Source organism: Schistocerca nitens, chromosome 3 (assembly GCF_023898315.1).
Source record: "Schistocerca nitens isolate TAMUIC-IGC-003100 chromosome 3, iqSchNite1.1, whole genome shotgun sequence".
Lineage (NCBI taxonomy): Eukaryota > Metazoa > Arthropoda > Insecta > Orthoptera > Acrididae > Schistocerca > Schistocerca nitens.
This window is the reverse complement of record NC_064616.1, coordinates 337,547,251-337,619,339: the sequence shown is the minus strand read 5'-3', so window position 1 is coordinate 337,619,339 and position 72,089 is coordinate 337,547,251. Positions and strand designations below refer to the sequence as shown.

At 46.5% G+C, this 72,089-nt stretch overlaps 1 protein-coding gene across 1 annotated transcript; it reads right to left on the bottom strand.

Moving 5' to 3' along the window:
- Positions 1 to 48,213: 48,213 nt before the first annotated feature.
- Positions 48,214 to 62,106, bottom strand: LOC126249221 (uncharacterized). The gene is made up of 3 exons (XM_049950875.1): positions 61,600 to 62,106; positions 58,150 to 61,548; positions 48,214 to 48,225 (listed from the first exon to the last, which is right to left on the bottom strand). The coding sequence occupies exons 1-3, from the start codon at positions 62,104 to 62,106 to the stop codon at positions 48,214 to 48,216; spliced, it is 3,918 nt and encodes a 1,305-aa protein (XP_049806832.1).
- Positions 62,107 to 72,089: the final 9,983 nt, after the last annotated feature.

The window sequence follows — 72,089 nt, the reverse complement described above, 5'->3', positions numbered from 1 at the left end:
AGTTGGAGTGCTCCGCAATTAAATGCCCAAGATTTTACAACAATTTGAATCATGAAACTAACCTGAACTCACTCACACATGATAATATTTAAGTTAACAATCTCTTTGTGAGCTTTCAGAATCTAGTTACAACCTCCGATTCATTCTGTCTCCCTGCAGCAAGAATAACCTTTACAAAATGTTCCCTGAACTGATGGTCCATTCACAATGACAGTGGTGGTATCTGCTTCAGTTTATGGGGACTTCAGGCACACTGTTCGCATACACACAACAATAAATACAAAATACAAAAAAAACATGGTGTGGAGAACAATACAGTAATTTGTAATAAGAATTACAGTGTAAAAACACAAACACATACAAGGTATAACATACATTACAAAACCAACATTAGAGAAAGAAATTTAAGAAAGAAAAGAAAAAAAACAAGGTTCATGGGGCATCAAGTTGTGCGTGCACATTGCACAATGTTCACGACTGTGCTGAGAATGAGGCACTAAATCACATTGTTAGAAATATTCGAAGCACTTCACACATTACACCTTACTGACATCACATCGAACTAAACGTCGGGTGTTGTTGCTATGTTGTTGAAACGGCAGTAGGGTATGCTGGAGCATCTGCAGTACTCTGTTGAGATTGGACCAAGACCCACGCATATGATGACGGCAGTATGGTAGGAAGACACAGTGATAGGCTCTCCTCACGTCGATTAGTTGTCTCTGAGGTCTACTTGTTGGGATACATCACTAGTGTAGGCCTCTTCTCTCGCTGGACAGTACTTTATGTTTCCCAATATTGCAGTTCGACGAGGGATGATGGCACGTGGAGTGACTCCACAAGTGTGTGAGGTCATCCATACAGGATCGAACTAGGAGCAACGATTGCCAAAACTGCTCTCTAATAGAGAGGAGAAGTTAGAAATGAGACCATCCATTTGTTAGTGTGGCACGATACTGCTTTGTGTATGCAGATCGGCCAATGCTAGTGAGTTGTAAAAACCCAAACAGGTGAGTATATAGCGTCCCTTTCTGTCCTGAGGCACATGAGGCGCAGGTTCTGACACGATATGTGATCTTCTTCGTGTACTCACGACAACGTGGTCTGCCGCAGGGAATCCCTCCAAACGGCTGCCGCGTCCGGAGAGCTAGCAGGCTGTCGCGTGTGGGTTGCGTGTCAGTGTCAACGGCCAGCCCACTTTCGCTTGTGGCCCGGCGAGGGCTGTCTGCCGCCTAATCCCTCAGGTACACGGCCGTCAGCTTGTAGGACCGGATGCTCTCCCGCCCTTCACGTCAGGTAGCGCGCTGACGCTTTCTTCTTGCAGGTAGCCGATGACCTCCGGCTGGCCCCTGCATTGCCACGATCCCCGTCATCTGCACAATTCTTACAAAAATCTTATTCCTAACTTTTCCCCATGACCTTCTATGTTATAATAAATTTACAGAACGATACATTGATGGTCTGTCATTTCAGACGCTCTAATTTTAATTTTATAGTTATTTATCTGTAGCTATCATAACAAAAATCATGGAAATAATTTATCTTGATATTTGTGTAGAGACCGATCTCACTATTGTACATGGTGTGTGACGCTATATAGGATGAAGAACTAAATGTGCGGGCCCGCACTAATATTACTATTAATTATATAGATCGACAGTAGACATGCTCAAGAGTTAACTACCATATGCCAACGATCTACATTCTATGTCTTCTAAATAAATTATATTATTATGCAGGCTGAAGTTTTACGGAGCTATAAAGAACATGCAACTATTGTACGTTCGAACATGCAACTATTGTACGTTCGCTCGCCGGTCGTCCCTCCATCTCGGGTCTGTGGTTTCATGACCTGAAAAATAACATCCCAACAGGCGCGCGCCAAACACAACACTTGTGGTAGAAAACCCCCACAATATTAATCTAGTTATTGTAAAAATCCTAAAGTTTAATTTATCCTAGAATATGGTACTCTATTATTATTATTATTACGTTTTTTTTTTATACAATACTCTTACATAATTCCTGTTACGTTGAGATGTCTCGCTGCTCGCCGCTATTGACGACAGTGATGTGCGCGCCGTACGACATGGCCTCCGAGTTCTCACTACGCCTCACTGAAACTCCAGAGACTGGGTTAGCCATGGCTATACACGACAATAAATTTATAGTTGCAACTTCCTTCTCTATCTGATGCGGTTTTCGGGATCAAAGCACACCTTTCCAGAAGCAATGTAATATGACCAAGCCAGGGGTGGTTCCTGTTGAGGATTCAGTCGCCCAACACACGCCAGCTATACAGTATGTCACGAATATCCAAGTATAAGTCCCTGGTTATTCATCTGTGACAGTCACGAGCAGCACGCTAAATCCCCAACCAGCACATTGGCATGGTAGGCTTTATGCTCGCATTTCTCTCGTCTAGGGCACCATTGGAGTCAAACGCTCACAGGATCACCCCGACTTGCAAGACAACGATGCTGGCGCAGCTCTGCAAAAAAAACTATACTGCCCATATTCATCCTCGAAATCACGCAATATACCACAATCTTGCCGTGCACTGACGCGTGCCTACAAGCATTGGTATGAACGTTTCACGAACTGGTTGTGGCCGCTATTGAGCGTATCACGACTTCTCAGAACGCTTCTAAGAGCACGTTCTTGTATGCGCCCGTTTGTGCGACGTCTCGTCACTCATCTTTATCCCTTAACATGGACACCAGATAGGAAAGGACAAAAACATTGCTCATGGAAAGGTAGTCCCTCTTATCGCAACGACAGATGAGATCCCGAACATAAACAAAAAGAGGATAGCAGCAGTAAATTCTTATGCAAGACAACGCAGCGTGTTAATACTTTAACAATCTTAATCTATTAATGCAACGATTATTGTTCCCCGAAGAAAGGTTCATATATTTGCCTATTCTACTATGTACACCACTTAAACTACTATTATTCCACAAACTTCTTTGTGTGAGAGATGTGGTGGAGTCCTATGGACTAGCGCCAATCCCTTGTCAGACTCCCCCTCCTCTGACGTGCCTTAGGATTTGCAGGTCTAATTTCAATCTCCTGGTTCTCCTGTGGTCCTTGATTTCGCTCTCTCCAGTTACGGTCGCTTCGCCGTTCGTTATTCCTCCTGTCCCAGATTCCTTGTCTAGATTGACCCTGTTCCCTGACGTTCTGGTTTCCGTGTCTCTGGTTTCCATAATCTTGAATTGCGTAACCTTGATTTCCGTAACCCTGGTTTCCTAACTGACGAGCGCGATTATGCGATCTGTTGTCGTCTGCCCTTGCTGGCCCGTGGTATTTGTTATTTTGCGCCTTCTTCCTGTCCTTTGCGTCTTGTTTATCGAAGACTACTTCGAGTTCGCGCAATAGACTCTTGAATGCTTCGATGTCAGATCCACACTTGCCGACAAGTGTCTGTTGATACCTAACAGGCAATTTGGAAAAACAAAATTTGATGATTTCTCCCTTGCTATATGGACTATCTAAAAACTGATTCTTCTTGAGTAAATCATCAAAAAATTTGGTTGCGCTCTTATGCCCGGACACTTCCAGTTCAGGACAAAATATTATTTCGTCTTTAATCCTGTCTTGCGTTTCATTTGACCAGTAGATCCCCAGGAACGCATCAACAAATTCCTGATAAGTCTGACACGTCGCTGCCACACCCCGCATCTTTTCCGCGGCTTGGCCTTCGATGTTTCCACACATGAATTCTAATTTTGCCAGGGTTGGCCATGATGATGGTAATGAATTTGAAAACTGCATCACCCAGCTCTTGGGATGCATCGACCCTCCATTATCTCTGAACTTTTGGAATTTTAGTATCGACAGGAAGTGATTGTGATCAAAATCCTGTCCGATCCTCGCACTGGTGTTGTCACTCGTTTCCGATACTTGCACGTCTGCTGAGTGTCCTGATCTGCCTTGCTGATAACTGTGATGTGCTACCTCTGTATCACAGTGGCAGTGGCACTCAGAATTCACTCTCCTAAGTGGGCTACAATTATTGGAGCTATTACTAGGTGTTTCTGCGTGTGCATTGTTAGTTCCGCACTCTGTCACTGGGCTAGAGCACGGTGGGCTTTTCCTCGGAGACACAATTCTGTGTACTCCATCATTGGTATCCGAACGCGCAGTGCTCGTGTGCCCGTTTCGCTCTAGTTTCGCTATCCGACTCTCTACTTCTTTCATTCGTTTCGTGATGTTGGTAACCGCAATATTACCTTGGGTTTTTAAGAACGCTAGGGATTTTGAGTGGGCTTGTGTCGCACGTCGCAAGCGACCTACAAGTTGAGAAGTTACTTTTGCGATTTTCATTGCCCCTGTTGCTGCCGTTTGGGCTAGGCCTGCTACTTTTTGTGCTACCATTGACAATTGTTTTGCTTCTCCACATTCTTTCTTTATTGTTAGTAATTCCCCACGAATTTCCCCTATATGCGAAATTATAGTCTGAGTGTCCTTACGCTGTTTCTCATCTTCTTCTTTCATTGATCGTAGCAAGCTCAGTATTGGGTTAATGTCATCTTTGTGATCCTCGTCACACATGGGCGATGTAACTCTGGACACCTGGGCACTAGAGCTCTGACGTGACCGAGCTGGTCCCTGTCTGCTCTCGTTCGTTTGATTATAAACTTCTGCTGCCGTCTCGACCTGTGTGCCTGTCTCTGTTTCATCCTCTACCTCACCATCATAATCACGGTCGCAACGTTGCTCTAAGATCGCGTCCAAATCACCGTCCTCATCAATGACCCTGTCGTCCTGTCCTGCTAAAAATGTGCCCATCTCACCTCCGAACCTATCCCCGTCAGTAACGTGCCCCTTATCCATTGTAGTATCCACTTTTGTTTTACCTTCGCTCACTAATAGTCGTGCCTAACTTCTCGTGATCATTCATGAGAAACAAAATTTATCTAAAATACACAGTAAAAATAATCTACTCCCTGTATTTTTACACATAGACATAAAATTTCAACAACGCTGTTCCAACGCTGTAATCACAAACGCAATTTGATGTGGTACAGAAACCGCACACAAATCCGACAAAGTGCGATGTGGTACGGACACCACATCAACGAAACACAAAAACAATGAACAAACAAAAATATAGTCAATAAAAAATATAGTCAATAAAAAAATTAGAGAAAAAAAATTTGAATATTCGTACTAAGAATACTGTTTGTTAATCAGTGATTCTCAGGAAAGATCCGAGGCTAAGGGTCGCCATATTATGCGAGGTGCCGGGGCTAGCAGTGCATTTAACACTAAATTCTTGAATCTACATCTGTAAATGATGCTCTAAGCCCCCCCCTATTCTAACTCCGACTTTTGCTGTTGCACAAGGATGAAAAAAAATATACGCGCACTGACTGTAATCAGCCCTGCAAGTGGAGTAGAAAAGAGTTTGGCACCTGCAATAATTTAATTTGATAAATAAGTTAAATAAAGGAAAGTTTCATTAACCTAGTGAGGAATGATAGGTTTACTCTACTGATTAACAGAATGAAAGTTCTGTGCAAAATAACAATATGATTTATTACGACTAAACACAAAATACTAAACCAAAACACATGACACATTTACAATACATTAAATTGGCTCGAATTGGAAACACAAACAGACGCTATAAAGGTGAAGTTGTCCCTAACTTAGATCGTGAGGTTTAAGACGAAGTGGTATGTGGAGCCAATTCCTTTCCACTCAAATCTCGAGAGAGACACACAGCTAACCCAACAGTAATTGCTGCTACTCAAGACAGAACAGAGTTAGAAAAAGATGAACAGGCGCGCTCTGCTGAGCTCTGATTATCACCTAGGAAAATCCCTATCTGCCGGTGCTGCGGACGTACATTACCAAACTGTCTTCTTATCTCCCAGAACACGATCTGGCGTACCGCAGGCGAGGGCTGGTTGCTTCGACGTCCTCGACCGAAAGGTGACTGCCGACCCTCTAGAGCACCCGTACAGGCCGAACACAGAACATTCCCGCCCCCACGACAGTGGCCGTGGTTAAACGTTCCAATCAGCAACCCTAAAACCGGCGGAAATTCCACTCCATTGCCGGAGCACTACCATTCCACCAATGGAGATTCTTGGCGCCAATTTCTGTGCTGATTTTGCTACGTCACGGCGCTATGCCCTGAGCAAACCAATCACCGTTACTATTTTGCAGAAAGTGCGGGAATTTTCCCGCCACAACTGCCTGGGTACACAAGTCATTCCCACGCCTCGCTGGTAGCCCGCCAGAAAGTGTTTTCGCTAAGTTTCTCCGAAGTAACGGAACCTCTAGCCCAGCCGCTACTTCACACCCCAGCGGGCGTGTCTCTTGACAATGTCGGCGTCTGCAAAGCATTCACTCGACTGCCTCACACACGTCGGCTTAACCCGCCTGTCACCGGACCACCCGGGTGACGAGAGACGCTGCGTGGGAAGTTCGCGTGTGAAGGAATAGCAACTTCCCACCGCATGCAGTTAGAGAGGAGAATCGTAAGATAGAAATATGAGAGGGGGCTCATGCCACCTCTCACTGTCACCAGTGAATCATACACAGATCTCCTAAAAAAATCATCTGCAGCCTGCAATCAAATCAAAGCGACGTGGATTGCTGTCAGCAGGTGTCCTTTTGCAGCATTACAATCCAAGGCCCTACACTGCCCGTACAACAGTTGCAACAATCACAGACCTGCATTTTGAGTGTCTTACTCATCCACCATACTCACCAGACCTCTCCCCAAGTGATTTCCATATGTTTGGACCACGCAAAGACGCAATGGGAGGGAAGAAGTTCCGTTCTGATGAAGAGGTACGCCACGCGGTACATGAGTGGTTGCGCGGATTACCAAAATAATTTTTTTCTAAAGGAATTTACGCACTTTGTGAGCGCTGGAGGACTTGCATTGAACGTGGGGGAGATTATGTTGAAAAGTGATACAGCTCTGTACCACTTCTGCACAATAAATAATATTTAAAAAAATATTTAAGGTTTTCATCTGACTCACCCTCGTAGATGGCGAATGATTTTAATTGTTGCCTACGTTTAAAGCGAAGAACTCAAGCCATGCAATATGACCACAGGTGCCGCCTGTATCAAAATAGATTTAACATACCAGATGTTGGTACACGTGTTCGAGTCATTCCATGTCAAAGCAACCCAGGTGCCAACCTGACCCTCTCCGATTTTCATAAAATTTGGTGTGTTCATTGCACATGACAAGAGAATGGAAATTACGGAATTTTAGTGCAAGTAAGACAAGAGTAAGGGCCACTCGAAGTTTAAAAATGTGCGAAATATCTGACAAACACTGCTGACAAAAATGGTTGTAACTTCTATTCTAATGAAGATAGAACAGTGAACCAGGTAATTTTGTGAAGGTCTTGAAACAAGCTTTTCAATGATATGCAGTACTGTCATATTTGAAGAACTTACACAATTAAGGTCTGTGACCTTGACCTTTGACCTTAAATATCTCAAAACATGTCACGTTCGAAACTGACGAAAAAATATATTTGCTTCTTCGTGTTACACTATACAGTGTCGTTAAAGAATCAGATTGGGATGGCAATGGAATTAGGATATATAAATTAACATGTGCAGAAATGTGTTGCATTAATGCAAAATAAATTTTATTCATACTCACTGTTAGTTGTACAATGAAAGTCTCACCCTGCAATGATCTTTAGAGCACCATTCCAACAACTGTCTGGGTGTCATTACATGAGAATTGTATATTCACTGTAGACTCGCACGGACAACAAGTATGTTGGTGATACGAGAAACACATTTTTTTAATGTGTGAAATCTTATGGGACTTAACTGCTAAGGTCATCAGTCCCTAAGCTTACACACACTACTTAACCTAAATTATCCTAAGGACAAACACACACACCCATGCCCGAGGGAGGATTCGAACCTTCGCCGGGACCAGCCGCACAGTTTATGACTGCTGCGCCTTAGACCGCTCGGCTAATCCCGCGCGGCCCAGAAATACAATCACATGGTCCTTTGCCATGTGATGTGGCAAAGAAATGCCACTCTACAGAGACAACGAAATCAGCCTGATGAAAAGTTACGTTGGCAAAGTTATTGCGATTCTTGTACTGGGCTGCAGCACCATTCGAGAAGTAGTACACCTACTTGAGTGTTCTATGGAAATGGGTTCTCATGAAGCTAATCAAGTGACACTGAGAAAGATGAACAGTCACTGTCATATGTTTAAGGTATTCTGATATTATAATCAAGGAAATGTGATCAATTGCACGGTTTTCTGGGTGGATGAATGGTGGCCTGTGCATTGTTCCATTGAAACCCCTCTACCTCATCCTGCAGGACAAATGGACCACAGATGGTACACATGTCTGGAGAATGGCTCTATCTGTGTATGTCCGCAATTTATACGTTATTTTAGCAATTCCATTTTCATCAAACAAGTTTTGCAAAGTGTGTCATGATAGAATGTGTACCTGGGCAGTTTTCACGTGTGGACACACAGCAGTTTCGCTGTGCAGGATTACAAATGAGCCGAGCAAGACAGTGTTTGTACGTGCTGGGGTGACAGTCTACATCGCGTATCAACTCTTTTAATCTGGAACCTTCTAACATGAGCTTCACGTTTTGATGAATACTGCAAAAAACACACACTGTGGGTACCGGTTGCACCAGCCGAAACACAACTCTTCGGTCGCAACTGGCACAATTTCGATAATCATATTTTCAGTCCTGGGTGTTCATCGTTCAACGCCTGATACAGTTCATGCAGGTTTCTCAACGGTAGTCGTTTTACTTTATGAATCCTGGAACCATTTTCATTGAGAGAAACAAAGTCCTTCTTCCTAGGCAAACAACGGCCTATATCGTCTCTGTTGTAAAATTCTATGACACCGTTCACAATTTGTTCAGTTAAGAGACGTTTAGATATTGGCCTCGGAGTTGGTAAGACACCACAATCTTTGACTAATTGTTTTTCTCATCAAATAGTTACAGGCTCCAAATTCATTTTCAATCCTTCGAATGCTCCAGCTTATCGGAAGAAGTGTCGGAATTTCGACCTTATCACTGCTGTTGGTGCTGTGACTGAATTTCTCTTTCGATTGCATTATCATTTCAAATTCAGCATTAGTGTTATAATGTGAATTTTCTTCCGCACTAGGTAAGTACTTCGGAATACCTCAGACAGTTGCTTGAACTTCTTCTGTGCGTATGTTTTCTCTCCCAGTTTCTTCTTTTTCACTGGGGACTGCCAAGAGATACAAAACTATCATGTAATGCATCTAAAGCAACTTTTGGGTCTACAGATATGTCTGACTCGTCTGAGGAGCTATGCAGGTTTGTGTTTTCCACTTGTTTCATTGTAGTTGGATCAGCCACAGGTCCTTGTCTCTGGGTTAATTTTTGGCTACATTTATCACCTGTTTTGCAGTCTGTCGTTATGCCACTGATAATGTCAGTCATCCACATTTGAAATTTACGTAGATTTTTCTTGTATCTGTTGTGTCCACCTTTCCTGAATGGATTACAGCAATACATGATCTTCTCAAACTCCATTTTCAAGGTAGATTTGGATAATTTCAACACACTATATCTTTTGCAGCAACTATCTGTGTACATGTAGCAGCCACACTGCCATCCAATATTTGATAGCTTGGTGTTGGCCAGCCTACAGTGTTACCTCACTGCGCATTGTTATTGTTATTGTTTTCAACATGTTTTTCAGTGCTTTGTGTGATATTGTTGGAGTATATACAATTTGTTTTGCATTAATGCAACACATTGCTGTACACGTTAATTTATATCTCCTAATCCCATTGGCATCCCAACTTGATTTTTTGCTGTGTTGTGTAATGTAGCAGGAAGAGGCAAATGGATTCTTTCGTCACTTTCGAAGATGACAGGTTTTGAGACTTTTAAGGTGAAAGGTCAAGGTCACTGACCTTAATGGAGCATTGGCGGAACTGTCATCTGTACTCAGATGGTTCACGTGAAAAGGTTTCCGCCGTGATTATGGTCGCACGACGGGAATTAACCAACACTGAACGTGGAATGGAGCTAGGCGCAGTGGACACTCCATTTCGGAAATCGTTTGGGAATTCAGTACTCCGCGATCCACAGTGTCAAGAGAGTGCGGAGAGTACCGCATTTCAGGCAGTGCTTCTCGCCACGGACAACTCAACTACCGAGGGCAGCGCCCTTTGCGTAGAGTTGACAGTGCTAACAGACAAGCAAAACTGAGTGAAATGACAGTAGAAATCAATGTGGGGCGTACGAGGAACGCATCCGTAGGACAGTGCGGTGAAATTTGGCGTTAACAGGCTATTGCAGCAGACGTCTGAGGAGACGGCTTTTCCTAACAGCATGACAGTCTGCGGTGCCTCTCCTGGGCTCGTGACCATATGCCCGATTGCACCCTAGACTAGTGGAAAACTGTTGCGTGGTCAGATGAGTCGCAATTTCAGTTGGTAACAGCTGATGGTAGGTTTCGAGTGTGGCGCAGACCTCACGAAGCCATGGACCCAAGTTGTCAACAAGGCACTGTGCAAGCTGGTGGTGCCCATAATGGTGTGCGCTGTGTTTACATGGAATGGACTAGGTCCTCTAGATGTTCGGCTACTAGGAGACCAATTGCAGCCATTTATAGACGTCATGTTCCCAAGGAACAATGCAATTTTTATGGATGACAATGCGTTGTGTCACCAGACCACAATTGTTCGTGACTGATTTAAAGAACACTCTGGACAGTTCGAACTAATGGTTTGGCCACCCAAACTGCCCGACATGAATCTAATTAAGTCAGTTCGTGTATAAAATCCTGGACTTGCAACACTTTCGTCGCTATGGACGGCTGTATTGGCAGCATGGCTCAATATTTCTGCAGGGGACTTCTAAACACTTGTTGAGTCCATGCCACGTCTACTTGCTGCGCTACGCTCAGCAAAAGTTTGTCCGACCGATATTAGGAGGTATTCCATGACTTTGTAAGTGAAGGCACTAAAGCGAATTGGAGAAAGACAATTTTATGGCACAACCTGCCTAAAACAGTGGCTATGTTGGTAGGAAACATCCTGAGGCACTGGGTTGTTTTGAAAATCAGCCTTATGCAAACACAATTAGTATATTTTTATATTTACCCAGACATGTTCCGACGCCAATATGTCTTCTTCTGTTGGTCAAATTTTTATTTCTGTAAAGTACAATATCAAATTTGTAATATGCTTCGTTGTATATGTGTAATATGTATATGTATAATAATACAGTTCAATTAGAGATGCAACTGTAAGGTAAGTGTGTAAACCAAACGAAGCAAATTGCAAATATTATATTTCTTAGGCCTACAGCAGCTAAATTATTACAAATGTGATACTGTACTTTACACGAATGAAAATTTGACCCACAGAATATGACAAATTGTTGTCGAAATATGTCGGGGTAAATATAAAAATAAACTAATTGTGTTTGCATACGGCTGATTTCCAAAACAACCCAGTTTTTAAATCGCAAACACCGAGAAACGAAAGGAGGACCTTCAGACCTTAGTAAAATGGTAATAGAGAGAAGTGGAGGGGGAGAGTAAAAACGGTGGAGGGGAACGAAGGCTAGTCTACGATAAACATGTTGAAATGGACGTAGGCTGCAGCAGTTATGCGGTGATGAGGAGTCATGCACTGGAGAACTGCGTCAAACTAGTTATCGAACGGAAAACACAACACAAGTGACAGATGCACATTAAATGGACGTAATCCTACAACCTGAGTGTAGACCAAAAACTTAGATGGATGAGGACAAATGTAAGGATGTTGAGGCATATATCACTAGGGATAAGATAGGTACTGCCTATAGGAAAATTAAAGAGACCTTTGGAGAAAAGAGAACCACTTGTATGAATATCAAAAACTCAGATGGGAAACCAGTTCTAAGTAAAGAAGGGAAAGCAGAAAGGTGGAAGGAGTATATAGAGGGTCTATACAAGGGCAATGTACTTGAGGACACTATTACGGAAATGGAAGTGGACGTAGATGAAGATGAAATGGGAGATAAGATACTGCGTGAAGAATTTGACAGAGCACTGAAAAACGTAAGTCTAAACAAGGCCCCAGGAGTAGACAACATTCCATTTGAGCTACTGATAGCCTTGGGAGAGCCAGCCCTGACAAAACTCTACCATCTGGTGAGCAAGATGTACGAGAGAGGCGAAATACCCTCAGACTTCAAGAAGAATATCATAATTCCAATCCCAAAAAAAGCAGGTGTTGACAGGTGTGAAAATTACCGAACTATCAGTTTAATAAGTCACGGCTGCAAAATTCTAACACGAATTCTTTACTGACGAATGGAAAAACCAGTGCAAGCCGACCTCAGGGAGGTTCAGTTTGGATTCCGTAGAAATGTTGTAACATGTGAGACAATACTGACATTACAACTTATCTTAGAAGATGGATTAAGGAAAGGCAAACCTACGTTTCTAGCTTTTGTGGACTTATAGAAAGATTTTGATAATGTAGACTGGAATACTCTCTTTCAAATTCTAAAGGTGTCAGGGGTCAAATACAGGGAACGAAAGAGTACTTACAATTTGTACAGGAACCAGATGGCAGTTATAAGAATCGAGGGGCATGAAAGGGAAGCAGTGGTTGGGAAGGGAGTGAGACAGGATTGTAGCCTATCCCCGGTGTTATTCAATCTGTGTACTGAGCAAACAGTAAAGGAAACAAAAGAAAAATTCGGAATAAGAATTAAAATCCATATAGAAAAAATAAAATCTTTGACGTTTGCTGATGACATTGTAATTCTGTCAGATACAGCAAAGGACCTGGAAAAGCAGTTGAACGGAATGGACGAGGGAATTAGATTACAAAATGAGACACTTAAAGTAGTAGATGAGTTTTGTTATTTGGGGAGCAAAATAACTGATGATGGTCGAAGTAGACAGGATATAAAGTGTAGACTGGCAGTGGGAAGGAGCGTTTCTGAAGAAGAGAAATTTGTTAACATCGAGTATAGATTTAAGTGTGAGGAAGTCATTTCTGGAAGTATTTGTATGGAATGTAGCCCTGTATGGAAGTGAAACATGGACGATAAATAGTTTGGACAAGACGAGAATAGAAGCTTTCGAAATGTGGTGCTACAGAAGAATGCTGAAGATTAGATGGGTAGATCATGTAACTAATGAGGAGGTACTGAACAGAATGTGGGAGAAGAGAAATCTGTGACACAACTTGACTAAAAGAAGGGATCGGTTGGTAGGGCATGTTCTGAGGCATCAAGGCTTCACCAATTTACTATTGGAGGGCAGCGTGGAGGGTAAAAATCGTAGAGGGAGACCAAGAGATGAATACACTAAGCAGAGTGAGAAGGATGTAGGTTGCAGTAGGTACGTGGAGATGAGGAAGCTTGCACAGGATAGAGTAGCATGGAGAGCTGCATCAAATCAGTCTCTGGACTGAAGACCACAACAACAGCCACATACTCCATTCTGTCTCTTTTCCTCATTTTAGCATTTTTGTTGTTTTAGCTAAATAGTTTCTGGCAGGTGCAATAGATTAGCGTTTGTCATGAAAATTATAATTGAAGAATTCATTAAAACTAGTGCCATTGTCAAAAGTTAAAAATTTTATGGAGAGCAATAAAAGAGGGCAAATCATTGTATGTGGTCTCGTCCTAGATTTTGTTTCTTAAGTTGCTTCGAGGGCATACCTAAAAGATTCCTTTTACATTATACCAACTTGCCTTTCAACGTACGTGCAAGTAAAATTTGTTCAAAGTACTGTCCTCACTTTAACAGGTTCTTTTTCGCATAAAATGTAGCGGGGGTAAGATGGAACAACACGATAACTCTTTTTTAATAATATCATGACATGCTAATGTATTACAGAACAAAAGGTTGAGTTACCATCACGAACCTCAGTGAATCGGTCCTGTTCCTTACCTGAAGTTACTAATGAATGCAGTGTCATTGAAGAAGAAAGAATTACCGTATTGGGAAAGAAATTAGTAATTCTGTTAAATATTTTCAGGCTGTGTACCAGCAAATGAAGACATCAGTGATTTTCAGTAAAGCATGTAAGTGAAAGAGGAACTGCACGAGGCGTGATGTGCTTTCCACTAACATTGTTTGTAGAGCTGTTGTTACGAGACAGACGCTATTGTGAGGTGCGCAATTAACCGCGAGAGATTACATACAAAGTCACGAATGCCTCTCTACACTCAGGTAGCTGTGTTGTAATAGCATCGGGGGACTTAATACCTTTTTTTTCTTTTTTTAAAAAAAAAAATAATGTCACGCGCAAAAATCGTGCCAGGCAGTGAACTTAACACCATTCGCTCCCTCTCCGTGACTTGTTTTGCGTAGCGATCGTTGTTTCACATCATCAACTTTGATAAGACTAGCCAAACAGAAGTCTTGGACGGACTTTTTTTTTTTTTTGCGTCAGATATCGGACGAAAATTGTTCTCTGTTTTCAGCTGTTGTCGACTGAAAGCATCGCAGTCTTTTGTAAGTGCAACCAAGGGGAACAGATATCTTTTCACCTACATACTTTTCTATAAAGAATAGCAAATAGAAATATTTACTGTCGGAGAAAAAGAAATGGCGGAAACAATGTTTACCTGCTGTCATCTCCAACACGTTTGGTGGGAACGGCTCTGCCAACGCGAATGACATGAACCTCGCCCGTCAGCGTCTACTTTTACTTTACATTTTTCTTTCCTTATTGACGTTTCTGGACACTGTCTTCGTAATTCATTACAGAATCAGTGACACTGAACCTTAAAAAAGGCAAAGAGTAAACCGAAAGACCCCAACAATAAATATTCAGGTGGCGTTGTCGCCAAAATTCGCACAGTAATAGCACTTGTCAAACGACAAAGGCTATTTGCTTGATAAACCTTTTATTCACTGGCTGTTTATGAAGAACCGCTCAGTCTTTCAGCTGAAATAATTCAGGCCAAGGGCTGATCCTGATAAATTTGATTAATGCAAATAGTGAGACTAGAGCATAATTACTAAAATGTGTTGAAACCACTAAAACTCCTCAATTGAAATATCTCCATCTATAAGTGCCTAGTCTGTTTTAGATGATTCGTATTTTTGGTACCGCTGAATGATGTAGATGCAGTGTGATCGACTCGTAGGTCGACTGTATCATCTCGAACGTGTACGGGGTAGATCCTTCACGACTCATTTCCCACCGGAATTTGCATGGGGGCAGAACTGTACAGGCGATAACAGCGGCTATCAAAACGTAAACATTAGTACGGAGGGAATCTTGGACGGTATTGCCAGTCGCGTGCTCGCGGGAGACCCTGGCCGTCGGGTGGCTGCTGTAGCAGTTGGCTGACACCGGCAAATGTAAGCAGGTACAGAAAATCTGTTGCTTTATAAGCTTCCGCTTCCGGATGGAAATTTTTTGTGAGTCCCGTATCAGTTGTGAAACATATTATATGGAAGATTTTTTATAGAATCAGACGGTGTACTCAGTTAGTTCTATCACATCTGTAACAGAGCGTGGTTCTAGCTTTCATACAAAAAAAAAGTTAAAAACATTTAGACGGAATACGAGCCGATTACCTTACAGTACTTTTTTGCCACTAGGTAATATTTTATTTTGAAGGCTAGCTACTTTCGTTGGGTGGTTTAGTTTTTCAAACCTTGTGTCTAGCTAACTCGACATGCAAGCTACTATGCTGTACATCAGTCTATATTCGGATAAGTCTGGCTTTCACGTTCTACATTCACATCAAAATCGTGCATAAGGCTGAGTTAAGTCAGTGGTTCACTAAATCAGCTAATTACCCCCCCCCCCCCCCCCTCAATCCGAAGGAAAACCTAAAGTTTCCTGAGGAGTAAGGAGTAAAACTGAAAGAGACATGTCGGTCACGGAATTAAATTACTTGGAAAGATCATTAGCCTTACCACTATTTCGTGGGACTGTAATGCTAAGTTAAGATTTTTTTTAACTGCCATATTTAAAGCATGACGTAATGAGTCGGTTACAGTTTGTGGAACGAATGTATGGACATCTTCCTCACACAGTCCACCCAGTAACAACCCATTTTGTACTGTGTACGATCCATATGTGGCACAAAAATTGACAGCCATCGCCTAGGCTTAAATATCTCCTGAAAATGCCTTCTCAGAGTGGGTCGTGACAATGGACCAGAAGCTGCTTCACTATCCACTTAACACACAAGAGAAGGTGGTGGCCGCACGGGAAGCGTTTGCAGTCGGAGGTTTTAAAGTATCTTCCATATCAGGGGGAGGAGTCCATCAGACAAGTGGTTTACATAGTATAATGTGTACTATAACTCGGTTGATTGTGAATGGGGGTGCAGGGTGTGGAACAAGCAGCTGTCGCTACGCATGAGTGGTGCAGCGGAAGCATGTTTCGTAATAAGTGCCCACCTTCAATGTGAATGGGTAGCTTTATTTCTGAAGTTACGGGTAGTCCGATGCATTGAAGCGCTTCATTCTACAAATACGGTTGCTAGAAATAGTTTCATTGACTTATTACTTCGTAGTTTAGTAAAACACTTACAAAACTATATATTCTCTTCTAAAAATAATGAACAAAGAATCGCAAGTTCTAAATGGTAGTAGTTGGTCGATGATTGATTGAGGGGGGAGGGGGGCATCGTAAGCACCTGAGTCTCACTGTTCAGACCGGCTGAGTAATCAACGGTGTCGACGTTGTGCTGACTTAAGTAGTTTCGTGAAAATTCTTCGTAATATAGAAAATGAGATCGCCATCCTAAGCCGAATGGCTTTTCAACTCGTTACAAACTTTCTCATAGCCTGCCATCCTAACAATTTAGTGAACTTACCCCTTAAGACAGCTCGGCTGCTTATACCCGTGTACATGCGTAAAATCTCAGTGGTTACTGGGTGTTCGCTGCATATGTCTGTCGTGTTGAGTTCTGTTACTAAATTTATTAAATGAAGCAGCTCTGACTATATTAGGTGGATTGTACTGGTAACTTTAGTCCTTTGACAGTTGCTAGATAAAGTAAGGACAGTCCTTTGGCAAAGTGATTACACGAAATTAACTAAAGTGAGGTTGCGTTATTTATAAAATCTGAAGGTTATTACAAAATAGGATTATCAGCTGAAACAGAATTTAGCGCACGCGTTACCCTAACGAATTGGGACATAAACGTGTCTGTAGTCGAGTAAGGAATGACACAGCAAGTAGTGACGAACTCATAATTTAGCACGCTGTTCTTCCTCCGTGAAACAATGGAGCAATTACCAAGTTTGAATTCTAGTCACTTTCTATAAACTAATTGGCTTTAAAAAAACTTGTACCGTGTTCAGCGTACTCTGGTGAAACAGTAATTGATAAACATTCGGCACACAATTAGTGCACAAAATAGGTTCTTACCTTTCGTTATACTGCGATTGGACCCGTATGTTGTATAGGGCAGCAAGGATGAAGTTAATACGGGTGTGACACTATAGAGTAGCTATATTTCATATACTAAAAATGTATGTACTAAGACCTCTTTCGGAAAAGTTTCCCGAAAATTTTTCGACATAGTGTGTAGGTGCGTGCGGCTATCTATAGAACAGGGAACTTCTTGACAAGACTAGTGCTGAGACATTGAAACTCAAAGGCCGGCATAATTGAAATTAAGGGTTTACTAGGCAATTACCTGTGATAAAAGTGCTTGCAAAACTTGTCTTAAGTGTTCAGATTTTCTCATAATTCTGGCTAAAGCAAATTAACCTGTCCCGATGTTGCAACTGTACATTGGCGCAAGGGCATCCGGCAAGGGGATCCGCGGTTCCCCTTAGTTCTCAGGGAATGGAAAAGTGTGTAATCAGGTGTTCCTTTTTCAAGTAAATTATTTAAAATCGGTATTACGCAAGTTTTAACAGGGTCGGAATTGGTTTTTTTGCTACTTACATGCCGACATTAGTCTTCCAGTGTATTAAGAATACTCTATACCCCTAGATCTAGCGGCGCCGACGCAAACACCACCCCCCCCTCGTCCCCCCCTACCGTTATCCCTTTCCTGCAAATTAGTCTGGACGTCCTTGCATATGCATCGATCGTAATTTACAGCGGTGCTTAACATGCAAGACACTTGGATGGTGCTTTGAACTTCACATTTTAGTAACATGAATGCATATTTTTTGGCGCATTTCAGTAACGGTTAGCTGCTACATGCACACAAATTTGTGGCTTACAGTTCACATTCCTAAATGCATTTGTAACTTGCAGGATAAGCGTTAGTTACATAGCTATGTTCCCACTGGGAAAATGTGTTGAGTCGACACTTCCATAATGAAATAACGCAAACGTGACCATTCTTTGTGATAACACGTGTAAATAAAGCGTTAGTTGTTGGTCGTGAGACTGATAGTGTTCCTAAAGACATTTCATTAGCTTGCATATTTTTCGTAGTCAACAGTACTTTTCGCGGTTTCTTGCAGTTTTCATCGTGTAAAAAATCTTCAGGTCATTTACGTATTACATGATGCGCGTTTTTGCACATAAATGAAACTTCGGCATGGATCCTATTAATCCCAATATCGGTCAATACCAATTAAGAAAAATCTAAAGATGTGCACAGGGATTAAACATCACTCCGTTCTGTGCAGAGTAGGCATTACTGTTAATCGGACATTATTCCCTCAAGGCAGTGTTAGTATCCAAATAATACATACTAAATCACGTCAGCTGATAGAAGGTAACATCTGTATCTTGAGGCAAACTTGTGCTAATCACAAACGCGGCGAGAATGGCTTGGTTTGTTGACGCATCCGTTTTGAAGGGTACGGTTAAAGTTAAATGCTATAGAAACGTCGCCTGTCACGTATAGGAAATGAACACGGAGGCGATAGTCACACACAGATCGTAATTAGCATTGGAGTATGAAGTGGTCATCTGAAAGATCAGGCTCGTACCACTTGCAATGGATATCGTAATCGTTACTGCAGTCTTACATGTAAACGTGCAGCTGTCTCATGAGTGGGAAACACTCGCGTAAAAAGCAATAATAAAATCTAAGAACAGGTTATTTGACTAAGTGACCTAAACAGTGTTAAAAAGAATAGTTACGCAAGTAATAAAGTTGCCTTAGCAATATCAGCGGATAGCTTCCCTCAACGCAGTACAGTAAATTACAATGAAGAAAGAAAAGTAAGAACGTACCTCGATAAATAAGTAAATTAAAGGGAGAGGGTGCGCTCCAGCTTACATCAGACTCGGAAATCCTGTCTGGACTTGTAACACTATTTATACTCCCAACGCAGAAACGCAACAAACGCAGCGAATGCAGCTTGAGGTGTAAAAATTACTTCCATTATCGACGCGAAATACTCTGAAAATAATAATGGCGCCCAACAGAAAAACACTGGAGTCGACAGCATTCGTAAGTTGTCATACCATCCCGTTCACTATATGAGCGGCTTTTACATGATATACGTGTCGCACATGTCTTCGGTAAATACGATATGTAACATGCACTGAACATAGGTTGATTCGCAAGAATTTGGGTCAGAAACTAAATTCTCAAAAACGGTTCCTCTATTTCCGTAGTGAGTCATACCCATCTCCACACGGCTGGCAATAGCTGCCGTGTTCCACTGTTCAAAGTTAGACATATTTACTCCGAGCTTGAGTTTAAATAAATTTTTAGTACGCACACGTGAGTCATGTTTTCGATCAGGACACTTTTGTCAGTTTGTAGTAGCCGAAATCCCCCGTTTCTGATAGATTCCCTTAAGGCAACTGCTAACACCGGAAATTCCCAGAATTAGTTCAGTCCGAAATGCAATGTGAAAATCTAGTACAGAGCTCGGAGATACGTAATTACTGTCCATACGACTTAGATTATGATTTTCTGTATCTGTAAGAAAATAAGTACTGCTTATACAGTCGGTCGTTTCGGGGGACGACCGCAACTGCTTAGCAACTCACTTACGTAGAATTAAACACGGCTGAAAAGTTCATGTGGGACACAATGCCACTTCTTGAAAGGAGCAATCTTCGGCACAGGGAAAGACGTCAGTAGGCGTGCAAGCAGGATGCCGAAACATGGATATCCCTACCTTCTAGAATTTCGCCCATCAGCAATAGTCTGTGGGAGCAAGCACTCACAGAAAGGAATTGCAAATGGCGCAAAATGGGCAATTTTCCCTTCCAACTGTTCAGAGAACCTGCCGTTTCGAACACCACCTAAAACTGCTGCCCACACCACCAATCTTTCAGCAGGTTTCGCGTGTAAATATTATAATTCAACGCTTTCTCCAAACATGGACGCATTGCGTTGATGTATTGACATCAGTTGTGAAAGACCACGACCGGTTCTCAGCCGTCACTTCTACATTTCTACATATTAAGAGCCTGCCCCCCCCCCCCCCATCTCTCTCTCTCCCTCTCCCCCTCTCTGCGCTTCATCGTCGGCAGAACGTTGGACTGATTTCCTTCATTGTTCTTAACAATGTCCCTTCGCCAATTTCCTTTTGTCGTTGCAGTTTTGTATTGTTAATGCGTCGTAGGTACCACGAAGAAATTAATATATTAAACTGCAGCGGGTCGCAAACGATTAGTTTTTTTAACGGTGGTCGTAGTCTTCTGCTTATCAGCTGCAATGGTTTTCTACATGTCTAGTTCTCTTCCCAAAGGCGCCTCGAAGTCATTGCACCGTCAACATCTTGCATACACATTGTAGGCGGTCTTCCACATTCTCTTGGCGTGGTTGATGTCCATACATGGATTCTTTAGACTATAACTTATCATCCATTCTTTGGTGGCCATACTGTGTTAGTATTTTGCTATCCATGCCATCGAGAATTACCATTTCGTCCTATAATTTCTCATATTACACTGAAGGAAATGATACAACCAGCCACAAATTTTTTCAGATGATTTTCTAGCACCATTACTAGTTTCTGGCCTGAGCCCATCGTTAAATGGCAGCGCTTACTTTTTAGCAAATTTTGCATTTGTGCCCTAACATGTTTTTGTTCATAGTTTATATTTTAGGACAAAAATGTAAAACTTAAAAAGTTGTAAATGCTTCCATCTGATGGTCTCTCCCGAAATTAGTAATGGTAAATAAAACAATTCCAAAAAACTTGCGGCTGGTTGCAGTATTTCTTAGTGCAATTTACGAAACAGCTGTTGTCCCCTAACCAAAATGGATACAACAATCTCTCATTCTTTAATTCCTGCTTGATTAGAGGAGAGATGCGACAACCTCTTCAGCAAAAATTCATCTCAAGGGACAACCATTTATCTTAATCTTCCCTACAGGTATTAAGCAGGAATTGCCTGTTACGGTAACCATCTGTCAGGGTCTTCCTCCGTCTCTTCTCCCATGGCACTTAAAATTTCTTGTCTTTAAGGGAGCCTCTCCATTTTTTGTAAATGTTGGTACAATTTTCTTCTGTAATCTCGAATTTTATCATTGATACTAAAGATTTGCAGTTCTCTAGTATCTTGATTTGTTAGCCTGTCTGTCATGCAACCTTTAACAACTCTAAGTCAATTTCCTGTGCCGGAATCCGGCTTTCTTGCTTCTTGGTAATCACCCAGATCACACTTCCATACAGCAGTGTGGGAACTGCGTCAGTTTTGTAAAGTCTGAGTTTTTTTCCTGGTTTTGTTTTTAGGTTTCTGTTAATTGTTCCACATACCCGGTTGAATTTACTAAGCTTAATTTCAATATCTCTGCTGTAGCCATATGTCATATCACATCCGAGGTAACTGAAATGGTTTACTTGCTCTAAAATCTTCTGTTACTACCTTGGTTCTTTCCCCATGGTGGCCATTTTTTCTTTTGAAATTTCAATGTTAAATTTTGCACTTGTTCTAGCAAGAAAACCTTTCTGAAGGTCATCTTCCTTATCTGCTAGGATCACTGCATCATCACCATATAGTACATTATTTAAAAGAACGTTACTGTCTAGGTAGATGAATTTATGAAATTCAGATTTCTATATATGTATTATTTCATTAATGTAGATGTTTAACAAAGTTGGAGAGATGTAACAACATTGTAACCCTTTGTTAGTTGGTAACATTAGTTTTGCCATTCAGATCTAGTGATACTTGTCTGGATATCAACTTTTTATCGCATTTGCTAGATGATTTGGATATCCGCGATACGTCATTGTTTCCCAAAGTTTGTCTATTGATAAAAGCTTTTTAAAATCAATAAAAGCAATATTTCTTTATTACACTCCCACCGTTTTTCTATTTGCTGTAGAATAAAAACTGCACCTATTGCGGAGCGTCCTTTCCTAAACCTCATTTGCTTCTCATGCAGTACTGCTGTGTTTTTAAATCTTGTATTTAAAATCTTAGCGCACAGCTCGTATGCTGAGTCCAGTAAACTTATCTGTAATTACTGCATAGGCTTTTATCTCCTTTTTTAGAAATTATCACTGTTTTCCAGTCTTCAGGAGTACTCTTCTTCAAACATTCGTTGAAGAAATGCGGCTTGTTGTAGCATCATCCACCATATTTTAATAATTCAGCATTAATGCCGTCTTTTCCTATTGCTTTCCTGTAAAGTGATATTAGTGCATATGTTAATTCGTCAGACTGTATTTCATCTAATCCTTTCTCGTCTAGTTGTTAAATTTGTTTCTTGTGCTGTATTATCATACAACAATTCGCTGTAACGATTTATCCACTGCTCTCCTTCAATACTACTTATTTGTATTTTCTCTCTTTCTGTTTAAGGTTTTTAAAACCTTATATGCCATTTGTTGTCTTCAGAGGATATCATGATATATTAGAAATAAATCTGTGTTGCTGATGTTCTTCACTTACTACGCATTTAGCGTTATTTTTCTTCTTACAATATTGTTTGTTGTCAACAGTGGGTTGCTTAAGTACTTTATATATATGCATCCTGTTCTTCTCTGACAGCTTATTATATCCTCATTCCAAATTTTTAGGTCTTTTCGTTTCTGTATTCTTTCCTCTCTGTATTCTTTCCTTTTTTACCGAGAGCTTCTCCAGGTACTCTGACTACAGTATTCTTGAGTCTGCCATTCTTCTGTATTGTCTTCAGTTTGTAAGTTCGTTAGTTCAATCTCCTTTGATACAGGTGTCTGATAACGTCCTCTTCAAGCAAGTAAACCTTATAAAAGCTTCGAGTTCGGTGATTTTTTTATTTGGTTAGTTTCTTCCAGTTTGCGGAAGGTCTGTTCTGGAGATCAGTAAGAAATGATCTGATCCTATATCTCGCCCTCTATAAACTCTTGTACCCATAACTTGGCCAGCTATCTTATTTACTAAGACGTAGTCAATTGCTGATCCAAGACCTCTGCTGGCTCAAGTATACTTATATCGTTTTTCTTAAAAAGTGTGTGAGATTTTTGAACTGTAGTAAGTGGCAAAATCTTAGTAATTCTTCATTTTCTTCACATATTGGTTCTCCAAACAGACCTATAACGTTTGTTATTGGGCTATTTCCTATTCTGGCATTGAAATCACCCATCATCTCATCAGTAGCACTGTATTTACTCAGTCTTCTGTGGTTCTTCATAGAAGCTGTCACTCACCTTTTCCCTTCTTTCTTGTGCATATACACTTATAAATGTGGCGTTACCCCTTACCAGTTACAACTTGACTGTAAGTATTTTCATTTACGTATGTACAGTCTCGAATGTCTTTTTCCAATTTTTTATGCAGGAGTAGTGCTACACCTTTGCTTGCTCTTTGTTGTTCAACCCCACTAAAGAAAATAATGTAGTCCCTACGTATTTCCTCTTAATTTCTTGTTAGTTTCTGTGAGTGCTGTAGCATCGATATTGATGTCACATAGTATGTTTACTAGTTCTACCTCCTTTTGGGAAATTCCTCTAACATGCCGGGTTGCTACTTTGATGTGTCCATTTATCCATTTTCGTTTGTCATTTTTCATAGCCTTCTCATTTACCTTGGAGACCATCCGGTTTCCCAGGCTCGTTAGGGTGCTGGGAGTAGTCTGTGATTTTTCAGAGTTGGTTACCAGCCATCTGCTCAACCCCTTTTAGGAGGACCAGGATTTTCTTCCGGGGCTATCTCCTTCAGCCGGTATGTTCCGGTCATTTAAAGGCGCCGGAAATTAGTTGGCCTTTGATTCTCTCCCATTGGCTTTGTAGCCCGTATCTACTGTCATACATTGTCTAGGGGTACGGGACTCGTGCCTTCTAGGATGTGGGATTAGGGTTTGCATTGAAATCCTTGACGTCTGATTTCTCAAGTTTCAGTAGACATGTCCCAGAGTATCGGCAGCCTGAGCAAACTCTGGGGTCGATAAGCGAAAGATTCGGCAGTGTGGTAATGCTGTCCACCGTCGAATGGCCAAATTAGCTACGTTTTATGGCATGTGTTGTAAAAATAGTTTCATTCCTGACTTTACTCCAGGAACTGAGAAGGTCCATGTTACTCTCGAACGGTTCCTAGAAAAAAAAGGTTACTGTTGCAACACCATGAAACGTATATCAGGTAGTTTTGCTGTTATTGAGCTCAGCAATCTGACTAACACATCGGAAACGGGACTTTCCACAACTATAGTTAAATTGATGGTTGATTTCAGATGATATCCTTGTATCAGTTCCACGGCTAAGACGATTTCTGCTAGCTGCCGAAGTTTCAAAAGAAAAGTCTCTAGGTTGGTATCTTAAGATTTTTACAGTTTGTGGTTTACTGCTGATTTTCGGAAAGTGTTCCCAATATTTTCGCGCTAAGACTGTCGTTAACTTCGTGTGTTTCGGTAGCGTCATGGGAGCTCTTCAAACCTCTAAGAATTCTTACGTTAACTATGAATCAAGCGTGACTATAGTTTTTCTCAGTCTTAAACAGTGTAGCTAAAGGTATCGATTTTGATAAGAAGTTCAAAATTTGGAACATAGCAGGTTATTCTATGCTACAAGCTAGTCACAAATGAGTAAGATCTTTCGTTATTTGTACAGCTTTATTAGTAAACTGCTACTTACGAAAATTCGTTTCACCAATCTTTCATTCATAAAACTGTTAACAAAATAGCTGACATATTTAACTACTAACACACAATTGCTCCCCCTCCCAAAAAAATTTATGGGGTTGTGGGTTTAGGGTAGTGAAAAGTTGAAACGCTGTACCGGGTGTCAAACGATCTGGCTACACCACCGGAAGCTGCACGATACGGTGACTTCATCCTTCGAAAAACATTGTAATACGTGTCCAATGTTTTAGGGACGGATGTCTGAAGCAGTAATTACAGGAATATAGATTTTAAGTTTGAAAGTTTCGTTCGTGTGAATTTACTACAGTAGATGGCCACACTTTGGGTCATGAATTTAGCTGCCAGCGGTGCGAGCGTAAACATCAGCAGTTTCCACGAAAAATTTGAACGCCATGTGTTACACTTTCTGCCAGTTGTATGCAGTCCTTGTGCTTAATGAGCTGGTTTTCCCTAATCCTCATAATGTGGCCTGTAAAGGCGACAGACAACGCATGTGGAATGTCGAAAGTCTGGTAGGTTCGTCATGAGTCATCTTTCTGGCGACTTCAGGTATTCTGTTAATAAGTGGAAAAGAATGCGATCGGTGTGGCGAGTAGGCCGCACTTAGAACTGCCATTGTAGTGGGAGAAAGGTGATAACCAATCGCCCTGCACCTCATGGCCGATTGGCTCAAGTGTTCACACGTTCCCGAATTCGGAAAATCTCTCTGGTAATCCTACGTCTGAGGCAAGTCGTGGGGAAGTAATAATGGGGGGGTTAAATTTTGAAGTAGAAATCGACTGATAGGCTGTTGTCTATGGAAAGTTCTGAAGAAATAGCCTCATAGGCGCTCAACCCAGACATTTAGTGGTGAAAATTTTTTCAATATTTCGTAGGTAAGTGTTAGGGCTTTATGCGAGCGAAATTTACTGGTCGGCGCAAAACTTGCGTGAGATGGTACAGCTGTCAGCTAGCTAGTACTGATCTTACGAAAGAAGTTAACGTTGCAAGTTTTAATAAAACCGAATAACTTTTAGTAAAAACTTGAATTAATGTAGATTTTGACGTGGCTTTTGCCTATGCAAGTTAAAGCAGTTCACATGTTCTGACGATGAGGGGATTTCTGTAGAAGTTGAAAGGGATCGATTGGTGATGTAGTGCGTTTGTTTTCAAATTCAGTGCTCTAATTCTGAAACAGTGATGTCCAAAGAGATGGTTATATGGCCTAGACCAGAAATGTAACTGTCAAGAGTTGATTCGAATCTGCTGCAAAGTTTCTTTTTCAAATCAGTTATTCTGCGTCCCATAATTTCGGCCACGAACCGCACATGGCTAGATTTTGGTCGCGAACGTGGGTTAGGGTTTGGCGCGATCAACTTTCATGTAAATTGATGCATTTAGATGTTCACTTTTGGACAAGTTTTGGCGACCTAAGCATGTTAAGGATAAAATAGCTTTTCGTAAATAGTATGGGAAGATTTAATATAAGGTATTTACTCATTTCCTCAAAGCAAAGCAAACCTAAAAAGTAATGTACGCTCTCCTAGACATGTCCGGTAGTGAAACTGCACATCAAGCATTAAGCGGTCATAGGTACATTCAAAGACGTGTATAGAGTGGGTTAGCGCAGTGGTTAGCACACTGGATTCGTATGGGGAGGGAGGGTTCAAACCCGCGTCCTGCCATCCTGATTTAAGTTTCCGCGATTTCACTAAATCGCAGCCGATTTCCTTCTCCATCCTTCCCTAATAAGATGTTGCGCTCAGTCTCTAATGACCTCGTAGTCGACGTACGTTACTCTAATCATTTTCAGGACATGTAAAGCTTACGTAACTGATTCCTGTTTTTCAACCATGTACTGATCCAGATTATTTGCAAAGCTCTCTATCATTGTTGAAAGTACCGTGGTTAGTTGCTATAGACCTGTCACGAATGTAGTAAACATTCACGTTAAAAAATTCATAGAATGCAGACATGTTACTAAGTTAACTTACTTTTGTTGTTCAAACAGTATCGGTATACCAAGAAACAAGTGATTGCTGTTAAGATTTCATCGTTAACATAGAAAAACCGAAATGTAGGGAATTGGTCTTGGTACACATGTGACTGAACCTCAGCGTACAAGCTAACAAGTTGCAGGATCTTTCGTAGCCTAGCACCAGTCTGTGATAAAAAGCTGCACTTTTTAAGTATTGAGCAGCCTGGCGCTGCATTATTGCGTGTAGATTTTGTGTAAGGCGTGCGTGATTATTTACTGGAATATTCAGATCGGTGACTTAAAGTACTGTACTTCCCCGGATTAAACCAGCGGTTAAATGAATATTCATAGTTGGTCGCAGCACCTTGAAAACTTGACGCCGCTTCTGGTACAATTTTTTGGCTACCCTCAAGCTTGCGTAATGTGCAAACACGTTAATACCACACATGCAGAAGTAGCAAGGTATTTGAAGACAGAAAAAGCTGTCTCTTAGACAAATAAGTCAATAACGAAACGTGCACAAATTCGCAATTTACAACATAGGTTGATTACGTTTTTAGTGAGGACTCCAAATTTATACCCCACAGGCCTGTGTGCAGTACACGCTGGGGTATTTTATAGAAGTCCGAGCCACTCCACCGTGTTACACTTGCGTATCAAATGGGCAAAACATTTGTTATACACCCTGATCTACGGCTGTTAGGTATTTGCTTCAAAAATTTGACGTGACAGGGCTCAAAGTTAGACTAATTTCGTAATGGAGTACCAACAATTTCTTAATGGAATACTAACGGGTTCTTCCTCTATGGACGTTCTATTCATCAGCATATCGAGAGTTCTCTGTCAATAACCCAAGAAACAATACGAAGTACTACGGTACGTAGATACATAAAAGCATCGTCTCTGAACAATCAGTAAGTTTTGTAATTCGATGCAGTTTTTGAAAGTGAGAAATTAGTTCTATTGCGCATACTTCAGTACACGTGATGTTGCCATCGAACATGAGCGGTGTAGTGGGTCTTCCTAGTCGCACATTTAAGATAATCTAAATGATCATATCAGGGTTATAGTTAGACAAAATAAGGCAGCATTTGCTTTGTGGGCTTCAGGCCGTGGTTTAAGGCATGATTATGTGCCTAGATTTGTTTCGTAACTCGGGAGACATCAGAGGCCATAAAGACACTGTCGTATCAAACTATCTTTATAGCCTCCGATATCTCAAGCATTAGGAGACGAATATTTGGGCATAGAAAAGTACCTTAAACCACAGCCTAAGGCTCACACAACAATACAGCGTAACATTCATAAGTGTCGAACCACAACACACGTTCATGTGGGTCACCTTAACAAATGTTAGTAGTTCTGAGACTGTGAAACTGATAAGACGCACTACGCTATACTTTACAGCAAATGTTTGATGGAAACATATAATTTGTGTCGAATGACGTATCCAGAAACTGAATCAAATAGCAAAATTTAAACTGTTCACTGACAGTGCTTTTATATCGACGTGCCGTAGCTCTTCGTATTGCCCTTTTAACAAATACTACAAAGAGTGTTAATACCGATCGTGAAAGACTTCACCTTATGATCAGTGTTCTACGCCTTTTTTTGGGAGCTTTGAAAATGTGACTAAGCAAGCTATCTCGTGTAGAAAGAGCTGTTTTTGTTTTCTCTTCATTAGGCATTTCAGGGGTGTTCAGAAAATTGCACATCTTTGGGGTCAACGTCGCTATTACATAGCAGAGGTCGATAGTGTTGGTTTTCCTCGTTCTCGTCTGTAGTCTTGCAGTTAAGTCTCCTTGTCTCCTTTATGTAATAGTTGTCCTGCATGAATGGTGAATTGAGACTCCTCCGTGATTCCACGGACGGTTTTGCTTCTTCAAAGTGCTATTCCAGTTCCCTTCCGAAAGTCACTAGTTCTGCTTTGAATGACTTGGGCACAAGTAAGCTTTGCTGTGTGCTTATTTTAGCAGCGAAATCTTTTAACGAACTTGGATTGTAATGCGTAATTTGGTCTGACATCACTCCGCCTTCAACCGTAAATTAGACTGCAATCTTAGATTCTGTGACAAACCATTCTTTGGGTTTTTAAATTGTTTTCGAATAACCAGTAAGCACGTCGCCATTTGTTCTTACTTTATGACTTCAAAATGGATAAAGTTCAGCTTGCAAATATTTTCCTTATTACTTACATGTGTCCGCAGCTCGTGGTCGTGCGGTAGCGTTCTCGCTTCCCACGCCCTGGTTCCCGGGTTCGATTCCCGGCGGGGTCAGGGATTTTCTCTGCCTCGTGATGACTGGGTGTTGTGTGATGTCCTTAGGTTAGTTAGGTTTAAGTAGTTCTAAGTTCTAGGGGACTGATGACCATAGATGCTAAGTCCCATAGTGCTCAGAGCCATTTTTTGAACCAGCCATTACTTACATGTTACTTCGAAACTAAAACAGCTACGACGGTAACAATATCAGTTCTATTTTCGTCTTACCTACTTGGGCTAATGTTTGGAGGCGACACACCTGGTACTTTGCGTTTGTTACTAAGACAGTTAACTGCCTTACCCAGGTATAATATCAAACTGTGGAGTAGTTTCCCAGCTCTTCGTTAGTCGGAAAAGTGGTTTGATGCAGCTATCCATGCTAATTTATCGTCTGGAAGCATCATCTGTAGACTGTTAACGAAAGTCCGATTGTATGTAACGAAGGTTCTGAGGAGTTCAAATACTAATCAGGCAGTAGCAATCCAGAATGGTTGATATGGACGATGAGTGAATGTCAAATATGGCTATCGTTAAGAGTGCCCAGTAAAGCGTGACTGGGTCCCTCCGTTTATCTGTATACACAAATAATCTGGACGATAGGGTGAAGCTATTGTTAGCAAACACTGCTGTTTAGTGATCAGGAAAGTGTCACCGTTCAGTAACTGTAGGAGAATACAGCAAGACTTCGACAATTTGTTTGCCATATTGCAGTGCCTTTAAGAGAAAACAATGTTAGTTTGGACATGCATTCACGTACAGGCACTGTAGCTACTACAGCTTTACGAAATTCATGAATTGCGTTAGTAGTTGGAATACGAACAACAGTCAGCTGTGTAATCGAATGACAATGAAAATTCGTACCGTAGCCGACTCTGGTTATCTCCGGCCTGGCACAAATATTTTTCATTCCCTTACGCTGCTGATGACTGTTCGTATTCGTAACTGAGAATACATTTCATGAATTCTTATTTGGTGTGATGAATGACAGCTTGCTGTAAATGAACAGCGAGGTACAGTAATAAGAAAAACAATTGTGTAATAGTGTAATGTTTTGTCTGCTGCTTGACTCAGACGACGATGAAATATCTAAGTGTAACGTTACAGAGCGATATGGAACGGAACGAGTCCATAACCCTTTGACAATGAAAGCAACATCAAATTTGCGTTGGCCTTCTGGGACAACAAACACTTCCCAGTGCCTTTTACATTGCGAATGCCAGTTGTTGTAATAGTTCAAGGTTTTTTACACGAGATGGCAGTTTGTGCAGTGGTGTTACGGATATCTCCTCGTGTGAGCAACAGGGGTGTCTTATTTTGGTTCTGAAAGAGTGGATTTCAATAAATTGGCAGTAATCTTAGCAGATTTTCTTCAAGAAATACCAAGAGGTGAGTTTACAGCAGAAATATTTCAATCTAATACTGTTTTGAATTATGTAAATAGTATAAAACTTAAGTTGCCTGTGAGCAACATTGCCCATAGTTGGGACATGTGCCATGAGTATATTACATATGCTTACGGCGGATATTCAAAACAATAAAATCGTGACACTTTCAAGCTCATTTTGTGGTGTCCAACCACTCTCAACAGTAAAATGATGGGACAGCAATGAAAAAAGAATGTGCCCTGTCCCAGTATCGTACGTCAGTACAACAAGCATATGGGAGGAGTTGATCTTGATGGTTTGCTGATAGAGCTCTACAGAGTACCCATGAAAACTAGGTGTTAATACATGAGATTGTTTGGATTTATGCTAGATCTGAGCGTTGTAAATGCCTGGCTGGTATTTCGAAGAGAATCTCTGGACAAGACGACCTCATTGAAGATATTCAGGGCAGATATTGCCAATTGTTTGATGTTTTCAGGGAAAAGGAAAGTAGGAAGGCCCTCAATACATACCACCACAAAAGAAGAGGAGGAAGCAAACAGCTCCGACTGTTAGACAAGATGTCCGATTTGATAATATGGAGCATTGGCCTCTATACAGCCCCAAAGGTCGTTGTCGTTATTGTCCATCTGGATTTTCTAGTCATTTGTTCAAAATGCAATCTAGTACTGTGCTTCGTTCCAAAGAGGAACTGTTTCCAAAAATTCCATTGCAAGAACTAAAAGGCAAAATGAAACAGTTCTATTACACAGCAGGAATGCATAAATGTGTTTATAAATCAAAATATTCACGTACGGGAAACCTTTTGCTTGAGGTTATTGGCAAACACTTTTTACTATAATATGTATAAATGTGGTCTACTGCTGGCAATGTTGCTTGTAAGCAACATTCCATAATTTTTGTCACAAATTTCTAAAACTGACTGAATTGTATTTCTTTAAGCATAATAAAATATAAGCACTAAAAAAATTTTGTTTTTATTTTCACCATTTGCCAAGTAAAGGGATAAGGTCGGTAGTGGCGAAGGCGAATGGCTAACTTCGATTTACTGGAAAATTTTCGGGAAAGTGTTGGCCACCTATAAAGAACATCGAATCTTGAAAACCAGTGCGGCCCATTCTCGGATACTGATACTGATCAGGGTCCTCCATTAGGTCGGTTTAAAGGAAGACGTCGCTAAATCCAGATACATGCTGTTAGTTACCGGGCCGGCCAGGGTGGCCGTGCGGTTCTAGGCGCTACAGTCTGGAACCGCGAGACCGCTACGGTTGCAGGTTCGAATCCTGCCTCGGGCATGGATGTGTGTGATGTCCTTAGGTTAGTTAGGTTTAAGTAGTTCTAAGTTATAGGGGACTGATGACCTCAGATATTAAGTCCCATAGTGCTCAGAGCCATTTGAACCATTTTTTGTTAGTTACCGGCAGGTTCGATCAACAGTGAGTTTTACGGAGATGTATAGTGGACTGAAATGGGAATCTCTGCAGGGAAGATAGCGTTCTTTCCGCGGAACACAATTAAAAAAAATTTAAAGAACCGGTGTTACCAGTTGGCTGCAGAACGATTCAACTGCCACCAACGCACCTTTCATGCAAGGATCGCGAAGAGGAGGGAAATCAGGGTAGGGAGGCAATAGATAATTTCTCCTTCGCTGCACTTGCTAGTGGAACAGATTACATGGCCAATAGAGGTACAATGTACCCTCCGCCATGCATATGGTGGCTTGCGATCTATGTATATAGATGCACCTCGTAAGTTACCAGATCTCCAATGTAATCTCAAATATTCCTCTGTAGCATCATACTACAGAAATTTTTGTTCTTGAAAATGTTCAATGGGCGCATTTCACTTCTCTTAAAGGATACACTGAACATTTATAAAAGACTTCTAAACACCTGGATTAGACGTCAATTTTTTTTTCTTAAGGACTGCATTTTATACACTAGTTAAATACTCGTCGGTAATTTTACTGTCCAAATAGTAAAACTCTTTCTCTAATTTCCTGAACTCGCTTCTATCAGCTTCACAGGGCTGTAATTAAACTACATACTATTACTCTTTCATTCTTTTCTGTTTGTCTTAAAATATGTTAGAGACGCTATGCATTTCGTACCTCTGTTCTTGCAAGTCCTGTCCCGCCACTGACAGATATAAAATGTAACCGGCAGCCTGCAAGATTTTCTTCTTTTAATTGTAATTGACTTCGTCAATTTTTTAGTTTCCCGGAATGCTTCCTATGTGCAGAATGAATAATACGCGATAGGCGAATTCTCACTACCTTCTCAGTTACGGTTTTCACTCCGTTCACCTATTAAGACTAAAATCTGTTTTCGGTACAAGCTGTAGATAGCTTTCTGCTCTTTTTATTTCATCCAGGCTACCAACAGAAATGGAAAAGATTGTGTTCTGGTCAATGTTGCCAAAAGCTTTCACTAAATCCAAAAATATTGTGAGTTTTAGCCTCAGTTAATCTCATTTAAGATAATTCGCAGGCTGCTTTTCCTTGCGTGTGCCTACATTTCTCCAGAAACTGATCTTCCCCGAGGTCGGCTTCTAACAGTTTATAGTTACATTGTAAATAACTCCTTTCAACATTTTGAAACCATGGGTTGTTACTCTCTTAAGATAAGAGAATGTTCACAATTTCCCCGAGCTGTCTTAGCATTGGATTTACTACACTATTTAGTCTGATTGTATTTCGTTTGCCTCACACCTTGCACATCTGGTGGAACAGTTCTGTCGTGGTATGCTCTGCAAAATACGTCAATTTTAAGGAAATATCTACTTAGAGCATTATTCGGATGTGTCCCTTTGACGAATTCTCCATCATTTCTCTCCTAATCTTTGTACAACTCTTGGTTTCCTTTGTACAGGCCTTGCGTGTATCTTCTAACCGTTGTTACGACGTTTTGCACCTCCGTCTAAATTTTTAGACTACCGTAACCTCTTGCGCCTTTCTAATTTGATCCATTTTTGTATTTTGTACTTCGATCAATTTTGTCAAATACCTGAGTTACGAAAGTGGCGATCGTTCCCCGCTTTGTCGCCACTGCTCTCAATCGTGAACGGTGAGACACCTTTTACTTCAGTGCCCTTCCTTTAATCCGCTACGCGCACGTTTACAGCTGTTGCTTGATATATCTTGTCTTTTAGCAGATGACGCGCGCTCAGCCGATCGCATCCATGAGTGTGTAAGTCTTGTGAGATGACATTGGTCATTTGAAGCTCTTTTCGGGGAAAACAGTCCCCCTTCAATAGCGCTTTTCTTAGATTTTCTTCCGGCTTTAGTTTCCATACTTTAAGCTCTCATTGCTGCTGATTTAAATTCCTGTTTTTACCCTTCGCTAAACCATAGAAAGGGCGCTTATGACCATAGCTCTTACGCGCCCTAAAACCGTAATAAAAAAGTTACGAAAGTATTGTCACTATATTTGAGTTTATGCCTCATTGATTTTCCGTTACTTTCACTACTTCAGTTGTCAGACATACCCATTTACCTTCTATTGTATTCCTTTGCCCCGTTCCAGTCGTTGCCTAATACTACCTATGAAACGCTGAAGTTTCTAGTTCTTTAACTAGGTCCTCTACTTCTCAACATTCCCAGACAGTTCGTTGTAATCTGAAGTTCATAACTAATAATGGGTAGACTTGCCATGTACTGCCGGAAATGGTTTGCAGTTAAGAACTTGTTTCGAAATACCTTGAGATTTTCATGGGAGCCCATAAGATATTCGGACGTGGTTTCTGATCATTACTAATAGCGAAAATCACCGCTTAGTTTTATACGGTTGTTAGACGAAGCAGTTACCATTGGCCTTGACGAGAGAAATAGCTTCTCCCTGCTTTATCGCTGCTGGGTAGTGTGTAAACATGTAGTAACATTAAATAAATGGTATAATCCATTTCATGCCCTTAGGTGGATAATACCTCTTTCTATATCTGGCTTTGCCATTACGGCGGTGGCGGTTTCAGGCTCGAGGTTTGTTGGGGACAACAGAAAAATAAAATTTCGTCGTAATGCTTCACTAGTAACTTATGGTAATAATAGGATGTTGCATTCATCTTCGCATTTTCCATGGATTGTTCTTGGATGATGATTCTTGTATGATACGTGAGTGTAATGGCCACGTATTTTGCCCAACCCATTAGGTCCATATTAAAATGTCGACGTTCCCACATATCTTTCGTAAAAGCCAGAACCACGTTCATTTATAGAAGATGTACATATAACTAAGTACACCATTAAGGATCACGTAAAACGCCCTTCATAGAAGATTTGAGAAAGATCTTACATACTATATCACGGACCGTAGCGTTCAGCTACCACAGTCGCTGGGGGTGTTGGGTTGGGTGGTAAGAGGGATTATGATAAAGCTTTGAGCCCAACCTACATCGGTAGGAATGATCATCAAAATAAAATAAGAGAAATCAGAGCTCGAACGGAAAGGTTTAGGTGTTCGTTTTTCCCGCGCGCTGTTCGGGAGTGGAATGGTAGAGAGATAGTATGATTGTGGTTCGACGAACCCTCTGCCAAGCACTTAAATGTGAATTGCAGAGTAGTCATGTAGATCTAGATTTATTACATCTAGATGTAGATTTAATAAATAAGCACAAATATTGAGAACGAATTTCTCACTCTGCGGTGGAATGTGCACCGATATGATGCTTCTTGGCGTACACTCCGCTGCACAGTAAAAAAAAAAAATTCATTCTGGAAACATGCCCCCCTTCCCCCCTCCCCACCGCATTCTGTGGCTAAGCCATGTTAGTGCTCTACCCTTTCTTGGAATGGTAGTCCTACAAGTTTAGGAAGGTAACTTCCGTGAAGTTGGAAAGGTAGGTGGGGTACTGGTGGAAGTAAAGCTGTGAAGACGGGTCGTGAGTCGTTTTTCTGTACCTCAGTTGGAGTACTTGCCTGACGAAGGCAAAGCTCCCAGGATCGATTCCTAGTCAAGCACTGTTTACTCTTCCAGGAACTTCAAAGCATTTAATGTGTCAATCCTTGTTCACCGAAGATGGACAAACATGTTTTTTGCCATATGTAGATGTTGGTTTTGCCAGAAGTCCCAATGCATCATTCTTACCACACCATTGTGCTTCATTTTATCACAAACTGACGTGAGTCTGTTGCAGAATTAGGTAAAAGTTTTAGCTTCATATATTATGATGATCATGGATAACGCAAACTTCGTTTAAAAATACACTGATACGGCAAAGAGGTCTTGGGAAACTCAGCTCGCTCTGAGTGTGCATGAGATAGATAGCGCCGTAGATAACCGTACGAACTTCACTGTTGTGTTCATGGGCTTCAGGAAGGAGTCCCCCCCTGCGGGTCCGGGGATTAGAATAGGCCTGAGGTATTCCTGCCTGTCGTAAGAGGCGACTAAAAGGAGTCCCTCCCCCTCAAGGGGGTAGTTAGCGCCTGCGTCCGGAGACGGACGATTCCACGACCTCTATTTGCGGTCATTTTGCTTTTTCACTTCTCGTTTCTTCCTTCCTTTGGTTGGTTCCTTCCTTTGGTTGGTTCCTTCCTTTGGTTGGTTCCTTCCTTTGGTTGGTTCCTTCCTTTGGTTGGTTCCTTCCTTTGGTTGGTTCCTTCCTTTGGTTGGTTCCTTCCTTTGGTTGGTTCCTTCCTTTGGTTGGTTCCTTCCTTTGGTTGGTTCCTTCCTTTGGTTGCTTCCTTCCTTTGGTTGCTTCCTTCCTTTGGTTGCTTCCTTCCTTTGGTTGCTTCCTTCCTTTGGTTGCTTCCTTCCTTTGGTTGCTTCCTTCCTTTGGTTGCTTCCTTCCTTTGGTTGCTTCCTTCCTTTGGTTGCTTCCTTCCTTTGGTTGCTTCCTTCCTTTGGTTGCTTCCTTCCTTTGGTTGCTTCCTTCCTTTGGTTGCTTCCTTCCTTTGGTTGCTTCCTTCCTTTGGTTGCTTCCTTCCTTTGGTTGCTTCCTTCCTTTGGTTGCTTCCTTCCTTTGGTTGCTTCCTTCCTTTGGTTGCTTCCTTCCTTTGGTTGCTTCCTTCCTTTGGTTGCTTCCTTCCTTTGGTTGCTTCCTTCCTTTGGTTGCTTCCTTCCTTTGGTTGCTTCCTTCCTTTGGTTGCTTCCTTCCTTTGGTTGCTTCCTTCCTTTGGTTGCTTCCTTCCTTTGGTTGCTTCCTTCCTTTGGTTGCTTCCTTCCTTTGGTTGCTTCCTTCCTTTGGTTGCTTCCTTCCTTTGCTCTTTTCCACCTCACTGTCTTCCTTACTCTATCCCTCGCCTTCTTCTCCTTGCCTTCTCATTGCCTTCTTCTCCTTGACTTCTCTGGTCTCCGCCTCGGCGTTTGAGACAGTCTGTCCTCTATCTCCCTCTCTCTTCTTTTTCCTCTTCTTCCTTCCTTCCTGTGAGCGCCTGAAGGCCGACCCACGCGTTCGCACGCGTAGCCGGTGACGGGGTAACGCGTAATTCCCCGCCCTGGGTAGACATGTAAGGCACGCACGTACCCCCTGGTAAAGGCCAGGCCCAGGGAGGGGTGATTGCCTGAGCTGATACCTTCTGACCATGCCGATTGGTCCCTCCGTCTGTTTCTCGGGAGGTGTGACCTGAGGTGTAAACATTCACCTAAGGCGGGAGTATCCCTCTGAGAGGGTCCCCACAAGGAAGGAGCACGCCATCGGAGACGCTGGCAATCATGGGGGATTCCTCCGCAATGGATTTCACTCCATCTCTCTAGACTTCTGCCCAAAAACGGAAACTTGACCAGCCACCAGTGACAAAAGTACTACCGCCTGCCCCACAGTTCGTCGTCGTTTCTCGATCTGAGGACGGAAAGGATTTTTCCTCTGTCAACCCTTTCGTTATCCAGAAGGGCGTAGATGCCATAGCCGGATCTGTCAAATCTTGTACCAGGTTGCGTAACGGTACCTTATTACTAGAAACTGAGAGCGCCTTTCAGGCACAAAAACTGCTTCTGGCCACACTCCTGTACACGTTCCCTGTCCGGGTGGAGGCTCACCGGACTTTGAATTCGTCTCGTGGTGTGGTCTATACTAGATCCCTCGACGGATTGACTGACGAGGAGATTCAATCTTTCCTCGCTGAGCTGGGCGTGACGGCTGTCCATAGGGTCATGAAAAAGGTCAACAATGACCTTGTACCGACCTGGACACTTTTCTTGACCTTTGATAGTGTTAAGCTGCCATCGTGCATCAAGGCGGGCTACGAGGTTATTTCTGTTCGCCCCTATGTCCCGACACCTACGCGCTGCTACCAGTGTCAGCGTTTCAATCACACCCGACAGTCTTGTTCCAATGCGGCTAAATGTGTCACTTGTGGCAGGGATGCCCATGAGGGTGACTGTCCACCTCCGTCTCCTCGTTATGTGAACTGTCAGGGTGACCATGCCGCATCCTCCCGCGACTGTCCTGTCTATAAGGAAGAACGCTGTATCCAAGAAATTCGGGTCAAAGAGAAAGTGTCCACCTCGGCTGCTCGCAAGCTATTTGCTAGTAGGAAGCCCACGCTGCTCCCAGTGGGGAAATACAGTACTGTCCTCGCCTCTCCTCGGACTACCAGGGAGGTGGCAACACAGACATGCGATCTGACCTTCAACACCACGGTCGTCCGTTCGGCCAGTGCTAAGATCGCGCGGTCGACGTCTCCTCTTCCTCCCATCACCCCACAGGCACCAGCCCCTTCATCAGCTTCTGCTAAGACGAAGACCCAGAAGTCAGATGCACGGGCCTTCAAGAAGGAACCGTCCCGTACAGACTTCCTACGTACCTCGACCTCCCAGCCTTCGACCGGTACTTCCACCAAAGGACCTTCCAAGAAGGGTCATAGGAAGCACAGTTCTCCTTCTCCGCCACGGCGCATTTCTTCTCCTGCGCCACCCAGCGGTTGCCGCCCCATGCCGTCATCCGTTTCGCCTGGCCGCACCGCTGGTAGCCGAACATCTGGCCGTTCACCGGCGGAGGAAGCTCCCCCTCCCGGCCATCTTCCCAAGATGGCCGATGAACCTATAGACCCAATGGACGATGACTGTCCGCCTACTGATAGCGGCGGCAGTGCTCGCTCGAAGCCAGGCCCTCAGCGGCCTTCGAGGTGACCCCTTCTTTCATCTTCCCCTTTTTTTTTCTTTTTTTCTTACGATGGCTCTTATTCACTGGAATATTCGCAGCATTCGCTCCAACCGAGAGGACTTGAAGTTGCTGCTCCGCTTGCACCGTCCGCTCGTTGTAGCCCTCCAGGAAACGAAGCTACGCCCATGCGATCAAATTGCCTTGGCACACTACACCTCTGTGCGTTTTGACCTACCCCCTGTGGTAGGTATCCCAGCTCATGGAGGAGTTATGTTGCTGGTCCGGGATGATATTTACTACGATCCCATCACGTTGCACAACGGCCTGCAGGCAGTTGCCATCCGCATTACTCTCCCCACTTTTACATTTTCCGTTTGTACCGTTTACACTCCATCGTCGTCTGCCGTTACCAGGGCAGACATGATGCAACTTATTGCTCAGCTACCTGCACAATTTTTGTTAACTGGAGACTTGAATGCCCACCATCCCCTTTGGGGCTCTCCAGCATCCTGCCCGAGGGGCTCCCTGTTAGCAGACCTTTTCAACCAGCACAATCTTGTCTGCCTCAATACTGGCGCCCCTACTTTCCTTTCGGACACATCTCACACCTATTCCCATTTAGATCTCTCTATATGTACTCCCCAACTTGCACGCCGGTTCGAGTGGTATGCACTTTGATACATATGCGAGCGACCACTTCCCGTGTGTTATCCATCTCCTGCAGCATACCCCCTCTCCGTGCTCATCTAGTTGAAACATCTCCAAAGCAGACTGGGGGCTCTTCTCTTCCAGGGCGACCTTTCAGGATCAAACATTCCCAAGCTGCGATAGTCAGGTCGCACACCTCACGGAAGTCATTCTCCCTGCTGCTGAATATTCCATCCCTCACCCTACTTCTTCTCCACGTCGCGTACCGGTCCCCTGGTGGACCGCAGCATGTAGAGACGCTTTACGTGCTCGTCGACGTGCTTTACGCACCTTTAAACGCCACCCTACAGTGGCGAATTGTATCAATTATAAACGATTACGTGCACAGTGTCGTATTATTAAAGAAAGCAACAAAGCCAGCTGGGCTGCTTTCACAAGCACCTTCAACAGTTTTACTCCTTCTGTTGTCTGGGGTAGCCTGCGCCGGCTATCTGGCACTAAGGTCCACTCACCAGTTTCTGGCTTGACGGACGCGAATGACGTCCTTGTGGCCCCTGAGGCTGTCTCCAATGCCTTCGGCCGCTTTTTCGCAGAGGTTTCGAGCTCCGCTCATTACCACCCTGCCTTCCTCCCCCGCAAACAGGCAGAGGAGGCTAGGCCACCTAACTTCCGCTCCTCGAATCGTGAAAGTTATAATGCCCGCTTCACCATGCGGGAACTCGAAAACGCACTTGGCCGATCACGGTCCTCCGCTCCAGGGCCTGATTCTATTCATATTCAGATGCTGAAGAACCTTTCTCCTGCGGGTAAAGGTTTTCTTCTTCGTACTCACAATCGCATCTGGATTGAGGGACATGTTCCCGCCTGCTGGCGCGAGTCTATTGTTGTCCCGATTCCAGTTATCGACCCATCTCGCTTACCAGCTGTGTCTGTAAAGTGATGGAGCGAATGGTTAACTCTCGATTGGTTTGGCTGCTCGAGTCTCGACGCCTACTTAACAATGTACAATGTGGATTTCGTAGGCGCCGCTCTGCTGTTGACCATCTGGTTACCTTGTCGACCTTCATTATGAATAACTTCTTGCGGAAGCGCCCGACCGCGGCTGTGTTCTTTGATTTGGAGAAGGCTTAAGACACCTGTTGGAGGACGGGCATTCTCCGCACCATGCATACATGGGGCCTTCGCGGTCGCCTCCCTCTTTTTATTCGTTCCTTTTTAGTGGATCGACAGTTCAGGGTACATGTGGGTTCTGTCCTGTCGGACACCTTTCGCCAGGAGAATGGGGTGCCACAGGGCTCAGTTTTGAGCGTCGCTCTCTTCGCCATAGCGGTCAATCCAATAATGGATTGTCTCCCAGCTGATGTATCAGGCTCCCTTTTTGTGGACGATTTTACCATCTATTGCAGCGCGCAGCGTACGTGTTTCCTGGAGCGCTGTCTTCAGCGTTCTCTTGACCGTCTTTACTCCTGGAGTGTCGCCAATGGCTTCCGTTTTTCTGCCGAGAAGACGGTCTGTATTAACTTCTGGCGCTACAACGAATTTCTCCCACCGTCTTTACGACTTGGTCCCGTTGCTCTCCCATTCATGGAGACAACAAAATTTTTAGGTCTTATATTTTACAGGAAACTTAGTTGGTCTCCACATGTCATATTTGGCTGCCCGTTGTACCCGTTCTCTAAATGTCCTCCGTGTTCTCAGTGGTATGTCGTGGGGAGCGGATCGAACCGTCATACTTCGCCTATATCGGTCGATCGTCCGCTCCAAGCTGGATTATGGGAGCTTCGTATACTCCTCTGCACGGCCATCCATCTTGCGCCGCCTCAACTCCATACAACATCGGGGTTTACGACTTGCGATCGGAGCGTTTTATACTAGTCCCGTCGAGAGTCTTCATGCTGACGCTGGTGATTTGCCACTCACCTACCGGCGCGATATACTGCTTTGTCGGTATGCCTGTCGGCTACTGGCAATGCCCGACCACCCGTCTTATCGTTCCTTTTTTGATGACTCTCTCGACCGTCAATACGGGTTGTATGTCTCTGCCCTGCTACCCCCTGGAGTTCGCTTTCGTCGCCTCCTTCAACACCTTAATTTTTCACTCCCTGCAACCTTTCGAGTGGGCGAGAGCCACACGCCACCTTGGCTCCAGGCTCAGGTTCGCGTCCACCTTGACCTCTGCTCGCTCCCGAAGGAGGTTACCCCCGGTTCCGTCTACCACTCCCGTTTTGTCGAACTTTGTTCGAAGTTCATTAATATGACCTTCATTTATACAGATGGCTCTCAGACCAATGACGGGGTCGGGTGTTCTTTTATTGTCGGGGCACAAAGTTTCAAATACCGGCTCCATGGCCATTGTTCGGTCTTCACAGCTGAGCTCTTTGCCTTCTACCAGGCTGTTCTTTACATCTGCCGCCACCGACATTCTGCATACGTCATCTGCTCCGATTCCCTGAGCGCTATCCAGAGCCTGTGATCCGTACCCGGTTCACCCTTTCGTGCACCGGATCCAACGCTCTCTTCAGCAGCTGGTGGACGTCGGTTCTCCGATTAGCTTTATGTGGGTTCCTGGCCATGTCGGTATCCCTGGGAACGAAGCTGCAGATGCCGCGGCCAAAGCTGCGGTCCTCCAGCCTTGGACAGCTTCTTGTTGTGTCCCTTATTCAGACTGTAGCAGGGTCATTTGTCTGCGCATTTTATCGCTGTGGCATGCCGATTGGGCTGCACTTACAGACAACAAGCTTCGGGCCTTGAAACCTCTTCCCGTGGCTTGGACGTCCTCCTCACGCCCTTCTCGGCGGGAGGAGGTAGTTTTGGCCCGGTTACGAATTGGACACTGCCGGTTCAGCCATCGCCATCTGCTGACGGCTGCGCCGGCGCCGTTCTGCCCATGTGGGCAATTGCTGACGGTCCGCCACATTTTAACGTCCTGTCCGGATTTTAACACACTGCGTCTTGATCTTGGCCTGCCATGTACTCTAGAAGCCATTTTAGCGGATGACCCACGAGCAGCTGCTCGCGTTCTTCATTTTATCAATTTAACCCTCTAAGGACATTTGATTATGCTGTTTTCTTTTTTTAATCCTATGCCTCTGTCTCTTTTATCGTGTTTTCCGTTTTGTTGCTGTTTTAAACTTGACTCGCGGTGCATTCCTAACGTAGTCTGGGCGCTAATGACCGCTGAAGTTGTGCGCCCTAAAACCACAAAAAAAAGGGAGGAGTCATAGTTACCCACAGTCCTTCAGTGAAAACAAAGGTTAAGAGTATCGTGCCAGATACATTATCGGATTAAAGATTTAGTGCATCAAATTTCTTGGCAGGCAGAACTCAACACGTCACTCATAACGGAATGAACAAGACTAATAAAAGGTGATTTGAACATCCCCATATCATGCTGTTATCTACAGGAAGGTAGTAACGCTAGTAGTCCACAGCCAAATGCAGGAAGGCACGCAAAAGATTGGTGATCGGTACACGGTCTGACAGCTGATGGTGAAGCTAAAATAATCTAAATCTAACGTGTTTAGCATAAATAATGTCAAATATACTATTGTACTATTACACTATCAATGGAAAATCGAGGAACTACTGTAAAATATCCAGGGGAGACATGAAGTGGAATGACCACACGATATGGAAGGAAAAAGCATATGCCACACAGTCATAGAATTGAAGGAAATCTAATTGAGCCACAGAAGTAGTGGCGTACAACACTGGTTCGACTGACGGAGTGCCGCTCGGACCCTTACCAAGTTGGATCTACAGATCTACAGCTATCTAAGGAGGCGTGTTTCGTTAAGAGGTTTCTAAATGGGTGCGAGAGCATTACGGAGATATTCAGCAAAGACATGTAGGAGACGCTACAAAAGGCGTTTCGCATCAGAGAGAGGTTTGCTATTGAAATTCTGAGAAAATACATTAGTCTGACAGGTTGTCTTCGACCACCTAGCAGCAGACTTGGGCTTACAGAGTCAGAGTAAAGGAAGGGATTATTGATAAGATTGTAATAGCAACTATGACCATGGTTATGACAAGGAATCTTCAGAAGAGTAAGAAACCCTCAGTTACCAAGACTGGCATAATACAACTCGCAGTGTGTGAGTAGACAACATCAAATACTACCTGCTGAGGAGGAAGACGGGGAGCACGAATGAAGAAAATTCAAAAGTATCAGTCAGTAATCCCAGGGCAAGTATGTTCCGAGCAGGGTCTTTTGGGAAAGGGAAGGAGCAGCATGGGTAAATAGCGGTTAATGGGTAAATAGCGGTTAATGGGTAAGTAGCCGTTAATGAAGTTAAGACAAACAAACAAGCTGAACGAAGCGAAAATAAGGGTAAGGAGGGAGGGAGAGAGAGAGAGAGAGAGAGAGAGAGAGAGAGAGAGAGAGAGAGACACAAGCGTTCAACGACTTCTGATTTAAAATTTTGTGGAACGATCACCCTAACTGTAGGCGTGCACGGGCGATTTTCCTGCGTGCGATTAGTTCATTGCACGAATGAAACAAGTTGGCTGAAATAAGAGTGCGGTCACCTGCGATCAAACAGCAGTGGCAATTTAAAAACCGCAACGTGGCGTATTTCACGTGCGACGCGATACTCGAAGACGTTGAATGGAGCACACGCACTGGCACCAGCCCACGCGCTGTCATTCTTGCTGTGCGTTTGCAGACGAAGGTTCTGTGCGCTAACACCATGTCTGATAACGAGAGTTGCGCTACGGAAGACAATGCAAGTTGTGTTGTAAATTCAGAAAGGCTAATTGCGGAAGTAGAAACGGAGGCCATCTCTCTCTAAAGCAGGAAATTAAAAGAATGCAGTGATCGCAACTGTGGCATTAGCCTAGCGACAGGATCTTTTAGAATGAGTCAGGTCCTTGTGGAGGCCAGAGTCACTCCATTGCGTATCCGATGTGCACAACTGCTCGGCAGTTACATTGCACACATTCGCAGTTCCCATGAGCATCTGAATTACCGTCTCATTTTCCAACCCGTGGCATTTCATCTCCCATGTCGGCGGTCCAGGTCAGGGCTAGCGTCCGGTCCCTTCCGTCAGGAGTCCTTCCCTTTACATCTACTTGAGGTCCATTCACATACACTTCCATGGTGTACACCTCGGCCGAAGCTTTGTGCGGACCCTTTGCATGTCCCTAGTCTCATTTCTCTCCCACTCTCTATCACTACCTATCGATTCTTAAAGTGTTCTGGGGCTCTGAAGTTCACACCGATGGCTCGGTGGCTGATGGTAATGTAGGCTTCACTTACGTCCACAGAGGCCATATTGAAACACATTCCTGTGTATTCACTACATAGGTTGTGGCCATATCTCGTGCACTTCAGCACATCCGATCCTGTTCTGGTTAGTCGTTTCTACTCTGTACTGACAACCTGAGCAGCTTACAAGCTATCGACCAGTGCTCCCCTCGCCATCGTTTGGTGGCTAACATCCAGGAGTCCATCTGTCATGGAACGGTCCAGTCATTCAGTGACTTTTGTTCGGACCCCAGGATACTCCCACACTAAATTGTCTGAAAATAAAAAATTAAACTTTTCAGTCGAGGGAAGACTTGAACCAAGGCCCTCTCGTTCGGAAGCTGCTCACGCTAATCATGGGACCATGGCGCTCCTGAGCTCACACTATCCTTGATGTTACCTATCTTGCGCATGGACTACTCAGTTTTTATATTTTGCTTATTTTTTTCATAGTTCCACACAACTTCTTCCCGTTTTCTCGATTGATTCGTGTTCAGTTTTTCAAGGCCTATCCATTGTGCCAACTTACAACTGAATCTGAGGGGGGGGGGGGGGGGAGGATGCGATGCGATGCGATGGGAAGGGAAGGTTACCTTGTAAGAAACTTTCCCATATGCTTCGACCTTCATTAAAAATGCATCGGGTTACTGTTCCTGTGCGTGGTAAAATTATTATTGTCGGGAAGGAGAACGGTGTGTAATAGATGTAAAGTAATATGTGTACGATGTTCGGGAGCAGGATGCGTGGAAAGGCGGCTACACCAGACGAGCTGCGGCGGCGGAGCGCGAGCTGCCAGTGGCAGAGGCAGAAGCTGCTGAGAGCCGCGGTGGAGAACAGCACGAGCCGGTGGGCGCTGGAGGTGTACAGCACGCGCTGCTCGCTGCCCGCGCTGGCCAGCCTCTGGCGCCAGCAGACTGGCGGCGGCTGCGACTTCGAGAACTTCGCGCAGCGCGTCGTACGGCGCAGCAGGTCGCGCCTCCGCTCGCCGTCTGAGACGTCCGTGGGCAGCAGCCGGCGCTCGGCCAGCGAGCCGCGCCTCTGGGTGCCCCAGCAGGGCACTGCTCCACCAGCTGGTCAGGGGAAGAGGCGGCACTCCGTCGCCGTACCTGTGCTGCCGGTTGCCATCTGTGGTCCTTACGTGTGCGTGGCACCCACAGCGTCAAAAGTAAGCACAATGTTATTTCGCTTTCAGTTAGTAGATTGGTAGGCAGCAAGTTTAGTTGTCAGTTTCACTCCGTCCTGTCGACGGAGCTTCAGAAGTGTCTGGCGAAGACCAACTCCCGTTCGCGGCCAGAGTCGGCGCACTCTTAGCGCCGTGCGGCGCGTGAGACGAATTATGCGACGTATTGCTCCATAGACTTCCTCGAAAACTCTTGGGGGCGGCGCCGGATTGTTCACGCGTTGCTGCTTATATATTTAATGAAATGAGGGTCACCACGCTCTCTACCCCCGCAATACAGGGTAAAATAGTCACTGCTGTACCGCTAATCAACGCCCTGTAGTAACATTACTTCAACGAGATTCCCAAAACTGACCACAGGTTAGGAAACCGAAAACTGTAAACAGATACATAGTAACCAAGTGATTCCAATCACTGCGTCCCTAAAAAGCATAGCGTAACCCGGTAAAACAGTAAAACAATTAAAAAACACACTACTCGAGGTAAATCGACCGAAAGAATTATATAAAATTTACAGTGAAATATTCAGGCGTCCTTCGTTGCTAGTAATCAATTTTTCCGTTAAAATCTCTAATACACTAAGGGTATTTAGTTCTCATCTCGTCGAATGAGATGTTCCCAGATAATTATTCTTTCAGTTTTCACTTCTCTCCATTTTCTAAAACATTCTACACTTCAAGTAATACTTCGGCCACTTCTCCATCCCCAGATATTATTTCACTTATTGTAACATAATACGACATTCGCATCTCCATCATGCAATATTAGTACTTAAAATAAATGAAAAAGGCGGAAGTGTTTTATTAGAAAAAACTATAATCCATGAAAACTAACCTACTTCAATAAGGAACATCAGTTACGTACAATATCAGGAACACAATTTCGAAGCTGAAATTCATGAATGAGCTGTAATAAAGGGATGCTTCCAAGCGAGAAAACGAATTCAGTACGAAATTTCTTCATAGCAAAAACTTCAATTTTTTTCTTGTACATTGCAACGCACTAAACTGCGTATAATTTAAGAGCTGTAGTGGTCTGGTGTTTCCTCAGACATAAAGGCATGTCTTAAGAAAATCGTAATGTGAGAAACACTATGTAAACAGACATTGTAATAATAAAAGACAATAAGAATTGTTCCAATTAAGTTAAACACGAAAAATTTCAAAATTCAATGTGCCGCTCTTCATGAATGACTCCAGCACACTTGCCAGTAGCAACGCTGAAGTGACAATGATCTTGCCGTGGTGAACCATGAAGTAGTCCCTCTTACAAATTCACACACACTTAAATTTTTCATTGGCGCAAAACAGAATTTATAATGACTAGCACAAGAAAATGGTACACGTGCCTAATGTCGTGCAGGACCCTCGCGAGCACGCAGAAGTACCGCAACACGATGTGGCATGGATTAGACAAACGTATGAAGTACTGCTGGAGGGAATTGAGTCAATCCTGCAGGCCTGTCTATAAATCCACAAGAGTATGTGGGAGTGGAGATCTCTCCTTATTAGCACGTTGCAAGGCATCGCAGATACGCCCAGTAATGTTCATCGCTGGGGAGTTTGGTGGGCAGCGGAAGTGTTTCTGGAGCCACTTCGTAGCATTTCTGGACGTGTGGGGTATCTCATTGTCTTGCTGGAATTGCCCAAGTCTATCGGAATGCACAATGGACATGAAAGGATGCAGGTGATAAGACAGGATGCTTATGTACGTGTCACCTGTCATTTGCATCTAGAAGTATCATGGATTCCATATCACTCTAACAGCACACGCCCACACCATTTCAGAGCCTCGACCAGCTTAAACAGTCAGCCCCTGACATGAGGATGCAGGGTCCATAGATTCATGAGGTTGTCCCCATACCCGTACACGTCCATCCGCTCGATACAATTTGATAAGACTAGTCGGAGTTGGCAACATGTTTCCAGTCATAAACGGTGCAATGTCGGTGTTGATGGGCCCAGGCGAGAGATAAAGCTTAGTGTCGTGCAGTCCTCAAGCGTACACGAGTGGGCTTACGGCTCCAAAAGCCCATAACGATGTTCCGTTCAATGGTTCGCACACCGACACGTCTTGATACCCCAGCACTGAAATCTGCAACAGTTTGTGGGAGGGTTATACTTCTGCTACGTTGAACGATTTTCTTCAGTCTTTCTTTGTCAACTTCTTCTAGGATATTTCTACGGCCGCAGCGATGTCTGAGATCTGATGTTATATCCGATACCTCATATTCACTGTACACTTAAGAAATTGTACGGGAAAATCCCCACTTCATAGTTACCTAGGAGATGCTGTCCCATCCGTCAAGCGCAGACTAGAACACCACGTTCACACACTCTTAAATCTCAACCTGGCACTGTAGCAGCAGTAACCGTTCTAACAACTGCGCCAGACACTTGTCATATATAGGAGTTGCCGACCGCAGCGCCGTATTCTGCCTGTTTACATAGCTCCGAATCTGAACACTCACACCTATACCAGTTTCTTCATTTCATTGTAGTATCGTTTAACCACCCTGCAAAGCTGCAAAGGGTGGCTAGCTAGATGATAAACGCTATCTACGAGAATACCTGAAACAGTCAAAGTTTCAATTAGCATGAAGAAGTAATGATTTTCATTTGAAACTTGGTAATGGTATTAATCACTACTCAATGGGACCAATTCTTCCCCAACGACGGATGACCTTGTGGAGGCATTGGCTGTAAAAGTCTGCATTTTGGCCGTTCAGGGGCTTTACTCTCAAATGATTACTCTTCATCATGTAACAGGCTGACACGCAATGGAAAAAAACGCTGCAGGCAACGTAAAGTTAAAACGGAATGTAAGGCAAACTTAGATGATCAATGAGTGATCCTCACTTTTCCACGATCATCTCCATTGTGATACGCCGGTCTTAAACAACCTAGGTCTCCACTTTTCTTGAGATGCCCAGATTTTTGCAGAGATAGCCACTTCACCAGACGTGTATCACCATGCTGTAAGCCTCTGAGCCGCCTAATAACTGCACCGCATGAGGTGCATTGTTGCTGTACACTTCTAACTCTGAATTGTTGCAGCATTGTGAACATTCAAGTGCAGAACGATAATTCATCTGTGGTCTGCATAATGTTTTGGCTGCTCTAGCAGAGTCCTATAGTATTGTGGCATGCGGATTTGTGTACCAGGAATGCAGACATGCGCCCACAAATAAAGTGTTAGCAAATCCTTTTCGTGGTAATACTTCAAACTGTGACTGCCCACCGCACAGCGTAACACCGTTGTGGGGCTCGTTGAAACGAGAATTGGGAGAAAAAATTAACGAAGATTACAATTAGTGGTGTGATTTTAGTCCCGAGTTTTACGCAAGAGGCGTTTGTGGATTGGGGATGTTACCTTGGTGGTTAGGGTCGCATCTGGCTCTACCCCTTCGTATGGAGGTGTCGAACCTACGAGGCTGTTCTAAGGGCTGGAAACAATCACGAATGTACATACTCCTCATACCATTTTTGAGCTGAACATGGTGTATCCACAAGAAGCAGCACTTTTTAGAAGAATATGAATAACGGGACTAGAGGATGACCAATGAAAATGCCAGCATTCTGCTACTGAGGTCGGAAAGGCTTGAGCGTTTGAAATTTTAAGTAGTCCAATGTTGCTTGTGAGATCAAGGACTCTGACAGCAACCCAGCTGACTGTAGGGGGCAAGTCACGAGCCCTCTGGGAGTGCAATTTAAGTTCATTTCCGAATTCGAGAAAATGAGTGAGCAGTAGTGATAGATGGAGTTACTCAGTCAATACACAAAACGTTGAATAGTTTCCGGGTATATTACTGTGAGCGGGCGTGGGATTCCTGTTAGCCATCTTTCAGACTTCAAGCAATTGCTGTAGATAGTGCATGCGATCAGTAGGCAGAAGCCTCATATCAGATTGTGGAGCCAATAGCTGGCTGGAGTTTGTATTGAAGCAAATCAAATTTGTAGAAGTGTTACTTCATGGCTTTTGAACTATTTTCGTTGAATTACTATCCTGTTCTGTTTTTGTGAAAGTTCCAATGAATCACCATAGACTGTTCGTGAAGTTTCTCATTCAAGTGATAGGATCTCTCGTTCTTCCTGAATTCAGTTAGACTGATGCAGTGTATTTGTTTGGGAGTACTCGCAACAGTCTGAACTTTCTCCCCCCAGGGGGTCCACAACTCTTGTGGATACGTGCGTAGCGAGCACGGGACTCCGAGCTAATGTGGCCCTCCTTCCTCTCTGGGCTGCATACTTTCCTTTCCCGCATTCTTCCCCATCCATTCCCCCCCCCCCCTCACCACCGCCTCTTTCCTTCCCTTTCTCCCCCTCTGGGAGTACGTTTTGTGCCTACGTCCGGAGACGGGCACTCGAAACTGTGACACGTTCTTCGCTTTCTCTGCTTGCAAGTCTTCAGCCTTCCTTTGTCCTTCTCTTTTCCTTACCCCTTCTCTTTACCCTTTTCTTCGCTGCGGCGTTTGAGACCTCTCTTCTTTCCTTTCCCTTTCTTCGATTTTCCCTGTCTTTTTTCCACCCTGTGCGTGTCTGAAGGCCGACCCACGCATCTTCATGCAGAGCTGGTGATGGGGTAACGCGTAATTCCCCGCCCCGGGTAGACAGGTAGGACATGTACGTACCCCCTGGTAACGACCAGGCCCAGAAAGGGGTGATTACCCGAGCTGATACCTTCCGAAAATGCCGATTGGTCCCTCCGTCCATTTCTCGGGAGGTGTGACCCATCACCTAAGGTGGGAGTGCCCTCAGAGAGGGCCCCCACAAGGGAGGAGCGCGCCATTGGAGACGCCGGTGATCATGGGGGATACTTCCGCAATGGTTTCCTCATCTTCTGCTATGTCTGCTCACAAGCGTAAGTTCAATGAGTCTCAGCCTCAGACAGTTCTTCCATCGTTGCCACAGTTCCTTGTTGTTTCTTGGTCTGACGAAGGTTAAGACTTCTCCACGGTCAACCCTTTAATCATCCAGAAAGGTGTCGATGCAATTCCAGGCCCTTAAGTCTTGTTCCAGATTACGGAATGGCACCTTGTTACAAACAGTCAGTGCCCTCCAGGCACAAAAATTGCTGCATACTTCACTGCTCCCCACCTTCCCTGTCCGGGTTGAAGCGCACCGCACTTGAAATTCCTTGCGTGGAGTCGTTTATACACGCTCCCTCGATGGATTGTCTGACGAAGAAATTCAGCACTACCTGTCTGACCAGGGCGTAACGGCTGTTCATAGAGTTATGAAAAGGGTTGACACGAACATCATTCCAACCCGCACTGTCTTCTTGACATTTGACAAAGTTCAACTCCCATCGAAAATCAAAGCAGGCTATGAGAATTTCTGTTCGCCCTTACATCCCAAACCCTACGCGTTGCTGTCGGTGTCAGCGGTTCAGTCACACCAGCCAGTCCTGTTTCAATCCGGCCAAATGTGTTACGTGTGGCAAGGATGCCCATGAGGGTGCTTGTCCACCTCCATCCCCTCGCTGCATCAACTGTATGGGTGACCACGCTGCTTCGTCTCCTGATTGCCCCGTTTTTAAGGACGAAAAGCTCATCCAGGAAATCAGAGTGAAGGAAAAGGTGTCGACCTTTGCTGCTCGAATTTATTCGCCAGTCGACAGCCCACCGTGCCTCAGACAGGAAAATACAGCACTGTCCTTGCTTCTCCTCGGCCAACAAAGGAGGCGGCCACGCAGACTTGCGACCTCACCTTTAGTGCCACGGTCGTCAGATCGGCCAGTGCAAAGATCGCCTGTTCAACCTCACCACTTTCGCCTGCCCACTCTATGGCTCACCCTTCATCGGATTCTGCTAAATCTCGAGCCCAAAAGTCAGACACCAAGACTTCGAAAAAAGAGCATACTCCTGAAGATTTTTTTACGTACCCCAACTTCACAACCATCGGTTCCTCCTTCTTCTAAACATATTTTCAAGAAGGCTACAAAGAATCCCAGTTCATCTCCTTCTCCGCCAAGGCGTGTCCCATCTACAGCACCACCTGGCGGAAATCGCCCTCGGCAGTCTTCTGTGTCGCCGAGGCGCACTGCTGGCGGCCGATCAACCGGTCGATCGCTGGTGGCAGGAGCTGCTCCTGAACAACCTATGGATCAGGATCTTCTGCCTTCGGCTGAATGCCATTCCATGCTGTCGGTCGCAAGCTCTGAGCAGTCGTTGAGTTGACAGCAACTTTGGTCACATACCTCCATTTTCTGTTCACCCTATGTCCATTATCCACTGGAATATCCGCGGCATTCGAGCCAATGGGGGGATGAATTGTCGATCCTCTTACGATCCTACTCGCCGGTCATCTTACGTCTTCAGGAAACAAAGCTGTGTCCCCATGACCGCTTTGTTCTCCTTCATTTTCAGTCCCTCCGATATGATCTCCCCTCTGTTGAAGGCACTCCAGCCCATGGAGGACTCAAGATTCTTCTCCATGATACTCTCCATTATCACCCAATCCACTTAAACACTTCCTTCCAAGCTGTCGCCGTCCGTCTTTCCCTTTCTGGATACACGTTCTCTCTTTGTACTGTATACATTCCATCGTCCACACCAATGGCACGAGCTGATCTCCTTCATCTTCTTGGTCAGCTTCCACCCCCATATTTGCTGGTTGGGGACTTCAGTGCCCACCATCCGCTCTGGGGATCTCCACATCCTTGTCCACGTGGCTCAATATTGCTAGACGTCTTCGACCAAGCGGATCTAGTTGGCCTCAACACTGGGGTCCCCACATTTTTGTCTGCCTCCACGACAAATTTCTAATTTGGACCTTGCGGTCGGTACTGTTCCGCTAGCTCGGCGCTTCGAATGGTTCGCCATTGATGATACACACTCGAGTGACCACTTTCCATGTGTCCTTAGACTGCAGCCTCAACTGCCATATATGCGCCCGCGACGCTGGAAGTTTGCCCAAGCCGATTGGACACTTTTTCGTCCCTAGCGACATTCGATGACCGTCGCTTTCCCAGCGTCGACGATGAGGTCACACATGTTACCGACGTTATTCTGACAGCTGCGGAACGTTCAATACCACGCACCTCCGAATTGCCCCGGCTCCCCCCAGTTGCTTGGTGGAACGAGGCATGCTGTGACGCAATACGTGAGCGGCGACGTGCTCTTCGCATTTTCCACCACCATCCTACTTTGGCCAACTGTATCCGCTATAAGCAGTTCGGTGCGCGATGCTGTCGCGTCATCCGCGATAGCAAGAAGGCAAGCTGGAAATTCTTTATTAGCTCATTTAACACCTTCACTCCCTCCTCGGAAGTTTGGAGTCGGCTTCGACGGTTCTCAGGCGCGCCTAGTTTCTCCCCGGTCTCTGGGCTCACTGTCGCGCATGATACATTAGTGGACGCCGTCGCAATTTCTAACTCATTGGGTCAGCACTTTGCTGAGATTTCGAGCTCTTCAAATTACCCGCCAGCGTTTCTCCCGAAGAAATGTGCAGCGGAAGTGCGACATCTTGCTTTCTCCTCTCAAAATCGCGGAGGCTACAATTCTGTTTTCTCCATGCGGGAACTCCAACATGCGCTCTCTCCTTCTCGCTCCTCCGCCCCAGGACCGGATGGTATCCACGTCCAAATGTTGCTGCATTTATCAACCCATTGTCTGCGTTACCTCCTTCGCCTTTATAATCGAATTTGGACCGACAGTACTTTCCCCAGACGATGGCGGGAAGCTATCGTCGTTCCTGTTCCGAAACCTGGAAAGGTTAAACATCTCCCCTCTAGCTATTGCCCCATTTCTCTCACGAGTAGTGTCTGTAAGGTTTTGGAGCGTATGGTGAATTACCGTTTAGCTTGGTGGCTGGAATCCCGCAGTCTTTTAACACCTGCCCAATGCGGATTCCGAAAGCATCGTTCTGCAGTTGACCATCTTGTTGCTCTCTCCACTTATATCATGAACAATTTTCTCCGGAAACGCCAAACGGTAGCAATATTTTTTGATCTGGAGAGAGCATACGGTACCTGTTGGAGGACAGGCATCCTCCGCACACTGTTCTCTTGGGGCTTTCGAGGTCGGCTGCCCCTTTTTCTTCGCGAATTTATGGCAGAGCGCACATTTAGGGTGCGGGTGAACACCACTCTCTTCCGTACCTTCTCCCAAGAAAACGGGGTACCCCAGGGCTCCGTGCTAAGTGTTGTACTGTTTGCCATTGCCATAAATATCCTTCCTGATGTCTCGGGCTCCCTACTTGTGGACGATTTTGCGATCTACTACAGGTCTCAACGGACCAGCGTTCTTGAACGACGTCTTAAAGGATGTCTCGATCGCCTCCACTCTTGGAGCATCGAAACCGGCTTCCGTTTTTCTCCCACTAAGACCGTTTGTGTTAATTTCTGGCGTCATACGGAGTTTCTTCCACCTTCCTTACATCTAGGACCTGTCAACCTTCCGTTTTCAGATGTCGCTAAATTCTTGGGTCTTATGTTTGACAGAAAACTGTGCTGGTCCTCCCACGTTTCCTATCTTTCGGCTCGCTGTCTGCGATCCCTCAACACCCTCCGTGTCCTGAATGGTACCTCCTGGGGAGCGGACCGAGTGGTCCTTCTCCGCCTCTATCGCGCCTTAGTGCGCTCGAAATTGGACTATGGAAGCATAGTCTACTCCTGCTCGGCCGTCTATTCTTCGGCGTCTCGACTCTATCCACCACTGTGGATTACGTTTAGTGTGTGGAGCTTTTTACACCAGCCCTGTGGAAAGTCTTTATGCTGAGACTGCTGAACCTCCGCTGTCCAATCGGCGAGCAGTTCTTCTGAGTCGTTACACTAGCCATCTGTCTTCCATGCCTGCTAATCCAGCCCATGACATTCTTTCGACGCCTCCTTTGATGTAGGGTATGCAGGCCGCCCCCTCCTCCCTACTACCACCGGGAGTCCGCTTCCGTCAACTGCTCCATTCTCTTTCCTTCCGCTTTCCTAAAACCTTCTTTACAACTTGGGGTACAGCACCGCCTTGGCTCCGTCCCCGGATCTGCCTGCTCCGTGACCTTTGTCGATTTCCCAAGGATGGTACTCCTTCACTTGTTTATCGTCGGGCATTTGCTGCTCTATGTGCACAAATGACGGAAGCCTCATTTATTTACACCGATGGCTCGAAAACATCGTTAGGTGTAGGGAGTGTCTATTGTTGGCGACACCCCAAATCACTTTCGGCTTCCCGACCAGTGTTCGGTTTATACTGCGGAGCTTTAAGCTGTTCTCCAGGCTGTCCACTACATCCGCCGCCATCAGCGGATACAGTACGTTATCTGCTCGGATTCTCTCAGCTCTCTCCTCAGTCTCCAAGCTCTTTACCCTGTGCACCCTCTGGTCCACCGGATTCAGGACTGTCTGCGCTTGCTCCACCTGGGGGGCGTCTCGGTGGCGTTCCTCTGGCTCCCGGGACACGTTGGTATCTGTGGAAATGAGGCGGCCGATGTAGCAGCCAAGGCTGCCGTCTCTCTTGTTCGGCCAGCTATTCAATCTATTCCCTTTGCCGATCTACGGAGCATTTTATGTCGTAGTGTTGGTTTTTCATGGCACGCACATTGGTCGACACTTGCAATAATAAATTGCGGGACGTGAAAGCTCTTCCTTGTGCTTGGATCTCTTCCTCCCGAACGCGTCGTCGGGAGGAGGTAATTTTAACTAGACTCCGGATAGGGCACTGTCTTTTTAGCCATCGACATCTTTTAAGCGGCGATCCTCCCCCACTGTCCCCACTGCTCTCAGCTGTGGACGGTAAGACACCTTTTGAGTGCCCCTATTTTACTCCGTTACGCGCCCGTCTACAGCTGTCGCCTGATATATCGTCCATTTTAGCAGATGACACGCGCTCGGCCGATCGCGTTCTCGAGTTTATTAGTGCCAGTGAAAGGACGTCAGTCATTTGAAGCTTTTTTTGGGGACAACCAACCCCTTTCTGTAGTGGATTTTTAAGCCTTCCTTCTGCTTTTAGTTTCTCCAATTTTATGACTTTCGTTCCCATTGCTGCTGGTTTCCATTTTCGGTTTTACTGTTTCCTAAGTCACGGACCGGTTCTAATGACCATAGCAGTTTTGCGCCCTAAAACCAAAACAAAAGAAAAACAGCAAGTTAACCTTAATCGTAATTAGTTGATTCCTGTTGAAGACCTGTACTTGTTAAATACTGTTTCGCCATTGGCATATTCCGTTCCTTCACTGTTGCTGTTATTTCTATTGCCTGTAGATAGTTAAATCATTTTGCCTTGGTCAGCATTACGTAAAAATACAGATGTTTACCAGCTTGGTGCAAAAGATTGCTGAGATTGTTGGCGGAGCGCCCTAAGAGTTCGCTGCCTCCCATAATTCCTACGCGGTCCGTGTTCTTTGATGACTTTCCCGAAATTAACTCATTATGTGACCAATAGGTCTTACAGTAGGTAGTAAAAGATTGTTACCGCAAATATTAATTACAGATTGAGTTTCAAACTCCAATATATAACATATGATACACAACACATGAAAACCATACCTGAAGACGGTTTCCCAAATAGCTACAGAGCTTCGCAGTGTAGTCACAGCACCACGCACTGTAACTTCAGTCTACGATCGGACACACGGAAAGTCAATAGAGTTAAATGAAAGATTAACTACCAGAATTTATCTACATGATAAATATTGTCACTAAAGATGAACCAAGAGACTGAGCCGGTGGCAGTGGCCAGTAAATTGTAAAAACAGTGGCGCACTGTGGTTCATCTTGTAAAATTTAAGTGTAATCACTAGACGACCGGTTTAGTTCACCTCTCTCGGCTAGTTTTTCAGATTTTTCTCTGTGCGGTTCAACAACCACCTACATTCGTTTGAACCTGATTATAGTGAGACTTTGTCCTTCGACCGTTTCTACAATCCACACTTATGTCGTCTAACTGGACATTATTTTATGAAAAACGATGTATCCTATCAATCGAGCCTTGCTTTTGTTCAAGCTGTGCCATAATTTTTTGCTTCCCAAGTGGATTCAGTACCTCTTAAAGCAGTAATACGATCTGTCTAACCTGCAGAGTTCTCCTGTAGCACCCCACAGGAGCTCACAGTTTCGTGAGTTCGTGCGTGGCGGACACGAGGGGCCCCGAGCTATTGCAGCTCGTTCTTAATTCCCTAGCTGCATTTCCCTCACCCTGCCACCTCCTTCCTATCCCCGCTCCTTCCCCATTGCCATCTCCGTCCCCTCTCTTGTTCTGATTTTTGCCAACCTGGCTATTACCCTGGTTCCCTGTATTGGTTGCATTTTTGCTCCTTTTACTTGTTCTTTCACCCTTTTGGTATTTCGGTCCCCATTTTAGGTTTGACATCCACTTCAAAATTTCCTGTTTTTAGTATGAGCCATATGGGGAAGAACTATCTAGCATCTACGGTCTGGATTCCTCTACCCCTCCCTTCCCCACTGTAGCCCCCTTCCACCCTGCTAGCTCACGAGCATGTATAGCCAGTCTGTGTGGTGGGGCTGTTACGTACCCATATGGCTGAGCCCCCTGACAACACATGGATCACCCTACTGATACCTGAGCTGTTCCCTCACTGTGTATGCAAAGGAGTGGTTGCTTGTCTTCCTGGAGCATCGGAACTCCCAGCAACGGCCGCCGTGCCAGACGGCCCTGGCTATGGCTGGGTGGCGCCCATGGGGAAAGCCCCTGGTCGGAGTGAGTGGTATCAGGGTGGATACTTGGAGCATGAAGAGTACCAGACTGAAAAAACTCGGCCGTTCTCACACGGCCGTCTCTTCGAGTGGTGAAGAATCCTTAAATTCTGCCTAATGACCTGGAAGCCTTCCCTTCCCTGGCTGCACCATGGGAGGAGGGCCAGGCTCGCTGTCTTGGGCTGAAACCCTTTCCCCATTATCTCGTCTGTACTATGACGGATGGGGACCCTTTCACTGCCACAAAGCCGTTGTTCTTCGTGGAAAAATAGAAGAAAAGTTTGAAGAGGAGTCCATTGGTAAGATGCAGTCGGGCTCATTGGACAAAGCTGCTTCTGCCACCCAATCTGCAGCTCTTCGTGCCTGTGATCGTCTTGGCAATGTCCCAGTGTCTGCCATTCGTCACCTTCCCTTAATATGGTCCAGGGACTCATTTTTCATAGGGACCTCATCCTGCAAACTGATGAACTATGGGCTAATCTGGAGTGACAAGGCGATCATTTTGTTAGACATGTGCAGAAGGGGTACAAAGACAACTGCTTGGATACTGGTGCCTTCATTTTGGCTTTTGAGGGGGATACCCTCGCAGAGAAGACAAGAGGTTATCTGCTAGAAATGTGAGGTGAAGCTGTACATCCCTCCACCTGTGCGGTTCTTTAGGTGATTGGGTTTTGTGTCTTCCCACTGTATGGCGGACCCTTTGAGTGGTCACTGTGGGCACCCTGTCCATGGGGAAGCCCTTGTTTTCCGACGCCTGTGTGAGTCAATTGTGCTGACCGCCACTCACCTCACTCGCCGGATTGCCGGCTTACAAGAGAAAAGATAAGTCTCTGGATCGCCTGTCTTACACTGAGGCTCGTCAAAAGTACGAGACACTCCATCTGGTCACTATCTTCAACATTTGCCTTTGTTACCTCCTCCGCCTCCTCCGCCTCCTCCGCCTCCTCCGCCTCCTCCGCCTCCTCCGCCTCCTCCGCCTCCTCCGCCTCCTCCGCCTCCTCCGCCTCCTCCGCCTCCTCCGCCTCCTCCGCCTCCTCCGCCTCCTCCGCCTCCTCCGCCTCCTCCGCCTCCTCCGCCTCCTCCGCCTCCTCCGCCTCCTCCGCCTCCTCCGCCTCCTCCGCCTCCTCCGCCTCCTCCGCCTCCTCCGCCTCCTCCGCCTCCTCCGCCTCCTCCGCCTCCTCCGCCTCCTCCGCCTCCTCCGCCTCCTCCGCCTCCTCCGCCTCCTCCGCCTCCTCCGCCTCCTCCGCCTCCTCCGCCTCCTCCGCCTCCTCCGCCTCCTCCGCCTCCTCCGCCTCCTCCGCCTCCTCCGCCTCCTCCGCCTCCTCCGCCTCCTCCGCCTCCTCCGCCTCCTCCGCCTCCTCCGCCTCCTCCGCCTCCTCCGCCTCCTCCGCCTCCTCCGCCTCCTCCGCCTCCTCCGCCTCCTCCGCCTCCTCCGCCTCCTCCGCCTCCTCCGCCTCCTCCGCCTCCTCCGCCTCCTCCGCCTCCTCCGCCTCCTCCGCCTCCTCCGCCTCCTCCGCCTCCTCCGCCTCCTCCGCCTCCTCCGCCTCCTCCGCCTCCTCCGCCTCCTCCGCCTCCTCCGCCTCCTCCGCCTCCTCCGCCTCCTCCGCCTCCTCCGCCTCCTCCGCCTCCTCCGCCTCCTCCGCCTCCTCCGCCTCCTCCGCCTCCTCCGCCTCCTCCGCCTCCTCCGCCTCCTCCGCCTCCTCCGCCTCCTCCGCCTCCTCCGCCTCCTCCGCCTCCTCCGCCTCCTCCGCCTCCTCCGCCTCCTCCGCCTCCTCCGCCTCCTCCGCCTCCTCCGCCTCCTCCGCCTCCTCCGCCTCCTCCGCCTCCTCCGCCTCCTCCGCCTCCTCCGCCTCCTCCGCCTCCTCCGCCTCCTCCGCCTCCTCCGCCTCCTCCGCCTCCTCCGCCTCCTCCGCCTCCTCCGCCTCCTCCGCCTCCTCCGCCTCCTCCGCCTCCTCCGCCTCCTCCGCCTCCTCCGCCTCCTCCGCCTCCTCCGCCTCCTCCGCCTCCTCCGCCTCCTCCGCCTCCTCCGCCTCCTCCGCCTCCTCCGCCTCCTCCGCCTCCTCCGCCTCCTCCGCCTCCTCCGCCTCCTCCGCCTCCTCCGCCTCCTCCGCCTCCTCCGCCTCCTCCGCCTCCTCCGCCTCCTCCGCCTCCTCCGCCTCCTCCGCCTCCTCCGCCTCCTCCGCCTCCTCCGCCTCCTCCGCCTCCTCCGCCTCCTCCGCCTCCTCCGCCTCCTCCGCCTCCTCCGCCTCCTCCGCCTCCTCCGCCTCCTCCGCCTCCTCCGCCTCCTCCGCCTCCTCCGCCTCCTCCGCCTCCTCCGCCTCCTCCGCCTCCTCCGCCTCCTCCGCCTCCTCCGCCTCCTCCGCCTCCTCCGCCTCCTCCGCCTCCTCCGCCTCCTCCGCCTCCTCCGCCTCCTCCGCCTCCTCCGCCTCCTCCGCCTCCTCCGCCTCCTCCGCCTCCTCCGCCTCCTCCGCCTCCTCCGCCTCCTCCGCCTCCTCCGCCTCCTCCGCCTCCTCCGCCTCCTCCGCCTCCTCCGCCTCCTCCGCCTCCTCCGCCTCCTCCGCCTCCTCCGCCTCCTCCGCCTCCTCCGCCTCCTCCGCCTCCTCCGCCTCCTCCGCCTCCTCCGCCTCCTCCGCCTCCTCCGCCTCCTCCGCCTCCTCCGCCTCCTCCGCCTCCTCCGCCTCCTCCGCCTCCTCCGCCTCCTCCGCCTCCTCCGCCTCCTCCGCCTCCTCCGCCTCCTCCGCCTCCTCCGCCTCCTCCGCCTCCTCCGCCTCCTCCGCCTCCTCCGCCTCCTCCGCCTCCTCCGCCTCCTCCGCCTCCTCCGCCTCCTCCGCCTCCTCCGCCTCCTCCGCCTCCTCCGCCTCCTCCGCCTCCTCCGCCTCCTCCGCCTCCTCCGCCTCCTCCGCCTCCTCCGCCTCCTCCGCCTCCTCCGCCTCCTCCGCCTCCTCCGCCTCCTCCGCCTCCTCCGCCTCCTCCGCCTCCTCCGCCTCCTCCGCCTCCTCCGCCTCCTCCGCCTCCTCCGCCTCCTCCGCCTCCTCCGCCTCCTCCGCCTCCTCCGCCTCCTCCGCCTCCTCCGCCTCCTCCGCCTCCTCCGCCTCCTCCGCCTCCTCCGCCTCCTCCGCCTCCTCCGCCTCCTCCGCCTCCTCCGCCTCCTCCGCCTCCTCCGCCTCCTCCGCCTCCTCCGCCTCCTCCGCCTCCTCCGCCTCCTCCGCCTCCTCCGCCTCCTCCGCCTCCTCCGCCTCCTCCGCCTCCTCCGCCTCCTCCGCCTCCTCCGCCTCCTCCGCCTCCTCCGCCTCCTCCGCCTCCTCCGCCTCCTCCGCCTCCTCCGCCTCCTCCGCCTCCTCCGCCTCCTCCGCCTCCTCCGCCTCCTCCGCCTCCTCCGCCTCCTCCGCCTCCTCCGCCTCCTCCGCCTCCTCCGCCTCCTCCTCCTCCTCCGCCTCCTCCTCCTCCGCCTCCTCCTCCTCCGCCTCCTCCTCCTCCGCCTCCTCCTCCTCCGCCTCCTCCTCCTCCGCCTCCTCCTCCTCCGCCTCCTCCTCCTCCGCCTCCTCCTCCGCCTCCTCCTCCTCCGCCTCCGCCTCCTCCGCCTCCTCCGCCTCCTCCTCCTCCGCCTCCGCCTCCTCCGCCTCCGCCTCCTCCGCCTCCTCCTCCGCCTCCTCCTCCGCCTCCTCCTCCGCCGCCTCCTCCGCCGCCTCCTCCTCCGCCGCCTCCTCCTCCGCCGCCTCCTCCTCCGCCGCCTCCTCCTCCGCCGCCTCCTCCTCCGCCGCCTCCTCCGCCGCCTCCTCCTCCGCCGCCTCCTCCTCCGCCGCCTCCTCCTCCGCCGCCTCCTCCTCCGCCGCCTCCTCCTCCGCCGCCTCCTCCTCCGCCGCCTCCTCCTCCGCCGCCTCCTCCTCCGCCGCCTCCTCCTCCGCCGCCTCCTCCTCCGCCGCCTCCTCCTCCGCCGCCTCCTCCTCCGCCGCCTCCTCCTCCGCCGCCTCCTCCTCCGCCTCCTCCTCCGCCGCCTCCTCCGCCGCCTCCTCCGCCGCCTCCTCCTCCGCCGCCTCCTCCGCCGCCTCCTCCGCCGCCTCCTCCTCCGCCGCCTCCTCCGCCGCCTCCTCCGCCGCCTCCTCCGCCGCCTCCTCCGCCGCCTCCTCCGCCGCCTCCTCCGCCGCCTCCTCCGCCGCCTCCTCCGCCGCCTCCTCCGCCGCCTCCTCCGCCGCCTCCTCCGCCGCCTCCTCCGCCGCCTCCTCCGCCGCCTCCTCCTCCGCCGCCTCCTCCTCCGCCGCCTCCTCCGCCGCCTCCTCCTCCGCCGCCTCCTCCTCCGCCGCCTCCTCCGCCGCCTCCTCCGCCGCCTCCTCCGCCGCCTCCTCCTCCGCCGCCTCCTCCGCCGCCTCCTCCGCCGCCTCCTCCGCCGCCTCCTCCGCCGCCTCCTCCGCCGCCTCCTCCGCCGCCTCCTCCGCCGCCTCCTCCGCCGCCTCCTCCGCCGCCTCCTCCGCCGCCTCCTCCGCCGCCTCCTCCGCCGCCTCCTCCGCCGCCTCCTCCGCCGCCTCCTCCTCCGCCTCCTCCTCCGCCTCCTCCTCCGCCTCCTCCTCCGCCTCCTCCTCCGCCTCCTCCTCCTCCGCCTCCTCCTCCTCCGCCTCCTCCTCCGCCTCCTCCTCCTCCGCCTCCTCCTCCGCCTCCTCCTCCTCCGCCTCCTCCTCCTCCGCCTCCTCCTCCTCCGCCTCCTCCTCCTCCGCCTCCTCCTCCTCCGCCTCCTCCTCCTCCGCCTCCTCCTCCTCCGCCTCCTCCTCCTCCGCCTCCTCCTCCTCCGCCTCCTCCTCCGCCTCCGCCATGACCTCTCGTCAGGGAGTCATTCCCCCTCCCCAGCCGAAGAAGTGCCCCCCTTATTCGGGATCTGCCGGTGGTCAGGTATCCCTACCAGGACGCCTCTCCTGGGCGTCTCCCAGGCCAGAAGATTCTCAGCACCACTCGGCCACGAGGCGCACCATCCTTGTGCCTCAAGGTCGCCCACGCTTTCGGTTCCCGATATTGCAGATGCCTGTACTTACAATTGTGTCCTGTCCTCCTCCACCTCAGAAACAGAAGAAGAAATATAAATCCCAAGACAAAGCACCCTGGGTGCCCCTGGAGGTGCCAACTCCCCCTCGCAACCTGAGTCTGACATCTTATTTATGGATGTCACCCCATCCTTGTTGGTGACTACTACTGACAGTGACCTGACCACCATCTTGGCTCCTTCGTGTCTACCTTGGACTAGCGCCACACGCCTATCCAGCGGAACTGCAACGGATAGTATAGTCACTTAACGGATAGTATAGTCACTTAACGGATAGTATAGTCACTTAACGGATAGTATAGTCACTTAACGGATAGTATAGTCACTTAACGGATAGTATAGTCACTTAACGGATAGTATAGTCACTTAACGGATAGTATAGTCACTTAACGGATAGTATAGTCACTTAACGGATAGTATAGTCACTTAACGGATAGTATAGTCACTTAACGGATAGTATAGTCACTTAACGGATAGTATAGTCACTTAACGGATAGTATAGTCACTTAACGGATAGTATAGTCACTTAACGGATAGTATAGTCACTTAACGGATAGTATAGTCACTTAACGGATAGTATAGTCACTTAACGGATAGTATAGTCACTTAACGGATAGTATAGTCACTTAACGGATAGTATAGTCACTTAACGGATAGTATAGTCACTTAACGGATAGTATAGTCACTTAACGGATAGTATAGTCACTTAACGGATAGTATAGTCACTTAACGGATAGTATAGTCACTTAACGGATAGTATAGTCACTTAACGGATAGTATAGTCACTTAACGGATAGTATAGTCACTTAACGGATAGTATAGTCACTTAACGGATAGTATAGTCACTTAACGGATAGTATAGTCACTTAACGGATAGTATAGTCACTTAACGGATAGTATAGTCACTTAACGGATAGTATAGTCACTTAACGGATAGTATAGTCACTTAACGGATAGTATAGTCACTTAACGGATAGTATAGTCACTTAACGGATAGTATAGTCACTTAACGGATAGTATAGTCACTTAACGGAAATGCAACATCTTGTCTTCTCTTATCCTGTGTTCTGTCCTGTTCTCCAAGAAACACATTTCCGTTGTGACCACTCTTCAAGTTTACGTGGTTATCGGGCATTCTGTGGGAACTGTACTGCCCCTGGGATGGCAGATGTTGTCTGCATTTTGGTTCACTCTGATGTCCTTACTGACAGGATCCCCCTACATACCACCCTGGAAGTGATAGCGGTTAGACATTGCAAATGGTGATTCCTAGAGTCATTTGCAATCTACCTCCCTACAGGTAGGCCACTTGGTTATGTTGCACTGTCTACCTTAATCTAGCATTTCCCATCATTTATCTACCTTCGGGATTTCAATGCCCATCATCCACTGTGGGCAGAGTCACTTCAATGGGTAGGGGTATCCTAATCGACCAACTTACTACGGACTTCGATTTGTCTCCTCAATGATGATTACCCTATCCACTTCAGTGCTGATCATGGCACCTTCTTTGCTATCGATCTATCTCCTCCCTTGCCCTCATGGATTCCCTACATTGGTCATCCCATTATGACCTTTGTGACAGTCAGCACTTTCCAGTAACACTATCGTTGCCCTGCTGCTGCCACACAGACGGGCCCCCACGTTGGGCATTCTCCAGGGCCAATTGGCCATTATACATGTCTGCTGTCAGCTTTGACACCTCCCTCTCGAGTTCCATTGATCTAGTCTTGCAAGGCATCTCGGCCTCTCGTCTTCATGCTGCTTGCACTGCTGTCCCCCTATTCACAGGGCATCCTCGTTATCGGCCGTGGTGGACCAAGGATGTCACAGTCGCTGTCCAGGATTGCTGATAGGCGCTTGTTAAGTGGAGTAAAAAGGAATGCTGGAGCGCTATGTTTCCTCCCTGGGGACGTATGCCTCTTCATTGCAAGTTTGGTCAAAGCTCCGTAGTGTTCCGGGCTGCCACCAGCAGTAGACAGTCCAAAGCTTGAACCTCCAGGGGGCTCTGTGCACTGAGCCATTCGTCCTTGTGGAACAACTTGCCACACACTTCGTACGTACGTGCGTCGTCCTCCGCTTCCTAGCCTCCTGCCTTTCTTCAGCAGAACCACAAAGTTGAACAGACCCCCCCCCCCTCCATTTCATCCCACACCACGTTGAGCCCTATAATACACCTTTTCCTGAACAGGAATTGGTGCAGGCTCTCAGCTCCTCAAGAGACACAGCCACAGGGCCAGATTCCATTCACAATCATATGATCCAACACTTGGACGTTCCATAGAGGCAACAGCTCCTCAGGGTGTTCAATCATGTTTGGTTCACGGATGCTTTTCAGTCACAATGGTGTGACAGTATAGTTATCCTGTCCTTAAGCCTGGGAAAAACCCAACGTGTCTAGACATTTACCGCCCCATTAGCCTTTTGAATGTGCTTCGTAAACTGCTCGAAAGGATGATGAACTTAAGATTATGTTGGGTACTCGAATCTCGGGGCCTTTTATCACCATATCAATGTGGCTTCCCGGCAGGGCGATCTCAAACTTACCATTTACTCTGATTGGAATGAGCCATCCGACAGGCTTTTACTTACCACTGGCACCTGGTCGCAGTTTTCTTTGACATACATCAGGCCATATGACATGGCTTGGCGCCATCACACTTAAGTTACCCTCTATGACTGGGGCTTCTGTGGTCCCCTTCAGATTTTTATCCGTCATTTTTCATCTTACTGGCTCTTCCAGGTTCGAGTTGACCCTTCTCACCACCACTCAGATTCAGGAGAATGGTATCTCACAGGTTTCTGTGCTAACTGTCACACTCTTCCTCATTGCTGTAAATTGGCTTGTGACCTCTGTTGAGCCTCTGGTTACCCTGGAATGGTGTGTTGACAGATTTTTGCATCTGATGCAGCTCCCACTCGGTGTCTGCTGAATGCCATCTCCAAGGAGCCGTCTGACGGGCCTCTGTGTGGGTCACCGCCCATGGCTTCCAGTTTCCTCCCTCCAAATCGCGAGTTACGCGTTTTTGTCCTTGACCCACATAACACCTTGATCCAGAACTTCATTTAGGCAACCACCTCCTCGATGTTGTAGCACAGTCCTGTTTCTTGGGCCTTACTTTTGATAACAAGGTGACAGGAATGCCCACACATTTTGGGGTGCAGACCGTTCCACTCTTATCCACCTTTACCGTGCTCTGGTCCTGTCCAGACTCGATTATGGCAGTCAGGTTTATGGTTCAGCAGCTCCTTCCGCTTCGAAACTCCTTGACCCTGTCCATCATTATGGGCTGCATCTGGCTATTGGTGCCTTTCGCACTAGTCCTGTTGATAGTCTCCTTACAAAAGCAGGGATTTCCCCTCTACATATCCGACGGAGGCAACTCCTTGTTTCTTACGCAGTTGACATTCGCCAATTCAGAGACCATGCTGTGTACCCTGTGCTCTTCGTCAATGAGGATGTCTCCCTCCCAATACTCGCACATAGGTGGGATTGCCAGTTGGCATGTCTCAATACCCTCTGCCAGGATCTCTGCCAGGATCTCTGCCAGGATCTCTGCCAGGATCTCTGCCAGGATCTCTGCCAGGATCTCTGCCAGGATCTCTGCCAGGATCTCTGCCAGGATCTCTGCCAGGATCTCTGCCAGGGTACTAAGGTCTGTTTTGATCCTATGTTTTACCAGTGTCTTGTATGTACTATCCTTGCAGAGTTCCAGAGTGCCATCATCTTTTACACTGATGGTTCTAAGACTATTTTAACATCTCCTACTAGCTTCGAGCACCATTTGTTGCCAGGATCATGTAGTGCATTTACAGCAGAGCTTCTAGCCATTCACAGGGCCCTCCTTTTTCTCAGCCTCCCTCCACAGTATTTTAATTTTTTCCGACTCCATGAGTAGCCTTCAGGCTATCTATCGATGCTACTCTCGTCACCCCTTTGTATCTGCCATTCATGACCTACTCTCTTCCCTTGAGCGCGCCGCCTGTTCAGTCGTCTTTCTCTGGGTCCCAAGTCAGGTGGGAATCCCAGGGAACGAATTGGCTGACAGTTTGGGTAGAGAAGCAGATTTTAGCCCCGTTTCCTCAAGATTTCAGCTGCGGATATGCGGATCTACGTCAAATCACTTTGCCCAACAGTGGAACGCCATCTGGAGCGCTACAGCTCATATTAAACTCCGCACAATCAAGGAGTCTACTGCAGTTTGGCGCACTTCGTTTCGCCTGTCTCGGAAGGAGTCCACTGTTTTATGCCGTTTACACATTGGCCATACCTGGCTCCCCCATTGTTTCGTCCTATGTAACGACCCACCCCCGCAGTGTAGTTGTGGCGCCAGACTGACATCTCACATATTGGTGGCCAGTCCCCTTCTTTCGGTCCCTCGTGCTAAGTATAGCCTTCCTGCTTCCTTACATTTAATATTAGCAGATGATTCACGGATGGTTGACCTGGTGCTCGGTTTCCTCCGTGAAATTTTTTATTGCCAGATGAGAGGTTCTCCTTCAGTCGTGGAGCAGGGGCGGGTTGGTCGTTGTTGTGGCTCCTTTTGCAGTCTTCACGGCCTGTGACCCCATGACAGCCTCCCTTTTTTCAGTTTTAAGGTTTGGACTCGCCTTTTATGGTTACTGTGTTTGTTTATTCTTTTACTCTGATTGAATCCGTTCATTTTTAGCAGACTCATTCTTATGAACCCCCTTTGGAATGGCGGGACTGATGACCTCACACTTTGGTCCCATACTCAATCAATCCTGTAGCACCACATTTCAATAGCTTCCGCACCCTTTCTTCCAAATTTAATCGTTTCACTTCCGTACAAAGCTAGATACCGGCAAATACTTCCAGAAAAGACCTAAGGTATTAAGAATCAGTAATTGATGTTAATTTACAGCAACGTTTTTGTTGTTGGTGCTAGCCGGCATTTTATATCGTCTCTACTTCAGTCTTCATTAGGTTTGCTGGCCCAGTAGCGAAACTCCTTGGCTAATTCGTGTCATATCTCCTAATTCCCTCAGCATTGGCTGATTCAGTACAGCTGATATCCATTGCACTTTTTACCGATATTCATCTCATCTCTCTCTCTCAAAGAAACTAAACTTACTCAGTGTACATTGTCACTTGTAGCTTCTGACAGAATTACAATGTAGTCGCCAAATCTGTTAATTCTTCTCCTGGGGATTTAATGTTTCATTTCCAAAGTTTGTAAGGTACCAGGACATGGGTACTTCCACGTTATCCTACCAACATTAGTATTTATTATAAAGGGACTGGCCAGGGCATCAGATTATGACTCTTTAGTTATGATAAATATGAGGCACTCTCGGGCAGTATTCCCTGCATGTCTGCATGATTGAGCCACTAACGTAAAGCGTTGGTGTCAAGTATCGGAAGTTGAGGATTGTGCAATGTAAAGTCTGCAGATGGCCGTAGCTCGCCGGGCCGCCGTGCGTGGCAGGTAGCGCTCACCGGAAACGCGGGACAGTACGGAGCTTTTGGGGATAGCCCGGCATCCGGAGCCACCTGTGCTGGGCGACACGTGGCGAAGACGGGAATTTCGTTTGCCTACGGGCGTTATGACGTACTCGATCATTGGGTAGACGTCAGTGGAGGGATTTCGGCGATGATAGAGCGTTCGACATTGGCCGAAACTGAGTATTCTTCCGCCGCGTTTTCGTACGCGTGGGAGACGAGAGAATCATGGAAGGCCTTCGCCTTCAGCCATCGAGCTGTACGGACTTAGAGACGGCGTCTTGGCCATCGTCCTCGAAGGGAGATATAAGGTCTGTATCGCAGCATTGCACCAACGCGTGTTCCGTGCAGAGTTCCGTGGTTAGAGCTCCTTGTGTGCTCAGAAGCGAGATTTTCTCAAACGCCTAACCACTTTAAACAACTTACCTAATATTCTCGATCTAGAAGTTATCTTTGTGAGGTGCCGAGTATTTATCAACGCAGCTGCCGGTAATAAGGGCGCGTAATTGCAAATAATTGTGCCATTCTCAGGAGTGTGTGGGTGGACAAAGAGATTCAAATTTTTTTTTTTGTAAATTTTGTCAGTTGCGGGAATATCAAATTAAAATGCCAATATTACGATCGAATTATCGACTTCTTTGTAGCTAGCATTTACCCTGTCCCACTAAGATTTACATGTACTCTAGTCACTGCACAGCTTGCCCAGACGGGAAGGAAAGGTTTGAAGTCTTCTATGGCAGCGACGGACTGATAAGTGTAAAAGTTTCATGTCATGTTCGCTCAGTAAACATATTGAATAACGTGGAAAATAAATTATTACCTTACCTTAATCCTTTGTCAAGTACTGCTAGGTATATATATATATATACCCTACGTGTTATGGTAAACTGCATGCTGTCCCCATAATCTGATACCACCAAGGAAGCATGTGAATTACCTGTGTACTGGTCACGATGTATTTATGAAGCGCACATTAAACAGATGCATTAACTGTTAGTAGAAATAACGCTTGCAGTACCAAAATATATTTTTGTTAGTATTTGGTACCCTGTAAGGAATGGTATTCTGACACGGTTAATAAATATTGCTTTTCCGGAATGTTTTCTTATTCAATCTTAGTTGAACATTTCCAGTATAGATAAAATATTAAGGCTGTTAACATGTCGACAATATCTTTGAGCTGTAAAACGAATAAAACTAACCACCTGTTATTCTGTTTACAGCCAGCTGTTCATGGAACTTCCAAAGCTGATCAAATTCACCGGACGCAAATGCATAGGTCTGGCGAACAAATGCAGCGTAACTACCCCGGTGTCTGCTATGTGGACACGCAGCAGATCCGTCTGCTGCCGCACGCCATGCCGGTGTTACTGTTGTGCAGAGTTGGAATGGCTCCTGCTCGCCAGTGGATAGCGCCGTCTGCTGGCGCACCGGTTGAGACTTCGGCTAGCAGAGGTGAAACGGCACACAAATGGACCCATACAGAGGCTTCGCAGTCATCGGGCCGCAGAGATCCGTCTCGGCGCAACTCCAGCGGAGACATCGGCCAGGCGGAACACACAGCGACAGCAAGCAAAGTCCAGCGTAGTCGTACACGAACGCTTCCCGGCAATTTCGCACAGCTGGAGAAATCTTGGACTTGTAATGCCGGCAGTCAAGTAAAGGTTGGTTATCTAGTGTGGAGGCGTGTTTATTAAGATACAATCTTGGCATTAAAAGATACCGTGGACACTAATATACGTGTCACTCCCGTGTTGCAAATTCAGTTAATGATCTCTTCGGCGAATATTACGCTTGGCGTTCCATCATTGTGCTGTTTCAATGTTGCTTTCGTTAAAGAACTACTAGAAGGAATTCATTAAAGTGCAAAGCCTGTAAACGTAGATGCATACTGGATGTCATGAAACAGCAAGGAAAGGGACGGTACGTCAAAATGTTTAACATTGCATTTCAAGCGGTGTTGTTTATACAAACAGTGAAAAGGATTTAAAGGATCTTCCGGATGAGTTTCCACGTTGATGTGTGTGACGTGATTGCAGAGCGATGCAATCTGCTAAAATTAATGTAAACACATTCTCGACGCGCTCGCTACTGTTGCAGCAGTTGACTTCGTTCTTTTATGTCTAAGTCGTCTTGCTACATCGCGCGAGTTAAATGAGAACTGCAGTAGAGCTATAGGAATGGTCTGCCACCAGTAGCGGATTTAAAAATTTTGCGCCCTCTACACACATTATATGCGCTCTCCCCCCCCCCCCCCAAAAAAAAAAAAGTTTTAAATAATTACTATATTACCCGATCACTTCACAATTGCCGTTTTGGATGGGAGCGCTGTGAGTTGTTTCCGTACTCTGCTGTTAGTTTTGAAGGACGCGTCAGCGGTGTAGTCGTGCTCAGTGTAATATGGTTCCTGAACTGTACTTGATGTACGGCAGCCGATAAAACACTTAAAACTGCAATTTAACACATTCTCCTGTCGAGACAACAGAAACGAAAACGAGGAAACTAACTTCAATTTTATGGCCTAAGAATTCAGCAGAGGGTGTAGAACACGAATTATTGTTACACATTCACTTTTAATGTTCTTTTACACGAAACCGTTGAAAATGAAAATGAAGTTCTTACGATCTCAAAATGGAAACGAACGTGTCACGCATTAGAATTTAATACGCACTTTTACAGACATGCGTCCACAATTAAACTGTCGTTTCACGATCTAATAACATGAATTTGTCGCAGATAATACACGGTCGGTATTAATACGTGAATCTATAGGAAAGCGTAAGAACTGAAAATGAGATTTCGATGCACGAACTAGTAACTAAATAGATGCCCTCTGCGGGTCCAGGGGTTAGAATAGGCTAGAGGTTTCCCTGCCTGTTGTAAGAGGCGACTGAAAGGAGTCTCTCACTTTTTGGCCATATAAGCTCAGGTCCCATTTCATGGTTTGACATGCCACTTCGCAAATTCTACGAAAGTGCGTGCCATATGGGGAAGGACGCCTTACGCAGTGCATGAGTTACCCATAGTACCCTTCGATTCGATCTCCTTAACCTCTTCTCATGGCTCCTCATCTCCACCGGCAGTCCAACTATTTTGGCGAGGACACTTTCTGGGGTGCGTCATCTTCCGTTGCCTCCTGTCCTATTTCGCCCCTATGACGATTGGATTTCTCTGCGCCCAATATCCAGCATGGTAGCCTGTCCATTGTGGTGGGGCCGTCATGTACCCATTTGGTGGTAGCCCCCTGACAACACAGATTACGCTGCTGATGCGTAAGCTGTAAACTCTTCACATATGCCGAGGAGTAGATATCTGTCTTCCTAGGGCACCAGGACTCGTGACAACGGCCATCATGCCAGGTGGCCTTTGCTGTGACTGCGTGGCGCCTGTCGGGAGAGCCCCAGATCGGAGTGGGTGGCACCAGGGCGAATGACCAGCAATGAAGTGGACTAAGACATATCTTACTGGGGACCATACGGCGCCAGCAGTCTCTAAGAAGGGAAAGATGGAGTACAATGCTGACAGATATGACCCTAAGTCACTTCCCTCCCTCCCTCCCTCCCTCCCTCCCTCGCTACACTACGGGAGGAATATAGGGCTACAGAAAGAAGAACCATATTTGCCCCGGTATTTAGCCTGTAGCAGAATGGATGGGACTCTTTCCACCTAATAGTTTTTTGATTTTTGTTGAACATCTTGAAAATGAAAATGTTTGGGGAAGTGACAGCACTGTCAAACATGAGAAGCGGTGCAGTCTTGATTCAGGCAGCATCCCCAGCCAAGTCCTGGGCGTTACTCGTTTTTGATGGGCTGGTTGGTATTACTGTTTCCGTCACTCACCATAAAAGTTTCGACATGGTCCAGGGGATTATGTTCCATCGCGACCTCCTCTTGCAGTTTGATGAAGAGCTCCACGCAAATTTAGAACGGAGGGGTGTCCATTTCATCCGGAGCATTTACAGGGGACCCAAAGACAACAGGGTTACTACTGATGCCTTCATCTTGGCCTTGGCGGGTGAGTCATTGCCTGAAAAGGAAAATTCGGGCACATCTCCCTGCTGCACTTCAAATGCCATATGTGGAGACTGCAGACGTCCACTGCATTCAGATATTCACTGTGCGCCGCCTCCTCCTTGAGTCAACTGCGGAGAGCAGCACTCCCTCTGCTTGCCAGACTGCACAGCACTCCAAAAGGAGCGGAAAAGTATGGAGTAAAAGACCCTGGACCTTTTCAGTTATCAATAGGCTAAACATAAATTTGAGCGATTACACCCTGTTCAGTTTAGCCGGCTGGC

Excerpts from the sequence above, each read along its gene's own strand:
- LOC126249221 (XM_049950875.1), bottom strand. The coding sequence starts at position 62,106 with ATGGCGGAGGCGGAGGAGGAGGCGGAGGAGGAGGAGGCGGAGGAGGAG. Across the intron at positions 61,549-61,599 it reads AGGAGGCGGCGGAGGAGGCG|GAGGCGGCGGAGGAGGAGGC; the intron begins GCGGAGGAGGAG and ends GCGGCGGAGGAG.